We start from the raw sequence: 72,089 nt of genomic DNA, 5'->3' as shown, positions 1-72,089 counted from the left end.
GGGAGAGAGACCCCCTTGATCTGTCCTTCCCTAACCTTTTGCTTGATCATGTGAATTAGACCTAATGGCAAAAAGAAGGGGCGCCAGGGGGCACCCTTGGCGGATAGACCTTTTGAGGTTAAACGCACCCACTACCCCCTTATTAATGCAAAGTACTACGGAGGCCTCGCCAAAGAGTGTTCTTACCATCCTCACAAAGCCTTCACCAAATCCCACCTTCTCTAGGGTTGCCTCGATGAAGTCCTATCGTAAGCCTTACTGTGTAATCAAGGGCAGATGGCACATTCAAGATGTCAAAAATGTCCGGCCCCTTGACAAACCCACGTTGATCGCTATCCACAACTCGCCGGGACATTGCTTTGGCTATTAGCTTATATGAGGTGTTTAAAACATGGAGATAGGTCCTCCAATCGCCCACCTCGATGCGCTCAGGCTTCTTCGGAAACAGCTTAAGCAACCCTGCGTTCACATCAGCCGGCAGGGACCCGCAGGTCGTCACCAATTACATCCCAGAATTCTCTGTAGAATTCTGCTGTTAGCTCGTCTTAGCCTAGCTCTTTGTCATTCTCGAGGGAGATCAAAGCTTCTTCCAACTCAGCTTTCAAGAAAGGTCGGGCCAACGACTTACATTGGTACTCCGAGAGTCTGGCCTCGATTCCATCTCCATTTCGGGTCCTGTTGGCCTTCCTTTCCCACCACCGCGCTTAACTCTTTGAGGAAGACCTCTGCCAAAATTCTGTGACCATTTCCCCCTTGTCGTTTAGGACACGATCGATTTGGTCTCTTTCATGTTTCCTCTTCAACGGCTGGAAGAATAGGCGTGAAGGGCAATCGTCGGATTTCACTCGAGCCAAGTCGGCTTTTTCCAGCTCCAGAGTCTGCAACGCCTTGTCGGTTTCAGCCAAAATAGTTGCCAGGTAATGATCCCTTGAGGCTTGGAGACTCCTCCGGTGCCAATGTCAGCGTCGCTTTGATCTGGCCTAACTGCGAGGTGTACCTTCTGCTGTAGATTCTCCTCTCACGATCTGTTGTCTTCAATCTGCAAAGAACACTTTGAATCGCCGAATCCCACTTCTGGCACGGGTCCATCTGATCCTCCTTCGTCGTCTTTTCCAGAGAGACCTTACGCCCACACACAGCGATCTTTGATGAAGAAGGCTTTATTGAGCTTAAAGGCACGTCCGCCTTCGTACGCCTGCTCGCTGGCACGCCAAATTCCCAGAGGATCGGACTATGGTCTGATATCCCTACGGTGGCCATGCATTCACCCTTGAAAGGCCCACGCATCCACCAGCCACTGCCCGAGGCATAGATCTGATCGAGCCAAAATCTACGCCCAATCTACGATTGGTCCAGGTGAATCTAGCCCAGCCCTACGAGTCCATCTCTGTGTAGTCGATTAGATCATTGTTAATCACGAGCTCATCCCATGCCCCTCGTTCAGCCGGTGGCGGAGGCTCGGCTGGGCTTTACCCCACTGATACTGCGGTGATCGAACCGGCATCGTCCTTGAAGCACTCCTTGCCATTCGGCGAACCATGAACCAGCACCGTGAAGCCCCCCCTCCCTCTATTCAGGGCATTGGCAAAAACCTCGAAACCCATCTTACGGCATGAAAACGAGAAGGGTTCCCCGTCCCCACATTTGATTAACAACCCCTCACATTCCAAGACAAGATTGGAACACTAGCAACCCTTTCGCCTCTCTCACCACTCTCACGGTTCTCTTTGTGCGAGGGCTCCAGAAGCATCTTTAAGAAAACGAGTAACCTGACCCGTCTACGATGGGCTAGCGACCCGCTCCACTGGGTCTCAAGATGCTAAAATGTCTGAAACCAGCAACATATTCTAACCAAAAAAAAAGTCTATGACATAGTACTTCAAAATATTACATCCGAAAGTAAAACCAGAGAACTCATTGATATGTCCAAATACACATATGCATACAACGTCATAATTGAACATACAAAATCTTCAATAGACACACAAACATCCCTAAAGGAAAAAGTCTGCGGCCATGTACTATAGGGAAAAGCCTGCATCAGCCATGTACTCCACATCCGCCATGTCCAAAAAAAAATTATATATGACAGAGTACTTCAAAATATCACATCCAAAAGTGCAGTCACATGTCTGAACATGCAATAGCTACATCAAAGAACTGATTGATATATCCAAATACACAGCTGCAAATAAAGTCATAACTGAACATACAAAATCTACAATACACACACAAACATTCCTAAGGGAAAAGTCTGCGGCCATGTACTGCAGGGAAAAGTCTGCGGCCATGTACTGCAGGGAAAAGCCTGCGACGGCCATTCAATGTACGTCCACCACGTCCGCCGTGTCCACCACGGCTACGAACATACAACGGAGTACTAACAATCGTACCTGGACCAACATCACATAGAAAGATAATTTAGGAACTATAATTATTGAGCCATAAAACTTTTATACATGTATGTTGGTAAAACTCAACTCATTCTTTAGAGTACTTACTAAGACGCAAAGGGCTGTCAACAACACTGACAAAGGTATACGTGTAGTCCCCATTTTGCCCTCGCTAGAAAATTCGTGTCCGCACACATTCATAGTATCCCAGCCAGCGAACAGTGATGGTCTATGGTCCATCATCCCTATGAAGCCGGCAAGCCAGGACAGCGTAATATCCCAAATGGACTCGTCCATCCAAAGGATTGTGGACGTGGAGATTCATTAGAAACCTTTAATCAGGAATAGTCCTAAAAGACAAACAATAGCATGTTTTCCCACTCAAATAGAATCCAAAAAAACTTTTGTTTTAACAAAAATAAAGCACTAAACAATGTACACAGTTCTTACCCAAGGTAGCTCTCCAGCTCAAGCAAATCCAACAATAGTTGCGCGCTCTCCAGAGATCCCCAGCCCGCAGGATCTACAATTTTCTAAAAAGTGAGTGACTATGCTATTAAACATGTCAACATAAAACGTGGTTGTCAAGCAACTATGTACCTTGCACCTGTGCTCTTGTTTCGGTGATAAACGTGAACTGCCTAGACATCCTATCACATTGCAAAAAAAGAATGCACGTGTCAATCTACATATACTGGAAAAAAACAATAGGCTTCGAAGAGAAAATAGCCTGTAGTGTATTGCAAATCCATAACTTAAATGAAAAATGAAATCCAAACATTATCAAGGACAAAGTCATGAAATATTACGCCTCACTTCATCTTTGTATAAATAGCCAACATTCCCAAAGACCTATGATAGTTGGAATATTGAAAGAACTTAAAAAAAGCTATACAAAGATTACCGAAATGAAGATTTTCCACTCAAGAAAGTCTGAGGAGGGCTTGAAAGAGCAATGTCATACTCCTAGGCTCTTGCTGTTGCCAATTGCAAAACTTCCTTGTACACAATATTTGTGGTAGAAGTATTATCCATCTCCTCACCCCTGGCATCAGACGCACTCTGTGAAATGAAAACCTTAACAGCATTTGATGCTCGGATACGTGAAAATGCCACATATAATTGGCCATGACTGAATACCGGTGTTGCCAAGTACAGCCCCAAAAATGCCAATGTTTGGCCCTTTGACTTATTGATTGTCATGCCAAATGCCAATCGGATAGGAAATTGCCATCTCCTCATGTCGAATGGAAGTTTAAGGTTGGTCGGAATGAATGTTATCCTTGGAATAAACGTTCTATCACCAGCATTGTTACCAGTAATGATTTCAGCTTCTAACACTTTTGTGTGAAACTCTTTGCATATCAACCGTGTCCCATTGCACAAACCCTGGCGAGGATTCAAATTACGCAACAAAATTATAGGAGCATTCCTTTTCAAAACCAACCGATGCGGGGGATATCCACCACCAAGATCAAGACTGTTCAAATACTCGACTGCAAACAAAAAGGAATCTCTCCCTAAGTTGTCCACTGAGTCTGCACTTAGGTACTCCCTTTCCTCACCGGGCATTGCCTTCAATGCCATAGCATTAATTGCATCAACCTCGATGTTTCGAGGTGCAAGAATAGCGCGCTCTCAAAAGTATGGTGCACAGTCCAAAACAGTTGCAAGCCCTCGATACACCCATCCAATGAGGCCTTCCATGGACTTTGTCTCTAAAAGCATATGCGATGGAATCACAATAGTATCTTCTTTTGTACATCTATTTATCCCATTGCCAATGTCTAGAACCCATTGCATGAACTCTTGCTCAGCACAATTATCACCATTCCAAAGGACCCGCATATTCTGCGTCAACTTCAATACTGTAGTGCGACCCCAAATCCTTGAGTGGCATAAGGTAGCATTGACAATGTCCTCTTGTCCTGCCTTTGGAAGAACTGGCAAGACTTGCCTAAAATCCCCCCCCAACAATACCACCTTCCCACCAAAAAGTTGCTCATTGGACATGATATCTCGCAAAGTTCTGTCTAGCGCCTCGAAAGCAAACCGGTGAGTCATGGGTGCCTCATCCCATATTATCAGCCTAGCCATCTTCAAAACATCTGCGAGTTGACTATTAACCTTAATATTGCAACTGCTAGTACCATCCAGCTCCAACGGTATCGTGAGTGTGTCGTGCGTCCATTGGCTAGTAGCAATGCAGCAATCCCAGAAGATGCACATGCCAAAGCGATGAGCCCCTCCCCACGCAATCGAGAGAGCAAGCAATTGTAGAGAAAGGTCTTTCCAGACCCTCCTATACCATCGAGAAAAAAGACCTCACCACCATCTCCATAGACCCTTGCCAAAACCCGATCGAATGCAGCACGTTGACACTGATTCAAGGACATTTCCATTTGCTGGGCAGTCTGTGCTTCTTTCACACAATCAAACATTCTTTCTTCTTGCAATAAGCCATTTCCAGCTTCTGACAAGGATGTTCTATCTACAACAGGCATTCCATCAAACTCAGCCAACCTTCGCCCATGTTGTTGAAGAATGTGCTCCGAGTGCAATACAGCCTTCTTTATTGCTAGTTCACAACGACCAATTATATTCCCCATACTTGATTCCAATATATTAAAAAAATCATCCGAAAGCTCAAGGGATAATTTTTCCCACAAAAGTCGAGGAGATGTTGGCTCACAAAAAACCAATATTGTGACAAATAGGTGTCTCAGTTGTGCACTATTTTGATAAAACACAGCCTCTTGCATACACACAAACCATTCATCATCACTCTCCAACAATCCCCGTGCTATGCATGCTGCCTTGAAAGTAGGGTACACTTGGCTGTCAAAAGTACGTAGGTCATCAAAGGACTTGCATCCTGTGCACACATTAAGAAGCATACGCATGAAGTAGAGCTCACCATCTAAGGGGGAAATATTGTACATCCGACCTATGGTATTCCCCTTTTGTCTTCTAGTCCACCGCTTACTGGTTTTGTTCCAAACCAACTTGTCTGGCAAGTCACCATACAGCAAGTTGCTTGCATCATATTGCAACTGATTATAAGTGAACCATTCTGTGAGGGTGGTCTTTTGATTTTGTTCCCCGCCTACAACATTTTGCAAATCATCATCATCTCGAAAGATGACGTTATTGCGCATCGGAAGATGAACCTGCAATCTTTGCACATCGGGTTTTTCATCGTGCATGGCATACTCATAAATCCGCCAACATGCTTCTGATGCTGACACGTAACGTGCATCTAAGTAACTACTAATCTCATCAATGCCACCGTCAACTATGTTGTGCAAATGCCCTTGCTCTCCTGCATTATTTTGCTGCATCTTGATAATGGCTCTGTCATGACCTTTGTACACATATTTATACAAATACTTAACTGCAGTGATTGTGGAGCATATTTCAACATTTATGTGTGCCTTGTACTTCACGGAGAGGAAAGGATTAAATGGCACAATCCAACGATTATCAATCACACCCCCTTTCACTTGTATCTTTCTACCATCATCATGACGCATGTAAACTGGATAGCCATCGTTGCCAACAGTAGTCGTCTGTGAGAATCCATGTGGATAATGATGAATGCATTTTCCATCAACCATGCAAGCTGCAGATGGATTTAGTGCACCACACGGACCATGGACATTACATTGCCCAATAATATCATGCAACTCCGGGAACATAGCCTTATCTGGCAACTCCGCACACACTAATCGGTCATAGTGACTGATCTCCACGGGTTTGAAACCACTTTCTAATATCAACAATATGTGTGAGTGTGGCAGACCTCTCTTTTGAAACTCTATGACACTCACATATCCAGCCACCTTCCCAAACAAATTATGTTTTGTAATTGACTGCATCATGTCCTTATGCTTTTGGAAAAACACACGGACTGTCAAATCTGGACGGTCTTGTGCAGTTTGCCCCAGCAACAATGCTGTAGATATTTCAGGCCATTTGGGATTACAGGTGAATGTTATAAATAAATCAGGTTTGCCCCTTTTTCTGACAATTGCCATAGCATCTTGGTATAGCTGGCACATATACCGAGGCCCTCCCGTAAAAGAAGAAGGCAACACCACCCTACGCCCTGCAGCATTGCCAAGCACAGTACGTGTCCCATCAGCTGTATTCACCATGTCCATCAACCCTTGATAGACTTCAACGCGTAGGGAAGCTTGGTTGTTTCGTATCCACACCAACCTGGACTCTTCCATGCTACTATAGGCATCAACCATGTATTGCTGCAGCAATCTACCCCCACGCAAAAGACATGCATTTGTATCATATCTCACTTGCAAAAGATATGCGTAGTATTGTCTCTGGGTGACACAACTCTGTCCACGTATCTCGTGCAATGGTGTGTGATTAGGAACATCACTATATGGGATATATGGATGCCAACCATCTTCCCCCCGAGGGAACAAAAGAACATACATGAGAGGCATGTATTATCGGTGCAAATTAGATATTCTACGCACAAACCCATTGCGGCTAAAAATCTGAATGTCCCGATTTCCAATATCGAAGTCATCCCCTTGTCCTGGCATGATTGCAACAACCTCGCTAGCCATAGGAGCCAAGTACTGCCTTGAGGTGGAGCGGCTCTCACAAATAACCATCCTCAGGTTTGTATGTGGATTTGTTCTTAGCACTTGCCCAATAGCCATCAATGCACTGGCATATGGATTGCACTCGTGCATCATCCTCTGCAACAACTCCAAAATGCCTGGATCCAAACCAGGCATCCCATGTAAACGGTGTTCTAGTTCATGATCAGTGTCATACACGTACAATTGTGCAAAACGTGGCATCTCTTGCCTAGCCTCATCGGGCAACAAATTTCCAACCCGATGATACACACTACCATGGACCCGAAAGTTTTGTATACCCCCATTCCCACGGAACATTTGATCAACATGGGCTCCCAATGAAGCACTATTATAAGCCCTAATGTTTTTCTTAAACAGTCTGCTTCTAGCATCATGTCTGTGCAGTAGAACTCTCAAAATCTCTAGTGGTTCTTCTAACGGCAACAATGACACACGACCAACTTTGCAACAGTGCTTGCCCACAACTTGATGCATATGCCTTCGCGTCTCTTGTTTCCACAGTTGAGCCTGGCAAAAGCTGCATGTATGATCCATGGATTCGAGTGCATGAACAGATGGAGCATTGAAGACCAGTGTATACAAAGATGGATGCTCTACATTTTCCCTTAACGGAAAAGTATGCAAGATAGAGAGGCTCCCCCCTGCACCCAAAATCACAGCCCTGTTGTGAACAACACGCCTTCGGGCTCTTAAATGAGTAGCATCCCTGGTTGCATCCATTTGAGTAGTTGTACATACTACTGGAGCAGGTTCATGCTCATTACGTACTATTGGTGCAGTATGGAGGTCCATTGTATTTTCAGCAATGCATGCTACGTTACTGTGCCCATGCATTTGATTCTGTTCTCTACATAGGCCAACTTCTACATCCATAGATTCCATTGCCACCCTCACGCTTCTAGCAACTTGTGTTCTCGACCTTGTTCTTTGTGTAGCATAAACGCGACGGGCCGCCCACGTTGAATCCATTTGAGTAGTTGTACCTATTACTGGAGCATGTTCATGCTCATTATCTACAGTTGGTAAAGTATTGACGTCCATTGTATTTTCAGCAATGCACGCTACATTACTGTGCCCATACATTTGGTCTTGTTGTCTGTGAAGGCCGTCTTCTACATCCATAGATTCCACAACCACCCTCACACTTCTAACTCCTTGTGTTTTCGACCTTGTTCTTTGTATAGCATAGCTACGACGGGCTGCCCGCGTTGAATCCATTTAGCGTCTATTTCAAAAATCAAATCCCCCTAACCTCCCCTTGCCATGCATTAGCCTCCTCTACCCAACCCTAAATCTGAGACCTTAGTCCTATGATCATCACCAAGCAATCTTACTGCAATCTTACTGTCTGCTCATGAAGGTGCTCCTGGGAAAGATACAATTAACTTTGGACCTTTCGAATCCAACCACATCATGGACTTATTTCACTTCTGTCCATCATTATATTTTGCTCTGTGTGTGTGTGTGTGTGTGTGTAGCCCCATCTATCATCCAATCGCCTCACCTCTCGAGCTTAGTTCTCATGGCTATAAAGCACATGACGTGAAACACACTTAATCCTTTACTCTCCTTGAGAAGCAAGGCTAACTTCTAAAAGAGGTTAGATTAGATCACTTAGGGAAGAGGATGCTGGCTTATCTCTAGACATACTGCCAGCTCGATGCTCCTAAGAAAAATACAAATACCTTTAATGATTACTGGTCCAAACACATCATGGCCTTGTCTTATTTCACTTCTGGCCTACCATTATATTTTTTCGTCCCCTCTCTCTCTCTCTCTCTCTCTCTCTCTCTCAGTGTAGCCCCACCTATCATCCAATCGCCTCACGTCTCAAGCTTAGTTTTCATGGCTGTACTCCACATGACATGAAACATATTTGATGCTTTACTCTCATTGAGAAGCAAGGCTAGCTTCTCAAACGAAGGTTAGATTAGATCACTTAGGGTGGAGGGTGCAAGCTTATCTCTAGACATATTGCCAGGTCATCAAGATGCTCCTACGAAAAATACAATCACATTTAATGATTACTGGTCCAACCACATCATGGCCTTGTCTTATTTCACTTCTGCCCTACCATTATATTCTTTCGTCCCCCCCCCCTCTCTCTCTCTCTCTCTCTCTCTCTCTGTAGCCCCACCTATCATCCAATTGCCTCACGTCTCAAGCTTAGTTCTCATGCCTATAGTCCACATGACATGAAACATATTTGATGCTTTACTCTCATTGAGAAGCAAGGCTAGCTTCTCAAAACAAAGGTTAGATTAGATCACTTAGGGTAGAGGGTGCAAGCTTATCTCTAGACATATTGCCAGGTCATCAAGATGCTCCTAGGAAAGATACAATTACATTTAATGATTACTGATATCCAATCGCCTCACCTCTGGAGGTTACTTCTCATGGCTGTAATGCACATGACATGAAACATACATAATCCTTTACTCTCCTTGAGAGGTTGATTAGATCACTTAGGGTCCAACCACATCATCGCCTTGTCTCTAACTAATACACTAACTTAATTCACTTCTGTCCATCAATATATTTTCCCTCTCTCTCTCTCTCTCTCTCGCCTCTATTATCTTTTAGTTCTTCCGTCTCAATAATATAATCATCTAGAAACTATAAGATCATAATGGTTTGGATGATTTTAAAAATGTAGCTTACATTTAATGATTACTGGTCCAACCACATCATCGCCTCCATTATCTTTTAGTTCTTCCGTCTCAATAATATAATCATCTACAAACTTAATTCATTTCTGTCCACCATTATATTTTCCCTCTCTCTCTCTCTCTCCCTCTCTCTCTCTCTCTCGCCTCTCGTAAGAGATATACACAGACAAAGCAGGCATTGAGGTATGAGACTCTACACACAGAGTGACAAAGTGAGGATCCTACTCTCCTAGTCACTAAGACAACATCCTAATACAACACTAATCTACGGAGGATGCAACCTAAGTGCAAGCATGATGAAGAGAGTGCTCATGACATGTATCTCAAGTCAATTAGGTTCCAAGATAGATTAACTTGGACTCATAAAGAGAATCTTGAGATAGTGCAAAGTGCTTGATTGATATTACTTCAAATGAACCTCCCTTTTATAGGTGAGGGTACTTACATCCATTTGCTTGCTCACATGTGGGATATCTCCTCCATGCCATGTGGCAGCTTACCCTTTGCTCATACCTTTGCTCTACATGTGCTCATGGCACCACAACTCTCAACACCTCCCCTTGGTGCCATGATCCTTTGGCTACTGCAAGGTGGTCAGATGTGAGTTACATTCCATCACCTCCCCTTAGTGCATACATTGCTACTTAAGGTGGTCAAGTGTGGCTTTTTACATGTCAATACCTCCCCTGGGTGCTTTCATAGCTACTCTCAGGTGGTCAGGTTTGATTACAAAACATAGGCAAGGTTGGCAAGGTTTTTGCTTTTCAATACATTCCATTGATGTCACCTTTTGGCTCATGGCTTGATGATGACTCCACATAGTTGACTTGTTGATTCTTCAATCTGCAATCTTCTTCCTTGTGTCCGAGCTTCTTGCAATGGTGACACTTTGGTTTGTTCTTCAATCTACAGTCACTTTGATAGTGACCCATCCTTCCGCAATGGTAGCATTTCACTGATGTTTTACTGAATAGTGCTTGTTCTTCATTATAGCTGTTGTGTGTTGATGTCAATGTTGATGTCGATGCCTTCAACTCTCTTTCTTTTTCGAGAAGAGAGGATACACATTCTTCAAACTTTGGATCTGGCAAATTCTTCAAAGTGGTTGTCAATGCACTATACTCTACAGGCATGCTTTTAAGGAGAATTGCAAGTGCATCTTTCTCTCCTACTTTTGCATTTATACCCTCTAGTTGAGTCATAATGCTTTTGATTTTGTTGACAAATTGTGCCATGGATTCATTGAAGCCCATGTGCATACCATAAAATTCAATCTTAAGATGGATTTCTTGGTTTTTGGCTTTTGCACCAAACACTGTGTTCAACTCATCCCATGCATCCTTGGCATGATCTTTAGAGTCTATATGATGAATTATGTTTGGACCCAAGTGCAATCCAATGAGTGATAGTGCTGCTTCATCTTTTTCCTTCCAAGCATCATTTTGTGCAGTGGGTATATCTTCTTTTACAATCTTCCAAAGCTTTTGGTGCATCAGAAGATATCTCATTTGTGTAGACCATGTGTGAAATCCATCCCCGGTGAACTTCTCAACAGTTGGAGTGCGGATTGCCATTGCAAAGGTCTTACCAGTTTGATGATACTTTCAAATTTGGCAGTGTCTAATTGCATACAGAAAATCTGAGTTGACAGGTGCGTAGAGCTCGAAAAGACGATCACTTTTCCTTTTTGGAGCGTGTGCAAATTCTTCCTGGATTGCAAGTTATGGCTTGTTGATGATGTGGCACATAGATTCACATGCTGCTTACAAACTGTGCTTAGCAGGGGCTGTGTGCTTAGGTGGCAGTTAGCTAACCCTGAAATCAAACCTAACCATGGTTTAGTGTGAGTTGCTTGACCAATGACCAAACCAATTAACCCATGGTTGCTTGGAGCTAACCCAGGTTAAAACTTATCTGCCACGTGTCAAAATGTGGTGAACCTTAGAGAAGAAAGAGAAAATAGATATGCAGCTTCTCTGAAGCGAGGATGCGATGGAGAGCCGGGAAGATCTGAAGCGACGACGCAGTGGAGAGGTCACTTGCTGGTCGTCAGAGGTGCTAGGAGCCAGAGCTGGTCGCTAAAGCATGTTGGCTACTTGAAGAAGCTCATCCATAGAGCTTTGTAGAGGCTGCTCTGTGAGTCACGTATAGCGCTGGCTGGTGGAGTGCTGTGGCAGAGAGCCATGAGGGGCTGATGCTGAGAGCTCTTGCAAGGCTCGATGGAGATCGCGGCTGGTGGAGCGGCTGTTGACGCTAGTCGTGGAGAACTCGGTGGTCGAGTAGTTGGAGGTGTCGTTGGAGCTTGATGGAGCACTCAGAATTTTTCCGTTAGCTAGAGCAAGCCGAGCTAAAGTCCACGCTGCATAGCTAGCCTCCTTGCATGCGTGCTCTACGTGAGAGCTTCTTTGCTTGATTCATTGGCTTCGCCTTAATTACATAGAAAACCGCGATGTGTCCTCACTCTCACTTGCTCCATCAATTCCGTCTTCAACACAGAGTCGTCATGTTTGCTTCTTCTCTTGACGTAGGTTGCTATACACAGCTCATGTGTGCCATGCACGCTCTCTCTCTCGCTCTTGGCTTCTGGAGCTGCTGAGGCATTGGAGCAGCTGAGATCTGGCTGTCGCTTCTTTGCTCAGGGTCTGAAGCTTTGACTATTGCATGCCACTTGTGGGAGTTTGCAAGAGCCGTGGAGCTCGTTCGTTGTAGAGGCTTGTTTATTGCAGCCACACTCAGAGAAGGGAGAGCCAAGCTCTCTGATAACTCATAATACTCACAACAGAATGCTCATGAACCACTCACATTCTCTCATACTCCACCAAAATTAAACAAGGATAATCTCTCTCTCTCTCTCAAAGAGCTCAACGGAAATATGGACGAAAATTTGTTTTTCAATCTAAAACTAAAACTAAAACTAACCTAAGAGAAAACATGTGCTTCTAAGGCAACCTACAACTAATCTAGAAGACTAGACCTAAGCTCTGATACCATGACAAAGTGAGGATCCTACTCTCCTAGTCACTAAGACAACATCCTAATACAACACTAATCTACGGAGGATGCAACCTAAGTGCAAGCATGATGAAGAGAGTGCTCATGACATGTATCTCAAGTCAATTAGGTTCCAAGATAGATTAACTTGGACTCATAAAGAGAATCTTGAGATAGTGCAAAGTGCTTGATTGATATTACTTCAAATGAACCTCCCTTTTATAGGTGAGGGTACTTACATCCATTTGCTTGCTCACATGTGGGATATCTCCTCCATGCCATGTGGCAGCTTACCCTTTGCTCATACCTTTGCTCTACATGTGCTCATGGCACCACAACTCTCAACACAGAGCAGCACAGCAAGGTCCACAATAGAAGAGATCATGCTAAGCCAATAGAAAAGGATTGTAGAAAAGGCTGGTAGTTTAGCGTGCAACTGCGTTGTAGGTTGGGTGAGAGAGAGAGAGAGAGAGAGAGATGTACCATGTTTTTGAAAAAACATGGTTCTTAGTTCAGTTTTCCCCTCCCAAGAATCTAAGCATCCACGAATTATAAGATCAGAATGGTTTCAATGAATGATTGTTGATGGCCCTTTCTTGACCATTTACACACACACACACACTAATGCTTGTTGATGGCCCTTTCTTAACCATTCACACGAGCACACACACACACACACACACACACACTAATGCTTATTGATGGCCCTTTCTTAACCATCACACGAGCACACACACACACACACACACACACACACACACACAACTTAACTTTACTTCTAATTACATAATCCTCCACTTTATTTCATTTAGTTTTCTTTAAATTTTGCACACTTCCATGGTAACAACTTTTTTAATGTTTAAGTTAATTTTTGCTTTTTTTATTATTTCTTTCCTTCTTTAGTTAACTCATAATGACCTTCTTTAATTGGTATCGGCATTCCTTAACTTATTCCTTCACTTGTAGTTGTTTTTACTTAGTGAGTCCTTTATTTAAATTTATTCATTGCTTGAATTCGTAAGTATTCTCTAGTAACCGTTTATTTTTTTATTCATATTGTTTAGATGGAATTTCAATTAAAGGAGTGGGACACCTCTTTCTCTTTAGGGCTTAGCCTAGTTGAAAAGACTCTATGCAAATTGTGACTTAACTTGGGCTTTCATTGTCTTTATACTATGTTTGATTTCATTATAGCCTCTTTCATTGTTTAAAGATTTATGATTAATAGTCTCACTTGGGTGTGGACTACCCCCCACAATTGCATTTTATTTTATTAAGAAGGTGATTCATACCTTGGTGTGTGTAGTATTGATTTTTTATCAATTGTTATAGATAGCTTGGTCATTTTCTTTTCTTATTATTCCTCTTTGAAAAACAAAAAGTTGAGATTAACTAACCTAAGGTAGTGGATTATCCCCCACATCAATTTTTCTTTCGAGTGTGTGACTATCCCCCTTATTGTCTCACACACTTTGGTGGCAGAATAATGATGAATTTGTGACATTGATTGTACATATAACATTGTATGTGCAAAATCTAAAATTTGTGAATCTAGACGGATGTCTTTGTTCCTAGGTAAAGCAATAACATGCCAGGGAATACAGGCATTACCTGTCTACCCAGTTGAAACTTTGATGTTCAAACACCTAGTTTTTCTTGGATGGTGGTAGGTAAGTGGACCCTGACCTTGGAACTTGGACTACTTGATGGATTCAACACCCTTTTCCAATCTTATGTTCCTATTTCAAACTCAATATGATTATAAATTCTCAATTTTGGTAGAATTTTGGGAAACTTGCAATTTTTTGCAAATCCCAACTTAGATGTCGTAAATATTTTTGTATTCGTCTCATATATAACTTTTTATCCAAACGGTGGAATTAATTGTATGGCTTAATTATTGATGGGACTATTAAATCTAAACACACACACACACACACACATAGATTCCTCACGTTCTTCCATCAGAGTAAGTCAATACGGTGGTTTATAAACAGGGGTAGATCGTGGAATTATATCTCACTACCCTTTGCTAGAGAGACCACATACTTATGGGCACTTGGACTCTTTGGCAACTTCAATTTTGAGTATTTTAAGAAATTCTGTGTTGTGCTATCATTGACCATAATTCTTACCCTTTGGCCCTTTATTTTTCCATGCATCCTCATTAAATCATGAGGACCAAAGGTAGGCTGCCACATTGCTAATGATACACAACACATGTGGATGCTATCCTGATGATAAACCTCTACCTCACTGTACTTTTTAGTACCATTAAAGTGGCAACACCTGTACCGCATATACTTGTTTTTATGGAGGTTTATTTGGGGCTTCAGCTCTCGCTTGTTTGTTTTTAGGGTAGTTCCAAATAACGTGGTCTTTGCCCACATATTTTCCTTCTTGGCCCTTTCATAATCCTCTTTCTGTAGGAGAGGATTTTTTTGTGTTTGAGGTTTCTTAGGTGGTGCCTGGGAAACCTCCTTCTTAAAGTGCCCCTTCCTTTTCAAATTGGGAAATTTATTGAACTTAGGAACAAACCCTGCTTGTTCTAAAGTTCTAGCTTTGGATTTTCCCAACATATCATTGTATATTTGGGCATACTTAATTGCTTCTTCAAAGATCTTGGGAGAATTTCTTTTCATCTTGACCTTATATGTGTCTTTCAGACCTCTCACAAAACCCTTATTTTTTGGAATTCATCAATTCCTTTCAGCTTAAGGACAACCTCGCTATAGTTCGCTATGTACTGGACTAGCGTGTTCTTACCCATAGTACAATTGCCCCAAGCTTACTAACTTGGTGATGTCCAAAGATCATTCGTGCCTTTTGGGAGTTGAATTCCAACAAATACATGAATAAGACGATGCTCACAAGAGCTCATAATTCATCTTCATTTGCAATCTATATAATATTGCGACATGGACTATAACCATATGAATAAAGGTGTTGACCTCCTTTGATCTTGCATCCACCCTCGCCATCTTTGCTCCCTTGCATCAAGAACATGCATCAAAATAAAGGAACATTGTAAGAATTTAGATGGAGAACAAGCAAATACATAAGCCCTTAAAAAAATATATTTATGGTAACATATAATATAATTATTATAACCACACATAGTGTGGGTGGGGAGGCGACACGTTTCTTTTCCCAAAGAGTTATAATCTAAGGGAATGGGACTTTTTCTGGGCATCAAGTTTTTGAGCATCGAGAATATTAGTACCGAGAATATTAGCATCGAGTATAAGTCTCGTGAATGGATAAGATATTGGCATATTACCTGAATATCAATAGTCGTCTTCGTATTGCAACTTAACAAATCAATATCTTGCTCGCACCAATCGTGTAGATCTCTCTCAACTTTTGCAACCATGGAGCAAGATATTAAACAAATATACCTTTGTAAGACTAGAATATGTGCAATCATACAAATTTAGATTTTTTGTTGTTCTAAAGACCAAAAATCTACACAAAAAATAAAAGAGAAAACGAAAGAGAATAAAAAATAGAGGTAAACAAAAACTTTAATGAAAACAAAAGGAAGACATACTTATCAAGCAAAGCAACACTTATGTCATCATCAGTGCCCAAGCATAAGCAGCCATACTAGGTTTCCAAAGACCCACAGAGTCTCTTGGGCAAACCCCAGTGCTTACTAAAATACGTCACCCAAAAAAAAAAAAGAGAGAAAGAAAACAAGAAATAAAGAAGAAAGGAAGAAGGTGACTCAGCAAAAATAAAGAAGCAAGTCAAGAAACAAAATCTTCCAAAAAATAGGAATAATATCTCTCTCTCTCTCTCTCTCTCTCTTAATTAAAACATAAAAAGCTTTAAACAAACATGACAATACGGAAAACAAATGAAGAAACCAAGAAAGAATCACTATATTGCTTTATAGCATAGAGAAAAAGCAAAGCAAAAAGTCCTTCATCCTACACGTAGAGTAAAAGTCATTTCCATCCAATTATGCTTGGACGGCATGGTATTAAGCATGAAATATATGTGAAATTGAACTCCCAACTTATACTCAAATATTATGTTGCCTACCGTGAATATCTTTCTTAGCCTTTTTCTAGTATTTCCCTTTGAACAAGCTCTTCGTTCTCACATGACTCTTGCTTTCTTAGAGCTCAAAGCTCTTTCTTCCTCTGTGATTCTAAGGCTTCCAACTACTACTGGCAAGGTGAGCATCGAAGAAATTCTATGCTAAAGACCTGGCGGGAAAAAATGAGCTAACACACTTTCAAGTCAGGGCATCCTCTTCATGGGAAACCCATTGCTAGTTGATCACTTGATAGCCTGAAGTGCTTCTGCAATACCTTCTTAAAGTTTCAAAATATGTAGCTGGACAAACATACTCTTGCTTAACTCCACTTGCTGGACACTCGAAAGCATGCACCATCCTTACCGAAATCAGTTGCACGTTTAGTAGCCCTAGTCTTCATTTCAGACACCCCCTTCTTCTTGACCCAAAAGGCAGTAGCTCAAAATGCTGGCGTTGCATGTCTACATTGCTTCCCAAGAACCAGCCCAGCCATAATGGCCTCTCCCAGCAAGTCGAATCCCTCCCTATTGCCCATACATTTGCAAAAGCACGTGTCTTGGCCAATATGCTAGATCCGACTATCTCACAAGCCTTTGTGGATTCATGCCATGAGAGCAACAACATAGCCAGGTGCAATCTCATGGGCTCCTTCACCACCGCTCATAAGTAAGATAGCTAAGCAGTGTTTGCACATTGGATTACTCAGGATCTCCAACATTGCCCATTCAATTGTAACATAACTTGTGTATGAGCCTCCTGTAAACATATCCTAAAATCAAAGGAAGTAGGATTAGACGAGGAGCTCTGAGCACAAGAAAATTTTCTAATTTAAGAGACAATCATGAAAAATTTTCAGTCTATTACCATTAAAACTGCCTTGATATTATCATCTATACTCGGCTATGTTTCTTCAATAACAACAGATAACAACTTGTGTAGCAAGTCTTTGGGAGAGCTTGGCTCCACTCTCCTCAGCTAGTGCCAATCATCAATAATTTCTTGGAGAGTGGTTTTGAACATTTGCCCAACAACCTTCATGCATTTCATGTAGCTTTGTAGATCCATCCGTTGCATGTATGGGATAAAGTCTCCTACGTTGAATACATCAAGGAGGTATAACCATTCATTCAAGAGATTTACAATATGATTGGGGACATCTTTGCAGTCAAATTTTTTGCCCCAATGTCAACCTTTAGATGATATTATTCGAGGTGCACCTCAATCGTGAAAAGATAGGTACTTCCATCTTGCTATCTTTGAGAATGGATAGCATTAGAAGCATTATTTCCTTTTCCCTCAAAACCCTATAACACTCAAGCCTTTTATTATTATTACTGACGAGCTCCGTAACACATAGCTACCACATCCATTTCCAATAAGGCCCATAAGGAGCAAAACTAGTATCTACACCTTCAAAGATAGTATATATAGTTGCTATTACTCGAGGTCGAGTGGCGAAGGCATGATCTTGTGTTTGAAGGATTTCTCTGGCCATGGAGGATGTAGAAGCAATGATAACAAGGATGGAACCTAAGTGTGGGGACAAGTAAGGGGCCATAAATTTAGGAGAGATGATGAAAGAGTGGTGAGTAAGAGCGCACAAAAAGTGGAGGTGACCGATGATGGGTAACGATTTTGGCTAGGAGGCAAAGTAGCTATTGCAAGGCGATGTGATTTTTTATATATAGGAAAGAACCTGCAATGTAGAAGAGGAAGGTGGGGAGGAGAAGGGACCAAACAGGTGGATGATGAAAGCTAAGGGAGCTACACATCCAAGAGGAAGGCTGCATGATGGCACTTGTGTTCAAAGTGTTTGGTGTCAAAAGAAGAGGTGATGCTAGTCTCGCTAAATTTGAAAGGACGGCTTTTGAAAAGCAATCCATCGTAAAAAATAAAGCACAATTTAAACCGTTAGATCTTTGAAGATCAACACTTAAGATTGTAATAAGTGGCTTTATGAGGGTTCACAAAAGTAAAACTTCCCTCTAGGCTGCCTTCCGTAAAATATGATGTGGACTTACCTATAAAAGAGATATTGAGGTAGTATGTTACTTTGCAACCCATTGTTTGTGCCCACTACAAAGAGATTATGAAGTGGCTTTATGTGAGCTTAAGATTGTAATAAGTTGTTTTATGAGGGTTCACAAAAGTAAAACTTCCCTCTAGGCTGCCTTCTGTAAAATATGATGTGGACTTACCCATAAAATAGCCATCGAGGTAGTATGTTACTTTGCTACCCATTGTTTATGTCCACTACAAAGAGATAATGAAAGTGGTGCCATTCCCATGAACCTCCTATGAGGTTCTCGAGAATGGCAGTAGTGCCATTCCCCACATCCTTATAGGAGGCTATGGAAAATGATACTACTATCATTATTCCATTACATTGGGAGAATGGTACCAATGCCATTCTACCCATAGTTGATGCCCGCTGCAAGGGGGTTATTGGCATAATGGGTGCTGATTATTTTAAAATTCATACCTGGCAATCTACAACTCCTATCAACATTCTACCAATGCCAATATTTTTTATTTTTGGCAAACGAAAATCAGATGCCAAGAAACCAATTTAATCAAAAACCTAAAAGGTCACACTACTCACACTTTGATTAAACTAAGTCTGATCAATCACTAATTGAATTAAAGGAACTAAAGGAACTAATGCGACTAAAAAGGAGCCAGCAGGTGAAACAAAGGAACTAGTGAGAGGGAGGAAGGGAGGAATTAGTAGGAGGGAGGAACCAGCAGGAGAGGGAGGAAGGAAAGGAGGTGGAGTAGAGGTTGCCAAAGGGGAGGAAGGGAGGAACCAGCTGCAGGGAGGAAGGAAGGGAAATGGAGCATAGGTTCCCAGAGGGGAGGTAGAGCAGACGTTGTTGGAGGGGAGGAGCCAACAGAGTAGGGGGGAGGTAGAGTAGAGGTTACTGGAGGGAGCCACCGCCCCACCAAAGCAGGAGGGGAGGTGGAGCAAGTCGCTGGGCTGAGGAGGGGAGGGGACAATGAAGATAGAGAGGGATCCAGGGGGAGGGAAGCAAAGAGGGAGAAATGGAGGCATCCGTGATGGGGAGGTAGAGGGAGATGCCTCAAGAGAAATCGCAATAGCAGGAGCAAACCTCAAGATTACACAATTGCATTAATTAGCCTAAAAATTTACGCACTTGCATTAATTCGACACCTTAGCCTCAAAATCCTTAGCTTAGGATAATTTTTGGATGCAGGAGGCATGACCAACTATTGCTAAGAGGAGCTCCTTGCACTCATGCTAGAGCTAGAACTCTAGCAGGGAGATGCTAAGCCAACATTGCGAAAAGCATGTCCCTATGAAACCTTTGTGATTCCAACTTGTGAGTAATGAGGACCTGACAAGGTTGTTTGTAGGTTGTTTCAGCCAATCAGAAAGAAGTTCGAAGTCTTTGCACCAATCGCAAGGCTTGGGCATTGGAATGCTGGGCTAGAATTGGCAAAATCCACAAAATCAAGCCCACAGTCCAATGCCATAAAAATTGTTAGGTGTAGCATTTTGGAGCCACAGGACCAACCCCATTGGCATGCGCAGAGAGACCCTCTAGTTGATTTTCTATTTTTACTATAGGCAGCCTAGAGGGAAGTTTTCCCTTTGTGAGCCCTCATTAAGCCACGTGTTAGAGTCTTAAACTTTGATATTCAAATATCTAATGGTCTGAATCATGTTTTTCAAGTTGAAAAGCCACTCATTTTGGCAAAAATAAGCATGCTTTTTTACCCAAATTAGCTTGCTTGCTTTCTCAAACCAAGTCAATCTAGTAGGATTAAGCAATCATGCATGCTGCCATGTTCTTGCTACTCTCAATTTTTGTGTAGTAGAGCTGAGGGAACCATGCCTTGATCGCAAGCAAGGTTCCTAACCATCCCCACAAGTTGCTACTCTTGCTTGCCATAGCCATATGTTTGAGATGTCTTCCACCTTACTTCCATGTACTGGACCAGTGCCTCTACGTTGTCACCTTTGATTACCTTTAGATTTTTTACTTTGATTGCATTCAGATTTTGCAAGGCTCCCACTGAGTTCCCACCCCATACGTGTTCACGGAGCAAAGACATGGTGGTTTCTTCATTGCACATGGAGAGGTCGATTTGGGTTAACTAAATGTTCAAGAAAACTGACGAGGTCATGAAAGGCTGAGGAAGGTCAAAGATGGTGCTGATCAGAGAATGCGACTCCCTCAAACCGTTGGCCTCTACATGCCCTACTCTTGCCATGCCGGCACTTGCTCCACCTGTGCTACAAAGATCGTCAGAGTAAGATGAGTGAAGGAGAAATCAGAATCCTGATCCTTTCAGTTACCTTTGCTTCTCCGTCTATGCGCTTTCTAGCATTTGATTCCTTTTGGCTTCACTTTCCCGTCAATCCGTCTCTCTGTCGCAATTCTGTGGGCTCTCAAACTAAGCATATCGCTTGTGATCAAATTTGCAGTGATAATGACCAAATTGACAAACACCGCTCCGACTTCAAATGCATTTAACTTGCATCATTTGATTAACTTCATTCATTCCAAGGTGGCAGACAATACTAAAGTTGTGAACTTGTTCAAGAGTCCGCAGTGGCACTTCTGGAACACCTTAAAACCTCAAACCATCTCACTAGAACATTGAAAAACAAAAAAAAAAAACTTTGCAAAATGAGCCACTTGCGAAAGAGGGGTTCGACGATAAGAAAAGTAGAGAGATAATTGTCATACTACAGACAAGTTTCCTTGGCGAGATGATAAATTTTTGACTCCTTTTTTTAAGGGTAACCCACGTTTATATAGCTTCGAAGATGATATTACCTGCAGCGCCAGAAGGAGGGATTCACAAAGTTTAGCTAAGGAGGATCTTCTTGATGTATGTGTTACTTTCATTCTGCCATGATTCTTGCCCTAGTTCAAAAGAAAGTATATGAGACGCTCTTTTACTTCCTCTGATCTAAAGGGCTACTAGTATTGTTGTCCTCATGGGATCAATTTTGTCCAATGGGGCATAATTTGTTCTCAGCTATTGGCAGGGGGATTGCGAAATATATATGTAGCATAATCATTCAGCATCTGGGAAAGGTGGTTGAACCAAGTGCATCCATGAATTTAGTTGAGCATTTCAAGTGGGACAAACTCATGAGAGATTTGGGCTGGCAACACTGCAAAAGCTTCTACTGCATGCACTTTGACCAGCCCTCTAGGCCAACTCCACCATTTGATCAAAGTGAATATTTCCAGATAGCTTGTGTTGAGCTTGAACGAGATGAGCCCCTTTTTCGCGAGACGACTGAGGCAATTGTGTCTAAGAATAGATGTGAACAGAAGTTGAAGGAATTCACCATGCACGTGAGATTGGAGCCACCATGCTAAGGGTTAATAAACCACATGACAAGGAAGTTTCCTTGGGAGTGAAACTCTCAGAGCCGCGACGATATTGAAAAAAAAAACTAGTACATGTAGAAGACAAAATGAGATTTTTACAAGATAATCAATTGGAAGGCTCTCTACCAATCGAGCATGATTCATAAAAGCATGCGTTTATGCAGCATGATATTGCCCTGAGACTTCAACAACTGAAGGTGCAATTCCTGTGGGGGTTAAAGGTCATTATGCCTTTACCCCAGTTATGTACAATACTCAAACACATATATAAATGAATGAAAAAGAAGATTAGGGTGGTTCTGCACCCACCAAAACTTGTGTGGCTCTCTGTTTCTCTCTCTCCCTCTTCCATTCTTGCTTCTGTTGAGAGCACTCTCAACTGGTATCAGAGCCCGGGTGATCTAGCTGAGCATGCGTGAATGCTTGAAGCTCAGCAGCTCTGTGGAAGGAAGGAGAAGCTCTGTGGGAAGCCTTGTGAGTGACTTTACTTGCATCTGAGTGTGTAGAGACCTTGGAGGAACCTTTGGAAAAGTCACTTTGGCTTTGCGAAGTGGTTTTGAGAGCCTGTTAAGTGGTTTCAAAGAAAAAGTCATTTTTTTGAGCTTTTCCCTGTTCCGTTCGATGACAGAGACTCCGTATTGACTTGTAGAGGCAACTATTGCTTGCTTTTGGTGTCCACATTACTTCAGGAGCCTGGAAACACCTTCATTCTTGAATCTGGGATCATTTCATTGGATTTCTGACTCACTGTGTCAGTTTCTGCGTTTTTTGCCTAGGTGTTGGAACTCAAGTTTGGAGCAACCATTTGCAGATCTGTCAGTTCCGGTGGACTCAGGAGGTCCTAAAACTTCTATGTTGCTCATCATTCGCACTCCGATGGAGTTTACAAATAGCTCTGTTTCCAAAAACGTTTTTCAGTCCATGTGTTGGACCCAGTGATTGAGACCACGGTTTCCAAAACCGTCTGTCCCATTGCGTTCCGGACGCCCAAAAACCCTTACCTATCAGTTCTTGCGCGATTCGGTGGAGGATTTTCAGAGTTATAGATCTCTATGTATTCGATTTCGTCTCTCTGTTATGCATTTTTCATTCTAAGGTTTTGAAACCTTAGATTTATGCCACATGGCAGTGGATAAGTGTTGACTCCCATTTCTCACTCATCGGTTGGGATTTTGGAGTTCTGGCAGAAGAGAGATATTTGCAGATTTTCTCGCTGAGTCCGATTATGCAATGGCACCCATGTTTTGAGGCTTTTCAGGTTCTATTTTTAGTAGCGGTCATTACCGTGGGACTATGATTTCTTGAGCATATCTTATGCAGATCACTCTGGTTGCAGTTTGAGCAGTGTGCGCTCATTCGTGGTATGCATTGGGTTACAGTGGATGATTTATAGGCCATTTGGATGCATTACGGTCCTTATTGGATGCACTGATAGGCCCAAATTGCCTTGTGGGATGCTATTTTTATGGACGCTTTACACATGGATGCTATTTTATGTTGAGGGACAGGTTTGACACATTGCAGGTGATGCACTGATAGTGCTATGCTTTCTTGGATGATATATTATTAATGCATATGCCAGTGGACGGTGTTTATGCTTGAGTCATTTGGCACTTATTGGCATTTTCTTTTGGGCCAAATTTGCTCATATGGATGCATAGTATATGCACATGAGTCAGATGCTTTGAGACATGAGTTTCGGTGATATTTCACTCTATTGTGGCATACACATTTGGGTGCACTTGGTATTTGGTGTGATTCTCTCTTGCGGGGACTAGCATTTGGGATTTTGTTTTATTTGCATTATGGCATCCTCTTCCATGTCTGAAAAGGAGTTTTTCAACATTAAAAAGTTTGATGGGACAAACTTTTCTTTGTGGAAAGAACAAATAAGGGATGTGCTTATTCAAAAGAAGCAGATTAAACCCTTGGCAGGGATTGAAGCTAAGCCTGCAAATATGTATGAGGATGATTGGAATGAGTTGGATGCATTAGCAAAGTCTACTATTAGACTTCATCTTGCAGAGTCAGTTTATTTCACAGTAGTAAATGAGCAGACTACGGAAGATTTGTGGAAGAAACTGTGTGCCACTTATGAGAAGGAAACTGCCTCTAATAAAGTTTACCTCATGAAGAGGTTGTTTGAGCGCTGCAGATGAAGGAAGGGGTCTCCATTGCTTCTCACTTGAATGAATTCAATATTATTTTCAGCCAGCTTCAGGCTCAGAAAATGAATTTTGCTGCGGAGACTAAGGCAATATTTCTCTTATGTTCATTGCCATCCTCATGGGATACCTTCCGTATAGTTGTTAGTAACTCTGCACCTGGTGGAGTACTGAAATTTGATGATGTTGTGGGTAGCTTGTTGGCCAAGGAGATTAGACGGAAGTCTATGGATGGCAACAAGCAGGATGCAGCCTTAAATGTGCAAAGGGGTAGATCACAGTTCAGGGGGAAGTCCCAAGAAAGAGGGAAGTCTCGTAGCAAATCCAGGGCACGAAACATTGAGTGTTACCACTGTGGTAAGAAGGGCCATATGAAAAAGGATTGCTACAAGCTGAAGAGAGAGCAAAAGGATAAGAAAAAGAATGCAAGTTGGGGTGCAAATCGAAAGGAAGAGAGTCCAAGGGAGGACAAAGGAAAAGTGAAGATCGAGGAGATCAATGCAGTCACACATGATAGTGACAATGATGTTCTCTTCATGTCTACTTTATCTGCAGAGTTGCTTAGCACTTCAGATGATGCATATTCCCAGGATTGGATTTTGGATTCTGGTGCTTCATTCCATGTTACTCCCCATAGGGAATGGTTCTCCACTTATGATAGTGGAAAGACAGGTTGTGTGCATCTTGAAAATGACTATGCATGTGATAGTGGGAGCAGGTGACATAAAGTTTTCTTTTGCAAATGGGTCTGCATTTGTTTTGAAACATGTGAGACATGTGCCTAAGCTGACCAAGAGTCTTATTTCAGTGGGTCAGCTAGATGATGCTGGTTTTCACACCACTTTTGGCTTTCAAAGTTGGAAAATTCAGAAGGGCTCTATGCTTTTGGCCAGGGGTGCCAAGTGTGGGACTTTGTATCCCTTACATGTATCAGGGGTATTTGATCATGTTGTTGCAATAACCGAGCAGCCAAGCACTTCTTTGTGGCATTGCAGGTTGGGGCACATGAGCCAGAATGGAATGAAACTCTTATGCCGTTTGGGTTATGTACCGCATTTGAGTTTCTCTGATTTTGAATTTTGTGAGCACTGTCTCTATGGGAAGCAGACTAAATCAGCCCATAAAAGAAGGGGAAAGAAAGAGTTTGAAATGCTTGATTTGATGCATTCAGATGTATGTGGTCCCATGCCTACACGGTCATTAGGCGGGGCTGAATACTATGTGACATTCATTGATGATGCAACTACGAAAGTGTGGGCTTATGCTATAGCTCGGAAGAGTGATGTGTTTCAGGTATTTCAGAAATGGCTGGCCTTGGTTGAGAATTAGTCAGGTAGAACGCTTAAATGCCTACGGACTGACAATGGTGGAGAGTATCTCTCTCATGACTTTTAGTATTTTTGTGATACACGTGGGAGTAAGAGGGAGCTCACATTCCCTCGTACTCCAGAGCAAAATCCAGTTGCAGAAAAGATGGATCGTACCATTCAAGAAAGGTTGCAATGCATGCTTTCCAATGCAAGTCTTTCTGGTGGGTTTTGGGCTGAGGCAATGAAGACTGCAGTGCATGTGATCAATAGATCACCTAGTAAGAGTTTGGATGGTGGTATTCCTGAAGAGGCATGGAGTGGCAAGAAGCCCTCTTACTCTCATTTGCGTATATTTGGGTGTGAGGCATATGCACATGTGCCAAAAGAGCTTCGAAAGAAGCTAGATCCTAAGTCTAGGAAATGCATCTTTCTGGGTTATGGTGAAAGTGGAGAGATGGGCTATCGTCTCTGGGATCCAGAAGCCAAGAAGATCATACGCAGCCATGATGTGGTCTTCAATGAGAAGAAGATGCATAAGGCACCCATGAGGGATGTGGAAATGAGGAGAATCACTTTCCAGGATGTGAATCCACCTGTATATGTTGATAGACAGCAAGCTGTCCATGCACCAAATGTGCAAGAAATGGTACCACCAAGTACTCCCACAGGTATACAATCAAGGGTAGATGATGGATCATCTATTAGTGGAAATGATGAGCCAAATGTGGCTGATATGCAGGTGGGATAGCAAGCTGAAATGCCCTTGAGAAGATCATCTAGAGTGTCTAGACCGCCTGATAGGTTTGTTCCAGGGGTAGACTATGTGATGCTTACTGATTGCGGGGAGCCTCCTTGCTACAGAGAGGCTATGATGCGTGAGGATCAACGCAAGTGGAAGTATGCTATGCAATCAGATATGAGTTCACTTATGAAGAATAAGACTTGGGACTTGGTTTCTTTGCCACATGGAAAGAAAGCATTGCCATGTAAATGGGTCTACAAAATGAAGGTCACAGGTGATGATGTGCCTAGGTACAAGGCCCGTTTGGTTGCTAAAGGGTTCAAGCAAGAGAAGGGTGTGGAATTTGATGAGATATTCTCTCCGATTGTGAAGATGACCACACTAAGATGCATGCTTGGACTAGTGATAGTAGAGGATATGGAGCTTATGCAGATGGATGTCAAGACAGCTTTCTTGCATGGGGATTTGCATGAGGAAATTTACATGGTGCAGCCGGAAGGCTTTGAAGAAAAGGGAAAAGAGCATTTAGTTTGCAAGCTGAAGAAGAGTCTCTATGGTCTTAAGCAAGCACCTAGAGAATGGTATCAGAAGTTTGATGCTTTCATTCGGTCCCAGGGTTTTAGAAGGAGTGAAATTGATCACTGCCTCTACACTAAAAGGGCTAAGGATAATAGCCTCATAATCCTGGCACTATATGTGGATGGGATTTGCAGGTCATATTCTTGGTATGTGCATCACGCATGATCGGAGTAGGAAACTCCTTTGGCTTTCACAAAAAGAGTATGTTACAAAAGTTTTGCAGCGTTTCAATATGGAGGGGAGGAAGGCAGTGAGTACTCCATTGCCTCCATATGTGAAACTGAGTCATACAGATAGTCCCAAATCAGATGAGGAGAGGGCCATGATGGCCAAGGTTCCTTATGCATCAGCAGTTGGGAGTCTTATGTATGCTATGATAGCTACTAGACCAGACATTGCATTTGCAGTGGGAGTTGTTAGCCGGTATATGGCTAATCCAGGAAAGAGGCATTGGGAGGCAGTTAAGTGCATCATGAGGTACATGAAGGGTACCAAGGAGATGTGCATCTGCTTTGGTAAAGGAGACATGCGTGTACTTGGGTACACAGATTCAGACTATGCAGGGGGCATGTGGATAGTAGGAGATCCACCTCTGGTTATGTGTTCACCTTTGCAGGTGGTGCAGTGTCGTGGATGTCTCGCGCACAGAAGTGCATTGCTTTGTCTACCACAGAGGCTGAGTATGTTGCAGCCACAGAGGGTTGCAAGGAGGTTATATGGCTTGATCAGCTAGTGGGAGATTTGGGGATTCATACAGGTGTACCGACATTGCATAGTGATTCCATGAGTGCTATTCAGCTAGCACGGAATCCGGTCTTTCATGCAAAGAGCAAACACATTGAGGTCAGGTACCATTTCATCAGGGAGGTACTTGAGGACAAGCGCATAGAGCTTGTCAAGGTCCATACAGATGATAACCCTGCAGATATGCTGACGAAGAGTCTACCTAGTCAGCGGTTTGAGTATTGTCGTGTATTGATGGGCATTGGATAGTATGCTCACTGGTTGTTCTCCCTTAAAGGCACATTGTCCTTTAAGTGGGAGGTTGTGGGGGTTAAAGGTCATTGTGCCTTTACCCCAATTATGTACAATACTCAAACACATATATAAATGAATGAAAAAGAAGATTAGGGTGGTTCTGCACCCACCAAAACTTGTGTGGCTCTCTGTTTCTCTCTCTCCCTCTTCCATTCTTGCTTCCGTTGAGAGCACTCTCAATTCCATGGAGGGAGTATTCTGATCTATTGATGACAATGCATGCTTAACTTCACAGACACAGGACGTTGCAAGTGAGAGTTTGCACCTTCTAGCAAAGAAGAAGCAAAAGAACAAGCTAAAAGTCTCTTTTGCGAGGTGGCCAAGAAAGAAAGGTCTAGCATTAATCAGAGTTAATTTGGTTCTTGTGGTACCTTTGACATTCATAGGTAAATGCTGAGTGACAAGGTGCATCCTTATGGAATCAAAATCTGAAAGTTTTAAGGAACCATATTTTGAGGAACGTGAGGCGGTTGTTTAAGGGATAGGTGATATACCATTGAAAGTGATGTACCTTTAAAAATTGTGTGGCATTGCTATAGGAATTGTTGATAAAGTTGGAAGCCCAAAAGCTGAGCACGACCTTTGTAGGATTATTGAATGAACAAAAATAGCTGATACCGCAACACACCACTTGATAATAGAAAGCATTTAATAGTTTATAAGGCTGCAACTTTGCTGATACTTAGCAACATAGTTACCACATCACGCATAGATAATAGTAGCTACTATAACATGCCTACCAATAGTGTAAGTTCCTTATGTTGGGTGTAGACCATTGTATTTAACACATGCTCTTGCATGAATGCATATCCACAAACCCACATGTACATTGATATAAATTTATACCAAAGTAATCGTATTGGATTTTTAAAACAGCAAATACAAAAGGGTTGAGGCAGCTATCGTAAGATCCTTATGTTGGGTGTAGACCATGTTGTATTCGACTCCAAGTGAGAACAAAGATCAACTATGATAAAATAACCTGCAGCAGTGCTAAAGCAACTCCAAGGAGGACATGCTACAGCCAACTATATCAATGGGTGGAATATTTTCCTCTTGATCGTGCCAAAAAATAAAAAAGGAGTTGAACAACGTGCCCGAGGTAGTGGACGACGGCGATTGAGTTAAGGAAGGCTACCCAAATCCTGGCGGTTTGCTTCTTGCAATGAGGGTGATGGGGCCAGCAGTAGTGAAGCAATTTCTTTCAAGCTAACAGGACTCACTTTCAGGTCAAGGAAAAGGATAAATAACATATGCTTACTTTAGCCCATGACCAGGAGAGATATGCCCCATAAATACAACAACTGTTGTGTAAAGGCAAAACTTGCTAGCTAGTTGTGCACACATTTGTTCTAGGAAATAAATCAACGTAGCCATGCTTGAAGAGAGATTCAATCAAGCGGTGATGCTTCATCTCCTAATTAGACGTGAGACAAGAAAGGAACAATCGATCCAGTTTTCACCCCAAGTTGGTTCTTTTCTTGACTGATTGTTGTTGCAAACCCAGCTCCGACAGCGAATGAAGGTATAGTCTTTTATTTATTGTGTGTCTCTTGATCTTAATTTAATTTCAAAGTGATAAGGAATTCAACCTTTGCATTTCAAGATTCTTCCTTGAAACTCTCAAAGAAATGCAATCTTGTTATTTGATTATTTTATTTTTATTCGGCACAACCTCCTCCTCTTCGTCTTGGAGTCCATAGTTTCCATTCATCCGTACATCTAATAAGAATCATTGCAACGCATATTGGAGTTAATAGTTTTCATTCATCTAATAACAATCATTGCATCATAGATTCGATAAAAATCACTGCAATGAATAATGGATGAATAAGTCCTTCAATTCATCGAAATATGTGGTAAAAAATAGTTTCTTTTGGCAAGGTGTCTTTCTCAGTTTAATGGCTAACGTATCCTCCAAATTTTGCCTTTGAATCCCAACGATCCACCTTGAAGTATTGATAAAATCTAGGTTTTAATCGTGTTTCAAAATGCCTTCTATTTTGAATGTATTTTTACATGTTTGCAGAAAGTGAAAGATATCTGTGACTGGTGTGTAAGATATTGATTTCTCAACTTGCAATACGAATACAAAGAATTGATATTCAGGTAATATCTCAAGTATCTTATCCATTCATGAGACTTATTCACAATATTACTCTCAATGTCCTCAATCTCAATGCAAAAGAAAGAGCCCGTTCCCTCAGGTTATAATTCTTTGGGGAAGGAAGTGCGCCACCTCCCTGCTCACACTATGTGGGTTGTAAAAATGATATTATATATTATTATAAAAATATTTTAGTTTATTTCCTTTCCCTATGTATACTTGCTTTAATCTAAATTCTTACAACATTCCTCTCTTTTGATGCATGTTCTTGATACAAGGGAAGATTCGAATCAACAACAAACACAACCAACTTGGACACAAGATCTAAGGATGACAGTTCATATGATTATAGTCCATGTCATTACAAATATGTAGGTTGCAACCAATGATGAATTATGATCTCTTATGAGCATAGTCATATTTATGTATATGTTGGGCTTCAATTCCCAAAAGGCACAAATTTTTGCACATTACCAAATCAATAATAAAACATAACCCTGACATTTACAGGGACCATCGGGTTCTAATGGACCCTATGTCATGTCTCATATCTATAAATTTACTCTCTTTTTTTCCTTTAAACAACATTCATTAAATGATAGGATTCAAGTGCAATTTCAAGTCAATAATTATGTGCTCCATGGCAAAAATGGCACTTTAAAGTATAGGGAGCGAGCAAAGAATGAATGAATGCCAAGGTATGTGAAATATAGGCAGCGATCAATGAATGAATGCTTGGTAAGGGCAAAAAGATATGTGATGATAAGTGGATTTAATTTATAAGAGCCTCTCATGCATTATGCTACTCAAAAATCCATTTAAAGCACCATAATCTCACAACAGTCTATTTTTAGCATTATTGTGATATGTTGTTGTCTTTTTTTCCCCTCTTGTTTGTGCTTTGTTGATGGCAGAATTACTCTTCAACTCTATTTTAAAGGCGACCAACTACACCCTAGTTCCCTATTTTCCTTTAAAAATTTGATAAAATGCTAGGATTCAAGTTCAATTTCGAATTTATTAGTTGGGCGAATTCCTTTTCCTTTAACCTATAAATAACACTTCGACGCTCAATACGGTTTTGATTTTCCAGTGTAGCTCCATCTTCGCAATGAGCAAGAGCCTTGGCATTCCTGTTAAGCTCCTGCACGAAGCTGAGGGACATATCGTGACTATCGAGCTTAAGAGCGGCGAGCTCTATCGTGGCTCCCTTATCGAGTGCGAGGACAATTGGAATTGCCAACTCGAGAATATTACCTACACGGCCAAGGTAAAGCTTCTTTCTGAATGTCTTGCTGTGAACGGTTGTCTTTATGTCGACCTCTGAGTATGTTTTGTAACTCGTCCAGGATGGGAGGGTGTCTCAATTGGAGCACGTGTTTATTCGTGGGAGCAAAGTCAGGTATGTCGGGAGTAGAAGCTTACCAATTTCGGTAGTCACATGTTTCCAAGCGGGTACTTTAATCACTCTTTGAGGTCGAACCGATGGTTCTGGGGATTTCTCCAGATAGGCTTTATTCCGCGCGTCAGTTGGCAGCTGATTCATGCACGGTTGCTTTTCCGATGGAACTTTACTTGTGCCCATGCATATTCTTTACACTTATTGTCGCGTGGTAGTTTGTCATCCTTCGAGGAGAAGTGAGAGCTAAGTCCAGCGTAGTTATAAAATCCAGAGAAATTGAGGGTTTGATGTGTAGTTATGTAGCACTTCGGTTACGAGTCTTTTAATCTGCCATACAATCGTCGGAGTTGATAAGTCATTGCGATGCACTTCATGCATTATTTTTGTTTTCCTATGTAAGCATAGTCTAGAAGCGGTGAAAATGCCTTGGATCTGCGTCTGCCTCGCTATCTCGTGCTGTGTTGGCGCAGGGTGGTGTGGTCTTTTGGATCTCTGAATCCGTTGAGCTATGTTTAGAGTGACGCACGGTCTCCTCTGAAGAAAGCTGTGATAGGTTGGACCTGAATCAAGTGTGCTCTGGTCGCTCTTTGTGCCATGAGTGGCCTTTGCAATCTCTCTCTCGGCAATCCATACTGTCCGCATATCAGCTAGCTTCTCCTCCTCCACACCACTGTGTTCTGGAGCTGACTCAAATGCATAGAAATCTGTGACATGCCGTTGTGTCTGGTCAGTCTCTGTGTCATGTAGTCTGGTTACCTCCTGCTGCTCTCTTTGATCTGTCATAGCATGATATCCTTGTGTCGACGCATCTCAAGCAGATAGAGTCCAATGCAGACTGGGCCATGGAAGTGGATCAATTGTGACAATGGGCTGAACCCACTCCCATCTTGATAGAGATAGTCGGATCTCGTAGTAGGGTGGACAAGTGTAGAGAAAGTGCTCCTCTGCCTCAATCACTCCTAGTGTGCATAACATGTAGATCCGTTGCTCTAGAGGTATACGTGCTGCTCTCCTTGTCCTTAGCTGATGGGATGAAACCCGCATCTGTCCAATGGCGATCCTCAATGTGTGTGAGACTCCTCTGTCCTCGAGATATTGGGGTCTGATGATGAAACCCTCCTCCGAGACTCTTAGGAAGTGGTCGCGGTAGAACTGGGTCTTGGTGGGGAGCTCCTAATCTCCCCTCTAAGTCCGAGTTGTGTGGAGCTGGAGGAGGTCTAACCGTATGATATAGTTAATCTCACCTTGTGGGATGGGTGCGTCCATACTATACTGAAAGGGAGGGAGCCTGTCCATTTGAATCTCGTGTTTGGCGAACCATGTGGATGTACGGGCATACCATGTGTCCACTCTGCTCTTAGCCAGGTTGAGAACAATGTAAAACGTTGGTCTAGATTGAGAATACTCCAAGAAAAAACGTGAGTTCAGTTTGGGTACATGCTGATCCTTTTGTGACTACATCCAATTCATTGTTTGCATCGCGTCGGCTTCAAACCTTGGGATTCTCTTGTAATTCTCTCATTTCAGCATTGTATTTCAGCCCCATTAGCATTTAGAAAACAGCTTCAAAAGTCTGGGACAGCCGGACTCAATCCAGACTATGGGATCCAAGATAATTTGGAGCAAGCCCTCAGTCCCGCATGAGATAGTACGGGTAGAGTTCGCCGTGACATATAGATTGATGCCTTCTTCTAGACAGTTACATTCATTCATAGAGTCTGGGACTTAGCCCAGTGGAGACTACCTAGGCTGGCTCTAGAGTCATCTAGACGACTATTCTCAATACTGTTCTAAACTTTACGACTATTGCAAAATTCAAACAATGGATGGTTCGAGACTAATGGCCAACTCAAGAGTGAAAGAGGATGGATATTCCGTTTTAGGAACATCATCGAAGAATAAGTCTGATGCAGACTTCTACAAGGTGATCAACAAGGCAAGGGAACACCTAAGCATCCGGGAATATTGCTGGTTGTGACAACAATGAGCATTTTGATATTCAATTTGGTTTTTGTATGTCTATGGTAATCACTAAAGTTGATGGCTGTAATGAAGGGGAAAAAGGGGCCAAGTTAGAGGTCCTTTAGGTGGAAAATGTGGAGGGGCTATATAAGTCTCATCCACCCCCTACTATGTACCTTTTGATGTAACATCTAATCCTATCTACTCTCTTCTCCTTCCTCCTACGTGCTGTCTAGCATGTAATGAAGGGGAAAAAGGGGCCAAGTTAGAGGTCCTTTAGGTGGAAAATGTGGAGGGGCTATATAAGTCTCCATCCACCCCCTACTATGTACCTTTTGATGTAACATCTAATCCTATCTACTCTCTTCTCCTTCCTCCTACGTGCTGTCTATTCTCTCTCTCTCTCTCTCTCTCTCTCTCTTTTCCTCTCCCTCTACCCCTTTCCTCTCCCTCTTTCCCTCTCTCTCTCTCTCTCTCTCTCCCTTCTGCTCCTCTATTCCCCTTTCTCCAAATCTGTCCCCATCGTGGAAGAAGCTCCAGATGTTGGAGCCACGAAGGGGGCTGATTTCCCCTTTCGTGGAAGAAGCTCCAGATGTTGGAGCCACGAAGGGGGCTGATTTCCCCTTTGATCCCGGTGGTGCTAATGAACATTATATGCATGGTATACAATCCGATGACACTCAGCCCACATGTAACCCGCGAGGCCGTAGGCCTAAAGTCTTTCATGTGGAGCTTCAGGTTGCTATGCCCTTTCGTGCGCGAAAGGATGCAAATGGTAATGCTCCTGTGGACGAGGAGATCTATTGGGATGCGCAACAAACAATTTATGCTATCTCTTCTTTGCATTGATGGGTGCCAAAAGTGCTGAAACTATCAGATTGAAAGGTCAAATTAATGGCAGGATGTCACATGCACCCCTGCACTTGGGTGCAAGGTGACAAACTGGCTACATCGACAAGTGTATTATAATTCCCAGATAGGAGATTTTGTCGTATGTTGTGACCCCTTGTCCAGGGACAGTCAGGCACAAGCTACGTAGGTCAGTCTCTCAGCCTTAGGTCAAGTCAGTAGTCAGTTCTTGTTCACTAGTACCCACTAGAGAATAGTAGGTTAAGTGTTTCCATCTTATAGTTAAGGTCTTAGCCTAGGTTAGGAGTCCCTTTAGGGTCCCCAAAGGCTGGACAGGTAAGCAGGGAAGGCAGCCTGCAAAGGCTGCCCAAAAACTCCCCTGGCAAATGAGCCAGGGAGGGCTTTTTATAGGCTGGTTGTAGGCCAGCCAGTCTGTAAAACAGACTGAGTCTGTAATACAGACTGAGTCTGTAAAACAGACTGAGTCAGTCTGTTTACAGACTGGGTTGGCTCAGTCCAGCGCTATAAAAGGGCCCCTTGGCTGCCCTGTTTTCTCATTCAGTTTGCTCCTGCCTTCAGTCCTCCTACAGCTCCACTTCAGCCTCCTGTGCAGCCCCTCAGATCCTCAGATCTGGCCCTGCTCTACCCTCAGTCCCTTGGCCATCAGTTCAGCCTGATCTGAAGGTGACCACGCAGCACAACAGTCGGAGGTTTGGACCAGCAAACGGAGAGAGGTTTGGACACTGTTTCCTCAGCTTTCTCAGCTCTCTTTTACAGTTTACACAGCTCACTCTCAGCTCTATATTTTCGCCATCTCTCAATTCTCTCATAGGTCCATCCCATGGAGACTAGGAGAATCCTGGATCTATCACTTCTAGCTTTTCACTCTCTCACTCACGCAGTAACCCTGCATTCCGCTAGACAGCACAAGCCTCTTCCTTGCCTTGCAGAAGCGTCCTACATCGTCAGTGTGGACAGCATCAAGGTCTTGGTATTGGTCGGCATTGCCTCTCAGGTCTTTGGGTTTGCTATACGTGTGCACAGTGAGCTCTTCAGAAGCGTGTTCCGTGCTCTCTTGAAGAGTGTTCTTTGTATTTCTCAGTTCTCCAAGTATAAAGCAAATTCTCCCCTGATTGGGGGAGGGGGCCCTCAGTGGGTACAGGGACCCAATCGGTTGTCGACTCTACTCTCTCTCTACCCTCATCTCCTTTCTCTCTCTATGGTAAACAACGCTCATCTCTCACTAAAGGTTTAAAGAAGGTATTGTTGTGAATTACACGATCAGATAACCGTTGCATGTTACATTGGTATCAGAGCTTCGGTCTGTATCCAGCTTGACTACCGCGAGTGTATGGTTGTGCTGAGATCCGAAAAGGACACACAATCAAGCGCCATGGAAGGGTCAGGAAAAGATTTCAACCGTGAAGACTTTGAAGAGGAGAAAGACTACCAACAAGATACACTTCCGCCAAATGCTCAAGAAGTGATGGCAAACCTTCTAGAGCAGAATCGGATCCTGCTGCAGCAACTCAAAGAACATTCATCCCAGCTGGAAGAAAGCAGAAGACAGCTGGACTAGACAAAACAACGTCTAGAGGAAAAAGAAGCAGAAAAGCCGCTGGAAGAAAGAAGAACCACAGATTTTGAAAAATTGCTCTTGTTGATGCGTGAGGAACGCAAAAGTGAGGAGGCATTGTGACGCGCAGAGCTCGCCCAGGCAGAGAGGCAACAAAAGCTAGACCGAGAGGCGATGCTTCTCCAACACCAACAGATGTTAGCCGCTATGCAGGCAAGTTTGAGCGCAGCGGCCGTCTCCGCCACAGCTTCGCCATCGATAAAGGTAACACCACTCACTCGGTCCACTCCAAATTTTGTTAAGTATGATGGTAAGTGTGATCATTCAGCAATTTTGCAATTTATTCACAGTTTGTAGCTCATTTTCCGTTAGCGCGGATTCAAGATGAGCAATATAAAGTCCACCTTGCAGCCCCTCATCTTACAGGTGAGGCGGTGACTTGGTGGCAGCATTGGGCTAGTAAGCATATTGACCCAAAAACGTTTAAGACGAATTTCGTTTGGGCAACGTTTGTGGCCCACCTCAAAGCCAGTTTTCTCCCACCCCAATATATGCTTAACCTGGAGGATGAGTTCGCTCGTCTTATCCAGAATGGTTTGCTTGTGTTGACATACAGTAATAAGGTCATCACACTGGCGCAACAGTTGGGCGTGACGGAGAGCGCCAAGATGAAGCAATTCATTCGAGGTTTGGACACGAACATACGTTTTACCATTCGGAACTTCGACCCGCCGGATTACGAGCGGGCGTTGACTCTCGCACAGAATCAGGAGATGATGCTGAACGGGGGAAAGCCCAAGCAGGTCCAGAAAGATTCCAAAGCCCCACAACAGTCAAACAATACAGCGGGTAAGGATCAAAAGAAGGACAACCAGTTCCAAAAGAAAGACGGCCAGGCATCTGGTCAAAAGAGGGAATCCAAGCCAAAGATGACTCCGGATGAGAAGGCTAAAGCGGGTATTACAGGAGGCTATCTACAGCCCGACATAAAAGGGCCCCTTGGCTGCCCTGTTTTCTCATTCAGTTTGCTCCTGCCTTCAGTCCTCCTACAGCTCCACTTCAGCCTCCTGTGCAGCCCCTCAGATCCTCAGATCTGGCCCTGCTCTAGCCTCAGTCCCTTGACCATCAGTTCAGCCTGATTTGAAGGTGACCACGCAGCACAACAGTCGGAGGTTTGGACCAGCAAACGGAGAGAGGTTTGGACACTGTTTCCTCAGCTTTCTCAGCTCTCTTTTACAGTTTACACAGCTCACTCTCAGCTCTATATTTCCGTCATCTGGGATCTATCACTTCTAGCTTTTCACTCTTTCACTCAGGCAGTAACCCTGCATCCCGCTAGACAGCACAAGCCTCTTCCTTGCCTTGCAGAAGCGTCCTACATCGTTAGTGTGGACAGCATCAAGGTCTCGGTATTGGTCGGCATTGCCTCTTAGGTCTTTGGGTCTGCTATACGTGTGCACAGTGAGCTCTTCAGAAGCGTGTTCCGTGCTCTCTTGAAGAGTGTTCTTTGTATTTCTCAGTTCTCCAAGTATAAAGCAAATTCTCCCCTGATTGGGGGAGGGGCCCTCAGTGGGTACAGGGACCCAATCGGTTGTCGACTCTACTCTCTCTCTACCCTCATCTCCTTTCTCTCTCTATGTTGTCTTGGAAATGGTGGAGTGAGAGGTCTATGATTTGATTCTTGAATGATGCTCTTTTTTTCTGTAGAGAGAAGAACCTTTATTAATGCTTGAAAATCCAATCATACAAATCAGGAGTCTGAAAGGTGTTGATCATGGAGAAAAAACGTAGTTGTTGGAAAAAAACAAACCAGCATGTTCTAGAGAATACAACTCACTGCATAGGGAATCTTTGGAACAAGGGCTAACGACTAGGGTGGAGGTCTATACATCTGGTGAATAGCGCGCTTGATAAAAGCATAAACGACACCTGTCTGCAGGTCAAGCCTTGCAGCTTTTGGTAGTCGTCGAAGTCCCGTGCTCCCAGATGGTGCATGGTGTAGATGAGATCTTGCCAGAGGGCAACTAGAGGATGTTGCACATTGCGAAAGCATACGACATACATACATACATACATACATACATGCATGCATAGATAGGTAGTGTCTCTGTTGACCTGGATTGTGTAGGTTGGAGAGATTGGATCACTGGAGAAGACATGACCTACCTTCGTCAGCCATGCAACCATTTTCCACGTGAAGTCTCATTGCAACCTCTAACAATCTAGAGCGCACCCATTCAATCCTCTTGGTTGTGGGGCAACCCCAAAGCAATACAGGATGTCTCCACAGGTGGCATCTATTGTCTACCCACATCTGTTTTACCCGCAAACCTCCATCCGAAAGAAGGACGAGCTCTTCTGTGGTCTGCGATTGGTCCAAAGACGTGACTAAAAATAGGATATAGCCTCTTGGGAAACCTATTGCTCCACCCAATGACGCTCTGGCGACGAGGGAGTGTGTCATGCATGAGAAGAGGGGCACCTCCTCCACCCTAAACCCTAAACCTTAAACCACTCACTCGAATCCCATTTAAAGCATACGACATACATACATACATACATGCATGCATAGGTAGGTAGTGTCTCTGTTGACCTAGATTGTGTAGGTTGGAGAGATTGGATCACTGGAGAAGACATGACCTACCTTCGTCAGCCATGCAATCATTTTCCACGTGAAGTCTCATTGCAACCTCTAACAATCTAGAGCGCACCCATTCAATCCTCTTGGTTGTGGGGCAACCCCAAAGCAATACAAGATGTCTCCACAGGTGGCATCTATCGTCTACCCGCATCTGTTTTACCCGCAAACCTCCATCCGAAAGAAGGACGAGCTCTTCTGTGGTCTGCGATTGGTCCAAAGACGTGACTAAAAATAGGATATAGCCTCTTGGGAAACCTATTGCTCCACCCAATGACGCTCTGGCGACGAGGGAGTGTGTCATGCATGAGAAGAGGGGCACCTCCTCCACCCTAAACCCTAAACCTTAAACCACTCACTCGAATCCCATTCTATCTCCCTAGAGACTGGCCTCCCATAACCTAAGGTGCCATCGTGCCCTCTCACCCTACCAAGAATGAAACTGCCTTGATCCTCTGCCACTGGACAAGTCCATTGCCTCGCCAACCTCGGGGTCTCTTGTAGTCTCCAGCTGAGAGCCTCGAGGCATCTTTTACAATGATAGGAGCTGAGGGATTGTTGCAAAAACTGAGTCTTGAGAGGCACCCTGGTCCTAGAAACCTGCCCGTACTAGTGAGGGGTCGTGTAGCTTCCCCCACCTGTCTCTGGGATTGCAGCATCGATCTCGACCATCTAGGTGCTTGCCCCCCTCAAGTGAGAGAGTGCCCAAATTCGTGCCTTTGCTTTTGTGGGAAGGCGGCTCCATGTTCCAAAAGATCTGGCTTGGCCACTATCCCAGTGTGCCCATCTGATGTGTGTCCTTTGCCCCAAAACAAGTCCCCCCTGGTCCCGAACCTCTGTATGCCAAGCCCTTAAACTCCTCATGGCACCTCAGACTGGCCCAGATGAGCCCTTCAAATAATCGCTGCCAAACGTTGTGGAGGCTCCTCTTCAAGGGGGAGCAATTCCTTGTGAGGTGAGTCTGTAAAAATCCACTTGTGGGACTGCTACCATTAACCTCATGTACGGGGTGTGTTCTTGAGAAGCCCTCGTAGAAGAAAGAGCTTATAGGGCTTGGAGTTTGGAGGAAGACAACGTACCACTAGCTTGCCCAAGAGGGCTTTGCTCTGCATCTTGGGATCAATGTTACCAAGTCCTACCTGTGCTTGGGGTAGGATCACCATTTGCCAAGTGAGCCTGGCTCTAGTGTTCCTCGTGCCGTTCGAACCCACCCTCAAGAAATTGCGCACTAGGTGCCCGAGCTTACCCATACAACCTCTATGGAAGCACCATCAATAGGCTATGTACCAAGCCGTAGCCAAGAGGGTTTGCCTGCCTGCTAGAGAGAGTTTGGTCGAGCTCTAGTATAGAAGCTTGCGCCTCACACTCTCAATTACTGGGGCAATGTGCTGCTTTGCTGAAATATGAATGCCCACCTAACTGTTGGAAATAAGGGTTCATTGTCACAATTGTAAGCCCCCAAATGAGGAGAGCATATGCCACATGGGCAGACCAAGGTGGAAAGAGAGATCCACATGGCTGCCATTGTAAACTACTCGGTGCTTTCTATCAATTCAGACAACGGATTTTGCAGAGGCGTTTGAATGAGATGATTGCGAGTTGCGAAACACATATACTTGAACTTAAGAGTTTGCAATTAAGCTGGAATTAAGACTTATACAGCTTAAACACAAAGTGACATCATTGGAAAATGCAATATGATTGAGGGGCCAAGACGGTCCCCCCCCCCCTTATCCAGGCTCACTTTATTCTTGAAAATGGAGATACAAGACCAAGGTGCAATGCACCTTCCAAACTGATGAACTCAGTGAAAACCTAGGACCTAGATACAAGACTCAAGAGCATATGTGCAAGGTAGACAACAAAAAGGAGGACTTCAAGCTCAGGTTTCAACTCTTGGCTTGCTCAATCCACTAGGAAGAAGCCTGCAACAATCACCACTTACATCCAACATTAGAGACAAGCACTAGTTTCTAGAAAGATAGTAGAAACAACATGATATAGTGCTGTAAATGAGATAAACTTGACAATACAGGCTCCCTTCGTGACTTGACCCTTTTGTAGATGAAGTCCTTGATGCCTCTGAAGCTACCTTGGGTGAGGAGAGTGTGGAAATGGGGCTGGAATGAGAACAGCTTAGAAAAACAGCCTGTAGGCTAGAGAGAGAAAGCCTTTATGGAGTGATAGCTGTAGAGAGAGAGTGCGAATGCTGATCCCAAGGGAAGGAATGTAAGAGAGGAGTTGCTGCTGTTCCAGAGGTGTAGAGAAAGGCAGATTTCTGCAAGGGAAATGGGCTGGAACAGTAGAGAGAGAAATTCTGCAGTAGAGAGAGAAAGACTGCAGCAGGAGAGAGAAAGGGGCTGTGGCTGCTCCAGGCTAGGAGAAGGAGAGAGGATGCTGCTGCTGTTCCAGAAGAGCTGAGAGGGGGCAGATTTCTAGAGAGGAGGGACTGGAACTGCTGTTCTAGAAGAGCTGAGAGGGGGCAGATTTCTAGAGAGGAGGGGCTGGAACTGTAGAGAGAGAATGTGCTGTTGTAGAGAGAGAATGTGCTGCTGAGGTGAGAGAATGGCCTGGGGAGAAGCTGGCTGCACCCAAGGAGCTGGAGAGGTTCTGTTGCATCATCCAAAAGGAGGGAGAAGAAAAGTGATGAATTTTTCATGTAGGGAATGAAGGGGAGAGGCCTTCTTTTATAGGCTCAGCCCCCCCCCCCCAGGCCTAGAGTGGAAGGTGGACACTTGTCCCAGATTTTTGGTGGGCTACAGTCCCAAAGAGGACAGCCCACAACCTGCCCCAAATCTACCAGATTTGGGGCCAAACACTTGGCCTGCATGCCCTGCCACTCGCCATGCATGCTACCACATGTGTGGGACAGGTGGACTGACCTGCCAGCTCAGATTCCATGTGGCAGTCTGCCACGTGTCAGCTGCCACGTGTCACTCCCAAAAACCCTAAAATTTCAAAGTTGTCAGAATTCAATTCTGATCGCACCCACGGGTTCCTAACAGCTTAGACTATCTATTGACGTACTCTAAGGTCATAATTTAGCCATACTGAGCTCATTTGTTTGTCGTCTTATCTTGTATCTCCATTACTCTTGGCATGCTGCCAGGCCCACACCCAAAGCTCAGGGAACATTCTCTTGAATGGTTCCTAGGTCGGTATGCAATCTGTGCATTTGATTGGTCCCATGTTTGGGTACTCAGGTGGGGTGTGGTTTCCAGATGTCCCTGTCAAAGAGAGGCCATCACTCTTGTGGGTCACTAATGCCCATAACCCCAAGCAAGGGGGTCCACCCTCAAATGCTAGACCTAGTCCCCATTGTCCGTAACTGAACAGTAGGAAAACATTTCATTTCTTAATAAGCATACTATTGAAAAACAAAAAGAAATAGTACCAAGCAAGTGGATATATGTTGAAGCAGAATGACAGCCATATGGCTCACGGTTTGAGCTGGGCAGAAGCTCAGGTAGAAGGCTAACTTGTGTGCAGCAAGCAACAAGAACATTGCGGCTGGTACAGCAGCAGGTACAGGTTGTACGGCACGAGGCTCAGGTCTTCTTGAATCACTCAGAGAGGTCGTGGATCTGCTGCAACCAGGTGTGGCTGCTGTGCAGAAATAGGTGCTGCCAAAAGCTTTGGAAATTGGAAGAGTGGTGGATTGTTGCAGTGCAGACTGGTCGGCAGATTAGCAAGGCCAGAAGAGCTGCAGCGGGGCTGGAACAGGAGCGAGTATCCTGCACACAGGGAAAGCATACAAGGCCTTATTTAGGCTAGGGGCAGACGGTCAGTTACAGACTGGGTCGGCCAGTTTGGAGGGGCTAAAACCCCCTATAAATAGCCCTCAGCCCTGGGGGTTATTCTATCCATTCAGTCCAGGAGTTGGGTCTCACAACTGGCTGTCCAGAAGAGCAGCAAGGAGGTCAACATCCAGTGGAGGTTGTCCAGAGAATGTGCAGCAGATACCGGAGGATCACAGTAAAGATTGGAAGCAACCCTCACCTTTGGGAGTAGTCCAGGGTGCATACCTACAGCCAGTAGGGTAGGACAAATCTGCAGGCGGGCGCTGCCCAGGGAATCAGCACTACACGAGGTCATTGAAGAGCACACAACCAAAGAGAGTGCAAGGATGGAAGTAGGAGCAAAGTTTGTGCTCACCACAGAAGTGGATTGCTGCAGGTTTTGGGATCTCTTGTGAAGCTTGACTTGCAATATATTCTGAGGCATTTTGTGGATTATCTCCCATTGTCTCTCTGTCGAGTTCAGTGTCTTGTGAGTTCTATCTTCTGGACACATATTCAAAAGTTTTGAGTTACATCTTCTTTTCTCTTATTATCCATCTATTATATACCATTACATGAGAAAACTAGCTGCAAAGACTTGGGTTTCTAACACCAACATCGTAAGTACCTCGCTGTCTGCCCGCACAGAATCCACCTGAAGCCGAGTGCAGCACCCCAATCCAGAATCTCTTGAACCTCTTGAGCTGCTGTGAGGATGATGACTGATTTGATCCAATTGATCTTGGCCCCAGAGGCCAATCAGTATCTGGACCCCCTCAAGGCTCTCTCCCGTGCCCTCCACATACGTGCCGTGTTATCTGCAAACTCTCCGTCCAGTACCTCCTTGAGACGGAAGAGGAGGTGCAACCCAGTGAGGCCTGCTGCTTGAGAGCGTAGAAGATAGCGCAAAGCCTTTGCCACAGAGAGAAAGAGGAAGAGAGTGAGGGGGCAACCCTGTCGTACTGAGCAGGAAAGAGCAAAGAGCTCTGCTGATAATCATCTGACTGGTGCTCCCTGCATACATGGCTGAGATTGTGGATTTCCATTTTACTTGTTGCCTGCTTTTTCCTTTGAAGAAGCACTCTTTTCCAGTGATTTATCCAGTTTTGTTATTTTGGCCTTAAAGATCCTGAATTTTAAGCTCAAACATCATATTATGAACTGTGAATGTGTGCGTCAGAATCTGTCTTTACTTACTGATATGCTTATGCACACTGCAGATTCATGGTTATCCCTGATATACTTACTGTACCTGTTGTTATGCTTATGCACACTGCAGATTCATGGTTATCCCTGATATGCTGAAAAATGCACCTATGTTCAAGCGGCTAGATGCCAAAATCAGGGTGGGTCCCTCTTCTTCATTTTTAACATTTTGCAGGTTGTTAACTCTCAGGAAGTGTTCTTGAAGCTTGCATTGCCTGGTATATGTAGGGAAAAGGCTCAGCTGGTATTGGGGTTGGGCGTGGGCGGGTGGCGGCTCTTCGTGCCAAGGTTCGTGCCCTTCCCCACAGTTGTGATTTTGTGTGACATTTTCATTTATCAATGTGCCTATGTTTTGCATCTTTATGTTGGCGTGCACTATTGGTGGCATAAGGCATACTTTTCGATTCATACAAACACTTTCAACTTGCTGGATTATTCTCATTTGCTGCTCTGGTACTCCTAAGCAAGTACCAAACACAATTTAAGACACTGCCATAAAAGCCTTCTCCTTTAGTGCTAGCCTTCGCCTTGGCTGAGTCTGCCCTTCACCTCTGGAGTGCTGACAGAAACTCAGTATGAAGACTTTGTATAAATGCTGGTATTGCGATAATTCTTTCTATCTTAAATGGTGCTTTGCCCTATCGGCTAGATTTAGATGCTCGTTTTGGAGAGACTAAAATGAAATCGTTTAGACTTCACAAGCAGTTGTAGCTTGAATGAAGACATTTTGGACTACTTTTTGATTAGCCTTCTCCTTTAGTGCTAGCCTTCGTCATGGATGAGTCTTCCCTTCACCTCCGGAGTTGCCGACTGAAACTCAATACGAAGACTTTGTATAAATGGATGCTCAAGTATGTGTGGGTGTGTGGATTTGTATGTGTGAGAGCATATTTTTATACTATGGTCTACACCCACTGTTGGGCGCTGATGACGTCAGTGGGGATGCTATAGTAGCTAGTCCTTGCTATGTGTGATGGAGTTTATGGTTTTCAATCTTATGAGTGACTATCGTGAGATTGAAACTGCACTATGTTGTGTTTTGAGAGGATGAGTTTGGGAATGTTTTTGGATTCATCTAGGTATATGCTTCTGCTGTATCAGCGGACATGCAAATTTCACCTTGTGAAGTTTTCGTCCAAGTTGTGGCGTGTTGGTATTGCAATAATTCTTTCTATCTTAAATGGTGCATTGCCCTATCAACTAGATTTAGATGCTCATTTTGGAGAGACTAAAATGAAATCGTTTAGACTTCACAAGGAGTTGTAGCTTGAATGAAGAGATTTTGGACTACTTTTTGATTAGCCTTCTCCTTTAGTGCTAGCCTTCGTCATGACTGACTCTGCCCTTCACCTCCGGAGTGCCGACTGAAACTCAGTATGAAGACTTTGTATAAATGATGGTCAGGTATGTGTGGGTGTGTGGATTTGTATGTGTGAGAGCATATTTTTATACTATGGTCTACACCCATTGTTGGGCGCAGATGACGTCAGTGGGGATATCATAGTAGCTAGTCCTTGCTATGTGTGATGGAGTTTATGGTTTTCAATCTTATGAGTGACTATCGTGAGATTGAAACTACACTATGTTGTGTTTTGAGAGGATGAGTTTGGGAATGTTCCTCGATTCATCTAGGTATATGCTTCTGCTGTATTAGCGGACATGCAAATTTCACCTTGTGAAGTTTTTGTCCAAGTTGCGGCCGGCTGGTATTGCGATAATTGTTTCTATATTAAATGGTGCGTTGCCCTATTAGCTAGACTTAGATGCTCGTATTGGAGAGACTAAAATGAAATCGTTTAGACTTCACAAGGAGTTGTAGCTTGAATGAAGAGATTTTGGACTACTTTTTGATTAGCCTTCTCCTTTAGTGCTAGCCTTCGTTATGGCTGAGTCTGCCCTTCAGTGCCGACAGAAACTCAGTACGAAGACTTTGTATAAATGGATGGTCAAGTATGGGTGGGTGTGTGGATTTGTATGTGTGAGCATATTTTTATACTATGGTCTACACCCACTGTTGGGCACTGATGACGTCAATGGGGATGTCATAGTAGCTCGTCCCTGAGTTAATGGTTTTCAATCTTATGAGTGATTATCTTGAGATTGAAACTGCACTATGTTGTGTTTTTAGAGGATGAGTTTGGGAATGTTCCTGGATTCATCTAGGTAGATGAGTTTGGGCATGTTTCTGGATTCATCTTGATATATTGCCATAAAAGCACCATAGATGTGCTCTTGAATGTCAAGGGAATCATTTCTGGATATCCATGATTTTTATGCGTTAGAAATGTTGGGATTATTGTGGTCACCTCCCCATCTGATAGCTTTCAAATGAGACATGTGGGAGGTATACCAGCAGCATAGATTGGGTCTTAGAGAAGCCATGTAGGCAGATCTAAAGACTGCCACGTGGAGAGATCAGAGAGTGAAGGCAGCCTGCCATATAGGCAGCAAGCGATCTGCTACCGCAGGCTGAGAGCTGATACGGAACTTGTATGGCTGAAAGACGGGTGGCGGGGCCATTCAGAGGCCATACATGTGTTGGAATAGGGTTGGTCACCTCCCCACCTGTGAGCCCCCATATGAGGAATGCATCGGGGGGTGGACCATTGACTGAGAGGAGTAGGCATGGGGCTACCACATGGGCAACACATGGGCTGCCATTGGGCAGTAGAGAGCGAGAGGAGATACCTGGCAAGATCAGGGCCACCATGGTGGGCAGAAGTGGTGCAGGAGTGCCACAGGGGTGTCCATGGATGGAAAGGATAGGCATGTGCAGGGAAACCTCAGTACGGACTGGTTGGAAGCTTTCTAGGGCCTAAAACAGGGCTGAACAGAGACGGAACAGATGCATCAAGTTTTGGAGGGCCTATGGGCCTAGAAATAAGGCTGGCCTATGGGCCTAGAAATAAGGTTGGATATGGGCAGGCCTGCCTGGGCCAGTGGCAGCCTGCCACGTGGCCAGGCAGGGCCACCAAAAGACCTGCAAGCATTGCCACCAGGGGGGTCTTTATAGGCTGCAAGGAAGAAGTCGGCTGGAGGGCCTGTCTGAGTCAGCTGGGCCAGCAAAAGACCTGCAAGTGTTGCCCCTAGGGAGGGCCTTATAGGCTGCGGCCTGTCTGAGTCGGATGGAGGGTCTGTAACAGTCGGCTATTTTTGAGGGGGCAACCAGCCGCCATAAAAGGGGGCATTTGGGCCTCCATTCCCCATCACTTGGAGCAGCCAGTTTAGGAGCAGGAAGGAGCAGCAGTAGGGCTTCCTTGGGCCTATCAAGGATGTGAAGGAGACCTATAAGCCCACCTAGGCTGGTATCTAGATAGCAAGGTGGAAGGGATCTTTGCACAGAGAGTCGACATAAGCTCAGTGGAGCACATGGGCTCAAAGATCTAGAGGTGCTAGGCATATAGTAGAACATTTTGATATTGTACTGTGTCCAGTTTGTGGAAGGACGGGAAATATGTAAGTGTTGCTTCTGTATTTGTCTTGATGCACAGTCTATTTGCTAGCTTGCACACACATGAATGGTTGTGAAGTGCACACATGTTGATGAAGCTTGATTCCATAGTGAAATCTGCGTGTAATTCGTGGGCTTATCTGTCAGTCTTCCGCTGCGGGATACCCTCTGGTGGGATTTCAATTTCTAACAACATGGTTGGCAACATTAGGTACACTTGTCTAGAGAAGACGCAGGGCTACAATATCATGTGGTGGAATAGTTTGGGACTATACTGGTTGGTAGTACTGCAGCAAAGTCAAGGTCCACATGGGCTGTTTCAGATCCAGAAGACTGTAGGTGATGGGGTGCAGGTCCAGAAGGTTGCAGATAGGTCCAGCAACAGGTGCCTGGACTAGTGCTATAAATAGGTCTATGTGCAGGTCGGTTGACTAAAGGTGTGTGCTCCAAAGGGTGTGTGTGTGAAGAGGTGTGTATTGGGAGATTTTGTAGGTGTGGAGCTAAGGCCCGAGGACATCAAGAATGCTTCCAGGGTAGTGGTGACACCAACAAATCTTGACGCTGGGGTATGCATGATGTAGATGCCCTAGACATAATCATTGGCACTATGGCGGACTTGGTTGTCCTGCACATTTAGTTTGGGTATACAATGTTTCAAGGATGGACCATTCTAAAGGACATGTATGAGATCAATAATGCACCTAGAATTCTCGACCTCTCTACAACATGCATATGGATGAGGGGGACTCGGTTCAAGTCACATCACTAAGATGAAGGTAGTAAGGGATCATCTCTCAACAGTTGGGTTCACCTTAAGTAGCCAAGCTTTTGCTCCCCAGGAGCTACAAAGGTTTTGTAACAGCACTAGTTACATTCAAAGAGCTAGTGCCGCTACTCTCGCAGGGAGAGGCTTGGGAAGGGAAGAAACTCCAGTGATAGAGACTTTCATACGAATGAGAAAACCAAGGATAAGCCTCAATCCGATGGAGACTTCAAAGAAGACTCAAAGAAAAAGAAGTGCTTCTATTGTGAGAAGCTAGGACACTTTGCAAAAGACAATAGTAAGAAGGCAGCAGAACCAAAAAAGAAAGGATCTAACAAGTCGAAGGGAACGCCATATAGAGGAACTCTTTCTAGTCAAGATGATTGATGGAAGAGATGATTAGTATGTCGACAATAGAGCCTGTTAAAGACAAAGCAATGGTTCAAGAACCTGGCCGGATTAGTGCTAGATCATCTGTTATTGTGGAGACAATCGAAGATGCCCAATCAAAGGCAATGGAAGCATTCCATTCACAAAAGTATGGGTGACGATAAGGCATTAACAAATGTTTGAAATGTATTGGATGTATATAAAAATCTGCTTTCTATTAGTGAATTGCCTAAATAGGATGAGGTCATCTTCGACGAGGACAAAGTGGTTATCAAATCCAAAGTGACGAATAAGATGATTGCTCGAGGCATTGAAGAAGAGGGACTCTACAATATTAGTGCTATTTCGTTGGAGAGGAAGAGGCCGAGTTGAGGGAAGATTGGCGCATGGTTCTGGATGGAATCTGAAAGGCGATTTTTAGGTTTGGAGGTGAAAGAGTATGCGATTTCCAATCGAATTGGGCATCATGGGTTTTAAGCCATTTTATGCCCAATAACAAGTCTACATGAGCTAACTGCAGGCATCCACAGCCCGTGGCCATGCTGGACTGCCATGCAAGCAGCCAGCTCAGCAGCAGCCCACGCAAGTAGCCACGCCACGTGGGAGTATCATGTAGTCAGCCAACAAGGACAGGGCGCAGCAACAATTGCTGGATGTCAAAATCCCAGGCCATGGGTGTAAGGGTGTTCCACCTCGCCCTTTGATATCAGTCATTCAAGGGGTTCAAGACCGGCGCCAGCAAGACACAGTTGTACAACAGGATACAATATTACAGCAGGCAACAGGGTTACAACAAGACCAGTATGCCTCTCTCAAACCCAATCTTCCTCTATCCCTATCACCTATATGCACAAGGAAAATCACATGGAGCATCATCCGATAGCATTAACCCACAGCTCATATCCTTTTTTTTTTTTTCAAAGAAAGGAACCTTCTATTAATGCTTGAAAGATTTCATACAAGACAGCAGCCCTGAAGGTGCTGAGTATGGAAAAAAACCGGAAAAGGCTGAAAGAAAAAACCGGCCAGTTCCAGAGAAACCCAGCTCACTGCCTAGGGGATTTGATATTGGGGCTAACAGCCAAGGGGGGGGACTATACAACCAGTGAATCCCTCGTGGGGTGAAGATGTAGAAAACGTATGCAAGCCAAGCCTTGCAGAAACGAGCACGCCTCTCGATGGTCGCCCTGGAGCTTGGAGTCCCACGCTCCCACTAGATGACGACTAGGTTAGCTGAGGGTGGAACCGGGTGCTCACCCATCACGAGACTGCAACGAGCCACCTAAATGTTCCACGCCGTGATGCTGGCTACCACCTCCCAAACGCTGTCCTCCCTAGGAGGAGGAGGAGCTAGGGTGTCAGGAGGGACTGCCTCATGGAGTGGTATCTCTGGATGCTCTGACTCTGTATCCGGTAGGTTGGGGAGATCTCATCAATCTGAAACACGTGTCCTTCCTCTGTCAACCAGGCCACCATCCCCTAGGTGTAGTCTCTTTGAAGACTCTGCATATGTGTCATGATCCTTAGGGCTCCCCATCCAAATCCTCGGTGCGCTACGACAGCTTCACAGGGAGTGTGGGAAAGTCTCCAGGTGACCATCAGAGCAACAAAGGCACTGCCCCTCCAGTCGCATCTGCTCCAACCATGGTCCGATGGGTAATCCTCTGTGGGCGGCTAGCCAGAAGAAGTAGGATATCTTCCTCAATCGCAAACTAGACCATAACCGCGTCCAAAATGTGGAACAAACATCATGGGGCACTCTCTGGGTCACCCAATGCCTCTCCCTCAAGGGGGTCCACGTCGACGAGTCCATTTGAAGCCTCGTGCCAATCCGTGTGGTGTAGGAGAAGAAGGGCTAGACCATAACCGCGTCCAAAATGTGGAACGAACATCATGGGGCACTCTCTAGGTCACCCAATGCCTCTCCCTCGAGGGGGTCCACGTCGACGAGTCCATTTGAAGCCTGATGTAGGAGAAGAAGGGCACCTCATCCACCTGCTCGGCTAGGCCGCCCCTGGAAGGCCAGAACCACACTCTCGGATCCCAGTGGACCTCCCTCAAGTGTCTACCCTCCCATAGCCAAAGGTGCCATCTAGGGGTATCCTGCTCCGAGATACTCTCTGGGCCACCCAATGGGGCACTCTCTGGGTCACCCAATGCCTCTCCCTCAAGGGGGTCCACCTCGACGAGTCCATCTGAAGCCTCCTGCCAATCCGTGTGGTGTAGGAGAAGAAGGGCACCTCATCCATCTGCTTGGCTAGGCCGCCCTTGGAAGGCCAGAACCACACTCTTGGATCCCAGTGGACCTTCCTCAAGGGTCTATCCTCTTATAGCCAAAGGCGCCATCTAGGGGTATCCTGCTTTTAGATACTGGGAGGGTCAATGTGCCACTCCTTCCCCAAATGTTCCACCACTCTATGGATTTTGTCTAGTTGATCCGTGCACCCGAGGCCTCGCAGTAGATAGCCAGGGCGCCCCTGACTCTCTCTAGGCTCACTGTGGTGCCCTCAACATTCAAGGCTGTATCATCTGCAAACTCCGAGTCAAGCAGCTCCTCCTCCTGTTTGATTGGGAGCCTCAACCTTGTGAGGCCCGCCACCTGTGATCTCAAGTAATAGCCCAAAGCCTCCGCCACAAACAAGAAGAGGAAGGGAGCGAGTGGGCAGCCTTGGCGGATAGAGCGAGAGAGAGGAAAGGCCTCGCCCGTGTGTCCTCCGATAAGCATCTGACTAGAGCTCCCCGCATAAAGCGTAGGAACTCCTTTGACTCATCTGTCTGAGAAACCCAATCTCTGCATAGTACCCTCCAGGAAGGACCACTCCACCCTATCGTAGGCCGCCTTAAAATCCAAGAGAAGGATGGCCAACGGTTGTGACTCCTCCTTGGACCAATCCACTGCCTCCCAGAACGTGAAGATGATGTCCAGGATGCTGCGCTCCTAGACGAACCCGGTCTGTGTGTCGTGTATGATGTCGGTAAGATGGGGCCGTAACCGCACGCTCAAGACCTTGGCGAGGATCTTGTATGCGGTATCAAGCAGAGTGATCGGTCTCCATTGTCGAATGTGTGACCTATCATCCCCTTTCGGGATCAAACAAATCCACCCCCTACTCATGAACTGAGGGAGGGAGCCTGTGTCAAATATCTTCTGGCAAGCTAAGCGGAAAGGGGTGGAGATAATCTCCCAGAAGTTCCAGAAGAAGGCCGGAGTCAAGCCATCCTCACTCGGACACTTCTGGGTCGGAAGAGCCTTGAGGGCTTCGCAGAGCTCGTCAATTGTGAAAGGCTCCTCCAGTCTGCTGCATAAATCCTGCGAGACTACTATCAGAACATGATCCCAAACTACCTCTCGGGTCACAAGACCAGCTGGGGTCATCCTCTCCATCTGAAAGAGTTGGCTATAAAAACCTGTGGTCAGGTCTAAAATCTCCTGCGGGTCAATGTGTGTGATGCCCTGCGAATCACGGAGATGCTGCAGCTGTGGCCTGCCGATCGGAGCCCAGTGGCTTGGAAAAACTGTTTCATCATCCTATCCCCCTGCTGCACCCACCGGGCCAGGAGGAGTGATAGGAGAACTCAGCCCTCCAAATCTCCGTGTCCTGAAGCTCAATGCGAGCGCTCTTGAACCTGTCGCTAAGCCACTGAGAACCTGGGTCCAGCTCCCTGAGCCGCTCTATGGAGGCGAGGTCTCTCCTCAAAGCCCGCTCACGCTCCTGAAGAGTCCTCCTCTGCCTAAGGGCGTGAGCCTGCAACTCCTCATTGCTCCTCTGGATCGCATCGGTCACCCACGCAGCCCAGCCCTCGCACGGTGTCGTCTCTGACTGCTCCCAAATCCCTGTTGGATCTCATCGTCTTGCAAGAGGTCCTCTGGAATGCGGACCCCCTTTTGGGGGAGACCTCGGCGGGGCTGATCTAAGTGAAGTACTACTGGAGAGTGGCCTGACATCGTGGTACCTGCCAGAATCCCGGTAGAGCCGCCTCTGTGCAGTGCCCAGTCCCCAACATAGAAACGGTCTAGTCTCTCGAGTAGTCCATCATGTTTCCTCTGTTTGAAAAGAGAAGGCTGCCAGGTGTCCTGTTGAAATCTGGCTCTCTCCACCGGTCTCTGCCATTGATCATGAAAATGAATTCTAGGTGCTATGCTCTGCTGCTGGCATCTCAGAGAAGGAGGCGCCGCTCTGCTTGTCTTCCCCAAACTCTAGGTTGTTGAAGTCCCCTCCAACAATCCAGGAGTCTACATCCGGAAGACACTCTGACAGCCTCCTCCAAAAGGCTGGGCGGTGCTGTCTGCACGTTGGGGCATACACGTTCAGGATCTTGTTAGAATTGAAACCCTTATCTCTTTCTTGTACTCACACTTCATTCACTTCAGTTCAGTTGACATTCGGGAGTGAACTACGTTCAGCTCACTCTTTATCTTGCTCACTCTTGCTCTCTTGCTTTTTCTCACATTTGGTATCAGAGCACTTCCTCCCTAGACCTGCTCCTTGCTCATAGCCTCTTGCTTCTAGCTCCGGCATTTTTGCTCCATCGCCAAGCTTCAGCTCCCGGATGTCCGTACAGCTCCATCTCGTCCGTACAAATGTACGGATCCCGTACACCTGCACATCTCGTCTGCACACGTGCGCATTTTGTCCGTACAGTCCGTACGATTGTACGGATTTCTGTACTGCGCGTCAGATTCGTTCGTACAGTTCTGTATGGCCGAACGTACATTTTCGTATTGCGCGTCAATTTCGTGTGTACAGGTTCGTACTTTTGCGTCAGTTTTGTCCGTACGACTTCGTACAGATCTGTACTTGCAGATTTTTTGCAGATTGAAGGTGTTCGGTGTCCGTCATTTGCAAGCTTAGTTGTGCATCAACCATTGTTTGGCTTCGCTTTTGGGAGCACATTTGAAGCTATAGCAGACATTGCAGTAGATTTGCAAGTTTTGGAGAATTTTGGGGCTTTTGCAATTGCATTGCAATCTAGTAGTGAAATTTGGGGCTTTTGCAGGCAGAGTGCAATTTGTGCAACATTTGGGGCTTTCAGATCATTTGCCCTCTTTTGTATGCAATTTTTCGCAAGAAATTGGGGCTTTTGCATTTGGGTTGCAATTTTGCAGGTAAAAGAGCATTTTGGAAGTTTGCAAGCAGTTCTGGACTCAGTACGAGTCAATTTGCAGACTTCTGCCATTTTTTGCAGATTCTATTTGCAGATTTTTGGGCATTCAACAGAGCTCAATGAGACACTGAATACTTGGTATTTTGATAGCGGTGCTTCAAAGCACATCACTTCCCAAGAAGAGTGTGTTTGTATCTCTGCATCCTCCACCCACCAAAAAGAAGGTGACTTGTGCAAATAATTCGTCTTATTCAGTGTCTGGAGTGGGAGACATTATTCTCACATCCACTCATGGATTAGATTTCAGAATTTCAAATGTTCTCTATGTGCCAGGCATAAAGAAGAATTTGCTTTCAGTGTCCTCACTCAATAGAGGAGGATTTCAAGTTGTTTTTGATGATGACAAGTGCGCAGTCAGAGACAAAGAGAATGACTATGCTTTGATGTTGTCTGGCACTTTGTATCGGGGTCTTTTTCAGCTTGATCTATATGAAAAAAGATCCGATCTTGCATTATCAGTGAGCACTACATTCTCTCCCTCTGATTCTCTCACTCACATCCACAGCATCACTTTGTGTATTGAGGCCTCATCTTGCAGTTGCAGTTACTATTGAGTAGGAGAGAGAGTGAGGATAGTCTATCTCCCGCTACATGCATAACATAGCACTCCAAAATATCCTTCTAGGCTTGAATCTTGATTAGAAGTTGATTCATTGTGCGATCCTAGAACTGCTTTCTAGCTGGAAGCTGCACCTCGTAGGTGTGATCACTAGGTGTCGTAGTCAACTATAGTTTCTACACAAGTTTGTGGTTAACAAAATTGTAAGAACTACCCTGGTTAAAGAGAATATGAATCCGTGTCTCTTTGATCTCTCCATAAGTTCGGTAGAGATCATGAGTTCCTAACAGTGAATTATTAAAAGAACAATCACAAGAATAAGGTCGAGTGAGAACATTTACAAAAATACCTATCAAAGTAGTATGCTAAAAAGCAATAGAGGAGAGAGATTTGGTTGCTAAAAAGCAGTAGGAGAGAAAATACTATCCACATTTCCAATGCTCACTAAAAAATTGTCATTATACAATATTTAATCTTGACTTCCAACCAATGTAAGCTCCTCATATGTTAACGTCAACTTTTCCTTAGCTACTCTCTAAACGTCTTCTCAGTAGTTTGCTTTCCATAATGTGCATTCATACTAAAATAAAGAACGGAAAAATATATTTTCAATCATTACAATAGCGAACATCTTGTCTCTACGCATGCAACTCTCACAAAGATACTATTTTGGCGCACATCCATAGTGGAAGTTCTAGGACTAATGTGAGCTACTGCTGCTCCCCGACTCCCCTGCTGCTCCCTCTCAGCCTCTTCCTGCCTCCCTCCCTGCCCCTCTCTCCTCCCTCCCTTTGAGGTTCCTTACTTCTTTGGGAAGTCGGCCCAAGGGTGTCCACACTCTTCACAAATAAAACAACGCCCTTCCTTCCGTACTTGAAGCTCTTCTGCACGGAGATACCTGTCTTACTTTACAACGTGCTGATATACATCCCTCAGGGGGACCACTTGTAAATGCGATTCAAGTTCGGAATATATTAAAAAAAACTTCTTATGTGTTTCAATGTGTTCTGATTCCATTTTCTTCATTTGTCATATCTGTGTCTGATACAAATGATTTAACTGTGGTTAAACATCTTGAATTCAAGAAATTGTTAAACAACTTTAATAATATATTTTCCGAACAGCTGCCGGCAGGGTTATCTCCAGAAAGGGCAGTGGATCATCGCATAGATTTAGTCCTAAGTGCTCAGCCTATAAGTATACCACCTTATAGGATGAGCCAGTTAGTGGAGAAAGGGTTAGCTCAACAACTTCAAGACTATTTGAAGTTGGGGTATATACGCCCGAGCAAATCACCATGGGGTGCTCCTGTAATTCTGAGAAAAAAGAAAGATGGCTCATGGAGAATGTATGTGGATTATAAAAGATTACATAGAGTAACAATTCAGAATAAGTATCCTCTTCCTCGTGTGATGATTTAATTGACAAATTGGCCGGAGCGAAGTACTTCTATAAGATTGATTGGGTACTACTAGATCAATATTTATGTGAAACATATCGAAAGGACAGCCTTTCGGACTAGGTACGGTCATTACGAGTCTCTCGTTTTACCTTTGGATCGACCAATGCTCCAGCAACCTTCCAGCAAATGAGATATGACTTGTTCGGAGAGTAGAGTACTTGGGCAAGTTTGTTGGTGTGTTAGATGATATCTTAGTTTACAACAAGACTTTAGAGGATCATATTGGTCACCTTAGGATCGTCTTAATTCTATTAAGACAGAATAAGTTGTATGCTAAGCTTAGTAAATGTAGGACACAAGATTTCTCACGAAGGTGTTAGCATTGATGAAGATCGTATTCAAAAGGTTTAGACGTGGCCTATACCTCAGACTATGAAGCAACTTCGCTTTTTCCTAGGATTTATTGTCTTTTTATGAAAATCAGTACGTGATTATTTTAAAACCATGGTCTCCTTGACCACGTATTGAAGGGTTGTGGACGTAGGTCCACTCAACCTATTACTTGAAATGAAGAATTGAACAAGGCTTTTGATACTCCAAAAATTTGTATCAAGAGTGCGTGTGTTCTAGCGTTGCCCGATCTTGCCCGACCTTGTGTGTTAGAGGCCGATGCGAGTGATTATGCCATTGGGGCAGCATTATTCCAAGAAAATAGACATGTAGCTTTTGAGAGTATGATACTCAATATCATTGACCTACCATGGAAAAGGAACTCTATGCAGCGATTCTCAGGCTGGGTTGCAAGGGCAACGGATGAGTTAGCGTTCCTTCTATTTTTAGTAGAACTGGGCTCGAGCCTATATAAGGAGCCCATTGTTCAGTTTTCAGTCATGCTAGTCAGAGCAAGCTTGGCTCTTCCTTGCGTGTTGCAGACTTGCACCTGCTGTCTAGTTTAGATCCGATTCTAGGCACAGTCCCGAGGCCCTATGGTGCCTCCTGGTGGTATGGGACACCAGGGTGGTTGTGGACTAGTTGGATGTAGATGTTTGTGCCAACAGCCCAGCGTGTGGCTCGGGGGAATGTTCGGATCCTATAGGTTCTTGACCCGTGAGCATCACGGTTGGGTGGTGAGCTTGCTTGCGCTTTCCCTTGTGGTTCTATGTATCAGTTATTTGTGCTTGTGTACAGGTCCAGATCTCAAGGGGTGATCGTGGTTGTGTCACCTCCCAAAGAGGCAACACTTGTGAACAGGACACGTCTATTTGTGACGTTGTAATGTACCTTGCCATTAAGGGTTACACCCTTCACAAGAGGTCATCCTCCTTACCGCAAGGTGGCTCCCAATCTTCACTTTCCAAAGAACGTAATTTGTATCATTGAGCTTTCCCAAGTCCCCAAAGCTTGGGATGGGTAGTCTATTGGCCATGACGAGGATGTGAAAGGCTTAGGAAGGGGGAGTGAGAACTTTTAAGAACCTCAAAACCGATGTAGGATCCTGAAAACGGGGTCTCTTTCTTGTGAGGGGGAGGGGTATCACAACAGTTGCTGATGAGGCAGTGATCCCGTGTCAGAATTTCAAGTGCTGAAGCGGATAACGAAGACAACTCTCTCCAATACACAAAATGAACCCTGCAGATAAAAGCGGGTATGCAGGGCAGTGCTGCAGGACTGCAACAGCAAGGCATACACCTATTATAGGCATGTGTTAGAGGTCTCTGACCCAGGTGTGAGCCCCATATGAGGACATAGGGTACAATGAACCTGGAATAGGGTAGGCAGTTACCTGTGTAATATCCTTGGTGTACAGGCTGTACAGACTGCAGTACAGAGTTCTGGCTGCGCACAGGAGGCTATAGCAGTGGCTGCAGATGATGAGGAGAAATGCTTCAGGGTGAAGCCACAAACATCCAGCAGATTGCTGGGCAAAATACAGTTTGAAAGGACTGAACAAAACTTAAGTATGTATGCATAGGTCTGCTCCTGCGTCCCTTCAAGAAAGGGCTTTAGTGGGATGCAAAATAAGGGCTGTAATTTCCTCAGAGTAGTTACGGGAAGCTCCTGCGAACTCCCTCCCCTCCCTCGCTCCCGTCTACCCCCCCCTCGCGCTGCGCAGCCCTCCCCTCCCCCTCCTCCCTCACCGTCGCCTCCCGCGCGGCCCTCTGCCCCCCTCTCCTCCCCTCCGCCCGTCGCTCCCTCCCCCCACCGGCTCCGCTCCTCCCCTCTCCACTCTCCGCTCCCTTCCGCTTCCCCACCCCCCCCCCCCCCCGGCCCGCTCCTCCCCTCTCCGCTCTCAGCTCCCCCACCCGCCTCCCCCCCCTCGCGTTGCGCTACCACCCCCCCGCCCCCTCCTGCCCCCCCCCCCCGCTGCGGCGCAACGCTGCCCCCCCCCTTCTCCCCCTCCTTCCTCGCCTCTCCTCCCCACCCCCTCTCGTGCGGCGCTGCCACACCTCCCCCTTTCCCCCTTCCTCTCACCCCCCCTGCGCTGCGCTGCGCTGCCCCCCCCCCCCCTTTTTCTCCTACTCCTTCCCTCTGCCACCCGCCCCTTCGTCACCACCTCTCCCCCCCCCGCTTCCCCGTACCTCTCCATCCCTCCCTCTTCCCTCCCCCGCCTCCGTACCAATCCCCCCATCCTCGTCTCTTCCGTATCCTTCTCTTTCCCCCGACTTTGGAGTGTTCGCAGTTTGTCAGTGCGGTATGGCAGCCACGAGCCCGGAACCGGTGGCCCAGACGGACCCCCCCCCCTCCATCAGCCTATCGCGTAACACTAACAGAGCACCAGATCTCCTTGGTGAAGCAGGCCGCCACGGACTTCTCCCAGACATCCGTTTATGGGAGAGTCATTGGCTACTCCCCTTCACGAGCAGATATCAGGGACTGGTTGCAGTCCACCCTCTACCTTGAGGACAGCTACATTGAGGAGGTTGCACTCATGGGATGCGGTATCTTCTGGCTCAAGCTCTCCTCAGCACAGGCTGCGAGCGATATAGTCAGGCGATCCCCTACTTCTGTGGGTGGAAAGATCATCCTTATGGTCACATGGTATAGGGGTTTCAGTGTAGCGGACTTCGATGCCCGCTTTTGCATTCCTCGTCATCCAGTTACCCTCATCTTCCTAGGTCTCGCAATCGAGCTTCGCCCGATCATCAAGGACCTGGGGGCGCACTTTGGCTGGCCTATGCAAGACACCTACGTTGATGCGACGGCTGCCCAAGGGGTGCCACGTGTCAAAGTAGCAGTCCTAGATCCGCAGAGCATCCCCTCGGAGTTCGAGATCGAGACGGACACAGGTGTGGTGACGCAGCGCATTCTGGTCACTGGTCGCCCAAATCAGTGTCTGAGATGCCATGGCTTCGGGCACTAGGCGCGCTCCTGCCCTCGCTTCACAAGTACAGATCCTCAGAAGGCCCCCATCCAGGCAACTCAGGATCCCCCCCACCAGTCAACGACATCCCCTCCCGAAGGGGAAGGCTGGACGGAGGTCAAAAGAAAACGGAAGGGAAACAAAGCAGGACCAAAAAAGCCTTCCCATCCACAGCAAGAGCCCCCCCCTGTGGTCACTACTCATCAGCAGCCCGGTAAGGGGAAGGAGAAAGGGAAGGAGAAGATTAGCCAGCCTCCCCCTCATCCTTCACCCCGCCCTCCTTCCCCTCCCCCCTCCTCCTCAGTCCCCCGACCCCCACCCCCTTTAAGATCCCCCCCAGCACCGGTGGTGTCCGCTCCCCTCTCTTCCTCGAGCATGATCGAGAGGGAACCCCCCTCTCCGCTTGAGCCACCTGCAGCCCCGAAGCCAGCACAGACCTCCCCCGTGCCTATCCCTCCTGGCGCGGCGGAGGGGAGAGGCCCTTCCCCGCAGAAGGCCAGCACCCCTCTCTCTGGTTCAGACTCCTCATCCTCGTCCCCACGCCCAAGGGCTGCTCCTAGAGCTCTATCTTTGGAGTTTTATTGAGCAGGACCTTGGGATTATCTGGATGCAGCGGGTATTGGCTCCTTCCCTGCATGCCTAGACATCAGCATCTTCTTCCTCCGCAAGGGAGCGGAGGGTAAGGTGTCCGTCCTTGCCCCTCACGATGGTCCTAGCTATTCCTTCACTATCTCCAGTGAAGGGAATGAGCAATGGACGAATGAAAATGTTTGGGAGACGATACGAGATCAGTCCCAGGAGCAGGTGCAAGACTGGATCGGTAGCAGAGCAGCGGAGCTTCTTCAGCAGCAGTGGAAGGAGGGTGACGTTCGTCTGAGATGGCGCCACAGCGCCAAACGTTTCCGCCTCTTGGTCATTATTCAGCCACCTCTGGAGTGGGTCTACGCGGAAGGGCTCCGCTCGTGGAGGACCTCAGAGGTAGCGGGCTTCTACAGTATTTCCCTGGCAAAGGCATCGAGCTGGTTAGAGAGAGCCTACCACCATGGGACGAAGGGCCTCTCCCCTCTGTTGAAGGTTTTAGAGGATGGGTCCGATGATCCGGCCTCTCCTTCGAAACCCTCACAGAAGCGCCTTCGTTTGCACACTGGACATCCTCCGACCACCTCGACTTCGACCGCAAGCAGACAGCTGTTTGTGGCCCACCTTCCCTCCTCATGAGTATACGCATTATCTCTTGGAACGTCAATGGGTTCCACTCATCAGGAACCCGCGGCTTCAGGAAGATGGTGCTCAGACAGGAGCTCCAGCCAGCCTTGGTGGGAAGGGTAGATGTGCTCCTATTGCAGGAACACAAGCTTTCGGCTTCTCAGACCAGTATTTGTGGGAAGGTCCTCACAGGACGCTCCCACACCTACTGGGAACCTTCGATTGGCGAGCAGGGGAGGAGCGGGGGTGTCTGTACCTCCATCGATGCTTCTCTAGTTCAGCATGTGTATGGTTTTGGCACTCTGATCCCAGGACGTGCGCTTTGGGTGGGCTTGAATATTGAGGGATCCCGTATCGGCATCCTCAATATCTATGCCTCGACCGATCTCAGACGGAGAGCCGTTTTTTGGAGATCCTTGACAGACTTGTTGCCAGAGATGGATTCTTGGATTGTAGGAGGGGACTTCAACAACCTTGAGACCCTAGAGGATCAGCAGGGACAGGGCCCAGAGTTTCTCGGTATAGCTCAGGCAGAGCAGGCAGATTGGGACTCCTTCCTATTCGTAGTGGGAGGACGGGACAACTGAAGGGAGCCTTCCTTTCGCAGATGGACAGGGAGTCTGGACTTCTCTTGGGGTTACAGGAGGGAGGGAGGCAGACTTCTAGAGCGGCTGGACCGTTTCTATGTCAGCGATTGGGCGCTTGGCAGAGGTGGAGAGTCAGGAGTGGTTCCAGGGACGACACTCTCAGACCATGCCCCAGTCATCCTAGTCCTGGACTCAGCCTCTCACTCCTCACCTCCACGCTCATGCCGGATCCCAGACTCCATCTACTCCAGAGCAGCGGTTCGCAGCAGGATTGTGGACCTGTGGGAGTAGGATTGGGACCCCACCGGGGATATGGCAGCACAGGTAGCTCAGGCGCTTGCTGAGTCTAGCCTCATCTGTTAGCAGGAGGCGATTCAGGTCAGGCAACAGTGTTGGGCGAAGGAGAGGGGTCTCAGACGAGATCTCGCCTCGATTCAGCGGATGCAGCAGTCACCAGGCTCTGAGGAGCTCAGACAGCAGGAGGTTCGGGCCCGAGCCATGCTAGAGGAGATCACCCAGCGACGCTCAGAGTTCTCGTTTCATGCTTCCAAGTCCTTCTCAGCTAGGAAAGGCGACAGGATGTGCAGAGAGTTCTTCAGGACTCATGGACAGAGGTCAGCAGGGGAACAACTCCGGTCTCTTAGAGCGCAGGATGGTAGTGTCAGGACAGATCCAGACGAGGTCCGGGACTTGGCAACAGATTTCTATAGATCATTGTTCCAGCAGGAGCCCCCAGGCCCTCGTGGCCGCCTATGCAGGGAGGAGGTGTGGAGGTCTACACCGCGGCTCGTGCAGCCTAGCATGAGTGACTCCCTTCTCGCCCCCTTCACCGTGGCGGAGATGCAGGATGCGGTGAGCGCTATTGATGGGCAGAAATGCCCAGGTGAGGATGGCCTCTCCAGAGCTTTCTTCACCACCTTTTGGGAGCAGATCCACCGGCCCTTGCTCGCAGCCTTCCAGCATATCTTCTCCAGCGGACAGATGCGAGAGAGCCTTGCGACAGGCTTGATATGCCTCATCCCCAAGGGGGGGGACCGTCAGGAGATCAGACAGTGGCGCCCTATCACCCTCCTCCCGACCGCCTACAAAATCATCGCCAAGATGATCAGTAGCCGCATCCGCCCCCTGCTACACGACTTGATCCATGACACCCAGACCGGTTTTGTCCAAGATCGCAGCATTTTGGACAACATCTTCACTTTCTCAGAGGCGACGGAGTGGGCCCAGCACAGTGGCCAGCACCTTGCCATACTCCTTCTTGACTTTGAGAAGGCGTACGACAGGGTAGACTGGTACTTCTTGGAAGGTACACTCTCTCAGTTCGGTTTCCCAGACGAGTGGATCAGAGGTATTGCTAGCCTCTACAGGTCGGCCTCCAGTCGGGTTATCATCAGCAGCAGGATGGGGGAGAGATTCACCCTCAAGCGCTCGGTGCGTCAGGGCTGTCCGCTAGCGCCCTACCTCTTCCTATTTTTTGCGGAGGCCATGACCCACTTCCTACGAGCCCGTACCACTGGTCTTTGCGAGATGCGTCTCCCTATTCGAGACGATGCAGAACTTCTAGACCCCGAGTATGCAGACGACACAGTCCTATATGTGCAGGATGATATCGAGTCACTGAAGCGAGTGAGACTGTCCCTAGAGGTTTTTTGCCTAGCCGCTGGGGCGAAAATCAACTGGCATAAGTCAGTTGGTTTTCTTACGGATCCGGGAGCCAGCTCACAGTGGGGTATTTTCCTGGGGTTTCGCTGGATCCCTAGAGGACAGACGACACGTTACCTGGGATTCTAGGTAGGCCTGGACATCACGCCGGCTCAGCAGTTCTTGCCGGTCCTAGCCTCCATACGACGGAAGCTAGCTTTCTGGAGCACGGCTCGGTTATCCTTGGCAGGCAGGGCCCTTGTGGTCAACCAGGTCCTTCTTGCCACTGCTTGGTATGTGGCCTCTTGCTGGTGTTTCTCGTGATCATGTGTAGCCCAGTTGAGGAGACTGGTGCGAAACTTCCTCTGGTCTGGTTCAGATGGTTCCGGCACCACCAGAGCCCGGGTCGCCTGGCAGACGGTCATTCTCTCCCAGATAGAGGACGGCCTTGGCATCATAGATCCAGAACTGCAGAGTCAGGCACTACTTGGCAAGTTAGTCATCCGCGGTTTGACCCTAGGAGGCAGACGTGGAAGCTCTTGCTTCAGCATGGTCTCAGTGCGTGTATTCCCCAGAGAGGGGGTGATTGGCAGCCATCTATCCGGTGGATCTTCACTTCTGCCCCATTGACTCAGCCCCGTTCCCCCTTCCTTCGTAGCCTCGTCTCGGCCTGGAGGAAGTTGCGACACAGCCTCTCCCAGGTTTCCCCTAGCTGTCGAGAGGAGATAGACAGACAGCCCCTGATCTGGAGCAGCCAGGTGACAGATGATACAGGTCGCCAGCTTGGAGAGAGATCCCATATCCCTTGGGCGCTCTAGGCGCATGGGCCCGCGCGCTCGCTTCGGGTTTGGAGGGACGTCTACAGCCAGCTGAGCCCAGGCGAGCTGGCAGCAACAATAGGTTCGGCACGTGGGATCTAGACTCGGCGAGCAGAGATCGATGCTGCCATTCCTGCAGGTTGGAGGATTCCCATGGTCACCGGACAACTCTTCCTGGGAGATGAGAGGTGGCTAGGATAGTTCACTCCACGGGGTATTCTTTTGGTGGTTAGAGGCCTTTTCTCGAACTCCTCGATCCACTTCTTCTTCGTCGCCGATGATAGCCGCCTACAGAGCAGAGAGGCCGTGATCGACCCCCAGCTTCCCTGGCAGCGCCTTCGCATCGTAGGGCTACAAGGGAAAACGTGGCATATAGATCCCCTGATCATGCAGGACCAGGACTGGAGACTCTGGATATGGGAGGGCCGTTCCTTGACAGAGGTGGAGTGGGACCCAGGGGAGTGGCGCTGGCCACCATTGGAGACCTCAGAGAACCCTACCCCCTTCTTCTCTTACAGTGCGTGTACTGGTAGGCGTGCTCTTGGGGCTCTCCAGCGCGGGCTACCCACATGGGCACATAGTTGGTATGCCCAGGGGATATCTCTGGTCTTTCTTTGCACTTTCTGGAAGACTCTTTGGGCTAGCTGGCGGCCGAGGAAGATCTCTTACTTTCTTTGGATGGTGGCACATAAGGGGCTACCAGTTGGCAGCTGGCTGAGGCAGATGGGGCAGGAGGGGCACTGCCAGATGTGTTTTCAGGAGGAGTCGTCCCTGAAGCACTACCTTTGGAGCTGCTCGCATGCGGAGACAGTTTGGAAGGGAGTCATGGGGATCTTAGCGAGGGCTGCACTCGAGCTAGGACCGATCACTTGGGGAGCCGTTTGCTGGTGCAGCACTGAGATGGGACATCACTTGGCTTATGAGTTCTCTAGGCAGGATCCCGTCTTCTTCATCACGCAGGCCACCTGGGCATACATGGACAGCTTCCCTTGGCATCTAACAGAGACAGATGCAGGAGCGATGACTCGGCACCCAGTTTGGGAGATCATAGGGAGCATTACAGGCTGGCATATCTGGACTTCCAGATGCGCACAGACCGTAGGAGATCAGGCTTCTTCTGATACCCAGACCCTAGCAGACATTTGGAGCACGATCATTCACACGCTCAAGGGTCAGTGGGATCAGATTCAAGGGGAGTCCCGGGCAGGGAAGGAAAAGAGACGGCGCTTCCTTCGCGACTGGGACCACCGGGAGTTGTTCTTCCAGCACTCAGCTCAGAGTCTTCAGTGGCATTACACCCCCCCACTGTGGCTGTTTGTCCACTCTCCGATGATTATGCCCTGAGAGGCTTGTAATTAGCATTTTGGCTCCTCGGGCTGTATCCATTTTGTGATTGCAGCCCGGTGGCCTTTAGGCCCTCTTGTACTCTCGCTTTCAAGTAATATAACTAGCACTACTTTTTGCGCCAAAAAAAAAAAAGGGCTGTATGCCCTCCTTCGTATAGGCAGTACCCTGCCTCAGTGCATTCCACTGACCAGACCAGTCCGCCGACCCTGGTCTGTAAACACCCCGACCCCATGCAAGCAGAGTGTGAATCTATTCAGAAAAATCATACTAGGGAACTAGTGGATTTGACCGTTGGTAAGAAGGCAATTGGCACGAAATGGGTGCAAAACTGAAAAGGAAGTCAGATGGTACAAGGCATGGCTGGTTGCCAAAGGCTATGATCAGAAAAAGGGCATCGATTATGAGGAGACTTGTGCATCCACACGAAAAATGGTGTGTTACACACTGCTATGGCTGCACATTTTGGTTGGCCTGTGTATCAATTGGACATACAGAAAGTAGCTAGTCCCTGCTATGTGTGATGGAGTTTATGATTTTCAACCTTATGATTGACTATCATGAGATTGAAACTGCACTGTGTTGTATTTTTAGAGGATGAATTTGGGAATGTTCTTGGGTTCATCTAGATATATATTAGGATCTGCTAGAAGAGGTATATGCTCGTTGGGGAGAGACTAAAATGAAAATGTTTAGACTTCACAAGCAGTTGTAGCTTGAATGAAGAGATTTTGGACTACCTTTTGATTAGCCTTCTCCTTTAGTGCTAGCCTTCATCATGGCTGAGTCTGCCCTTCACCTCCGGAGTGCCGATAGAAACTCAGTACGAAGACTTTGTATAAATGGATGCTCAAGTATGTGTGGGTGTGTGGATTTGTATGTGTGAGAGCATATTTTTATACTATGGTCTACACCCACTGTTGGGCGTTGATGACGTCAGTGGGGATGTCATAGTAGCTAGTCCCTGCTATGCATGATGGAGTTTATGGTTTTCAACCTTGTGAGTGACTATCATGAGATTGAAACTGCACTATGTTGTGTTTTTAGAGGATGAGTTTGGGAATGTTCTTGGATTCATCCAGGTATATGTCAATCAGCCCATTGGCTTTGTGATACCTGGTGTGGAGACTAAAGTATGTGAGTTGAGGAAGAACTTGTATGGCCTAAAACAGGCCCCTTGGGCTTGGTATGCAAAGATTGATGCGTACTTGACCAGTCAGGGTCACCCTCTACATCAGGATTTATTGATTGCCATCCTTTATATGGATGATATGTTGCTGACTTATACCAGCGAAGGAAAAATAAGCTGAATTACAGTCCACATGTGAGATTTCAGACTTGGGGTGCTGCTGGAGATTCAGACTGATACGGGCACCATGTTGACACAGTCCAAATATATTCACAAATTGTTAGAAAAGTTCAGATTTCAGGATTGTAAGCTCATCCCCACATTGATGGAACCAGGCTTTCATGTGACCATCAATTAGAAAGAATTCTGAATAATAAATATGTGAATTTCTTAATGTGTAGTTATAAGCTTTGTGATGTGACCATTTAGCTCCCCCAATATGATGTGAAAAGATTTGTTTAGAAAGGGACTAGTGCTTTTCTGGAGTGATGTTTTCACTATTGTGCAGGCTCGTGCCCCTGGAACTGCTGCACCTGGAAGAGCTGCTGTGCCGATGAGAAGATGAGTCCTGTTGAACAGTCCTGCAGTGTACAGTTTGCCCTTATTGAGATAAATGGTTTGATTTCCTTTGCTGAATTATTCTCACAGGACTTTCTGTCAAATTACCACAGTAACTTAGCAATGCTGATGGGCCTCTTTCTCACACTCTCTCCTCATCAGGACTCTCTGTGCGTTGTGAAGTTTGGGTTCCTTGATTTAAGAACATTCGACATTGCCTAAATTAGTGGAAATGGAAAGTAATGAATCGGTGACAAGAAGAGATGAGGGATAAGGTAGTAATGTAAGGCAGATATTTGCAGAAATCCTATTGCATGCAGTTCTCTTTTGTTTCCTGTTTGACGTTTTTGAAAGAACGTGACATGATTTTTTCTTTCTTCAGACGTATTATTATAGTTTTCTTGGTTGTATTGTATACAATGCTTTCGAAAGCTAAGTGCATGCTACTCACGCAGGTCGCAAATGAAAACTGCTTACATTCATCATTCAGCAAATTTAGACAGTTAAGTTAGGACTGAATTGCCGAAATGTATGACACTACAATGTGAATGTGCACTTCTTTGAGAAGTTGAATTTTCACTTTCTCAGCCCTGTTTGTCAGGGCCAGTTCACAATTCAAAAGCTGATCTGAAGTTATTGTTTCCGTTCTATTCACTGCTGCTTTGCATGCACACGGGTATTCAAAATTGGAATACTAAAGTCTTATGCTCTTTGGTATCCAAGGGGCATCTTGTTTTACCATTTTCCAGGCATATAATCAGAACCTCAAGACTGCAAGGTGTCTTTCCTTTTTGTAATTGTTGATGGAATAAAACCTAAATAATAGAATTTTCAAAGTGTATCAAAGTGAATACACAATTTTAAGGATCTTTGACATGAGAATTCTCTTTTGGAGTTGATTTTGCAGCAAAGGGATTATGAAACAGATCTTACGGTTGTACCGTTACCAAGGCTAGCTTTGCTAGGAACTTTAGTACGATGGTAGTTTGTCAGCTTGGCCATGTAAGAATTGCAATGCTGAGTACTCAATGTGAGCAAGAGCTTCACATGTGAGCTTTGTCATGGATTAAGGTGTGATTGGCAACACCTTAAACTTTAAGCAAGGACAACATTGACGTGATGATCCATGATGAGTGTAATCAAAAGAGTTCAGTATGGCTCTCTAATAAGCCTTTATTGCCTTCGTAGACAAGTAAGAACCTTACATGGATAACACACATAGAGGTTATGGAGGGTGTAGAGTTGGTGATAGAGCTTAATATGAATTTTGCAATCGAATTTGTGATAAGCATATTTTTTCTTATGTTGCCTTGGTTGTGACAATGTCATTTTAACAAGTAGGTGGTGCTACATTGGCTTTGTAATTGCCCCATTTAAGTCGTAGAAATTTTGTCAGGACCTATGCTCATGTAGGGAAAATTAATGCAATCATGAAAGAAATCATTCAATGGATTGTTAAATGGAGGACAATAGATGTTTTTCAAGTGGTAGCTCATGATATGCTCTTGCTTCCATACAAGCTTTTGCCTTACATTGCAGTATTGTTTGGCATATGGAAGGTGGCAACTTTGCATTGCTACCTCTCTTATACATTATGAGAAGTATGGCTCATTGTTACCTCACTCATATATAGTATGGCTCATTGTTACCTCACTCGTATATAGTATGGCTCATTGCTACCTCTTTTAATACATTATGAGAAGTAATATTACTGGTTTATAGCTTGAATTCAATTAATGTATCTAACTAGACTCTTTTTACAAAGCCAGTCCTCTCTAAGTGCGCTCCCTCGAAGTAAAATATTACTGGTTTATAGCTTGAATTCAATTAATGTATCTGACTATAAACTTTTTACAAAGCCAACCCTCTCTAAGTGCGCTCCTTCTTCATTCCCTCACCGTTCTGCATAGATTGATCTCCTTGAAATCTTTCTCCTTGATATGACCCCCCCCCCCCCCCCCTTATGAAATATCCAACCTTATGGGAGGAAGGTTGGTGGACATTAATGTCCCATTTAGATGGAGCAATATAGCTGTCTCTTTTTGCATGTTTGCTACCACAAACTAAATGGAGGCTTTCTAAGATTTCAAAGTGCATTTTTTCTAAAGCTTTAGAAAAAATGCACTTTGAAATCTTTGCCCCTTTAATAAAGAAACAATAATGCATTTTGCATTTTCTATGATGATTTAAAATTGTTAATTGTTAAATGCATCTCCCCCCCCCCCCATCACCAAGTTACAAAGCACCAATCTCTGCAATGCCAACCACCACAAAATTGATATAGGTATATACATTGCTGGTGAGGAAGGGAAGTGGTTCCATATCAAACATGACCAAATGTCCAAGTGGTGGATCGATATTTTTAGCCACATGAATTGTAGTTCATGAAATATCCAACCTTATAGGAGGAAGGTTGGTGGACATTAATGTCCCATTTAGATGGAGCGATACAATTGTCTCTTTTTGCATGTTTGCTACCACAAACTAAATGGAGGCTTTCTAATCTTTAAAAAAAATGCACTTTGAAATCTTTGCCTCTTTAATAAAGAAACAATAATGCATTTTGCGTTTTCTATGATGATTTAAAAATGTTAATTGTTAAATGCATCTCCTATGATGATTTGCAATGTTTAATGCATAAAAATAATATCAATGCTGTTTATTAAAGAAACCACGCTTGATATGATGGTATGAGAGACTTTCTTTTACCTATAGAAAATATTGTTACTAAAAAAATTTGTTTTATTCAAAATTGATCGTGTATAATTGAACATAAATTAAAACTATTATAAGCTATGTACAAGCAACGTTGACATGTAATCATTTGAACCTTTATAAGCTCTTGTGGTGTTAACTTGATCTTGAAGCCCTTGTGTAAGAGCTCTTGTTCCTATAAGTTTTGTGAGACAGCTTTAAATGCTCTAATGGGATTTAATGTCATTAATCTCTTGCTTTCTTAGTATCTCCATAGGCTTGGATAAGACTACAATTTTTGTTTTGATGGACTTCAATTTTCCCCTTGTATGAAGTGTGGGTGGTTGGCAAATTTATGATGATCCGTGGATACACCTGACATTCTTGCATTATGATTTTGTCTTCAAAGATTTGCTATTTCTTACATTTATAAAGGAAATTCCTAAAGTTATACTTGTAGAGATAATATATGTTTCAAATTTCGAACATGTATAGCATATTTGGTTTTAGTATATTGACATTTGTTACATAGGACGTTTAATGATACATATTTTGTAATATTGTTGTGACTTTGATTCTTAAGGCAAAAAATAAACTAACGTACGTGGAATCAAGATCCAAACTGGGGAGCTTCATAGCCCAGTTTCTTTTTATATCTTAGATTTGTTCTATTTCTGGAGTTCATGTACTAGTTTAGTTCAGTTTAGCTCTGGGGGTGTGTGCGTGTGTAAGTATAAATAATATTCTATTTTTGATATTTTTTTCTCCCACTCGCTTATTTATTATGTATTATTATTGTAAATTTAAAATAAACAAATAAAACCCAACTAATTACAAAATAATTTTAATAATTTCATCCTTGTGCTATGTTTGTGTCTAATTTGTTGTCTTATATGTTCATTGGTTTATCTTTGTTTCCTTGTATTAGCATAGTAGCTATTTCTTGTGTTAGCTCATTACTTGTTTGTTTCTGCTTCTTTTTTAGAACATAAGTGAAGATTTGGTTCCTAAGTTCTTCTTCTTCTTCCCCCCCTCCCCCTTTGTACTATTTCTTGTTCTATATAAAGTGTTGAATTTGTAAGATGGCTAAACCCTTATTTATATGTATTTTATTCCTTGTGCTTTGTTGGTGTCTAATTTGTCGTCTTATATGTTCATTGGTTCATCTTTGTTTCCTTGTATTAGCACAGTAGTTGTTTAGGTGTAAGCTCATTACTTGTTGTTTGTTTCTGCTACCTTTTGAGAGCATAAGTGTAGATTTGCTTACTAAGTTCTTCTTCTTCTTTCCCCCCTTCCCCTTTGTACTATTTCTTGCTCTATATAAAGTTGAATTGTAAGATGGCTAAACCCTTATTTATATGTATTTTATTCTCCAATAACTAAGGTTTAATATTTCTTTTCTTGATTCTCTTAGGAAAAGGCACACTCCTAAAAGGAATCCATTATAGATAGAGCTCACCAATAAAGTATGCAAGAGAAGGCATCCACCATATAGAAATAACTCAATCATCAAGTAGTGGCGATTGAGCAATCAACTCTACAAATCAGTAGCATTCTATGTTGCCACATAGTTCGGGTTGTGTCTACTCTCGTCATAGTATCTTGTAACACACTATTCAAAAATTTTGGACTTTCTTGCTTTGTTTGGACCCTTTTTTCAAAACTAGTCACCTCCACTCAATACTACTTAGTAAATTCCAAAATCAGTTAATTTTGGAAGGCTACATGGGTGACCTCCACACAAATATGGCCTAATAAAGCTAAAAGTTCGCCAAACTTATAATTGGTGACCTCCACTCAATACATCATGGCCCTCCACTCAATAATGATGTAGTAAACTCGATAGTGAAAATATGACATGTGGAAAGTGTTTGTTGAATTCAACATATAGGTGGTGTATAGATGCACCATTTGATTGAATAATATATTAGGTGGCATAAAAATATACGATTTGTTTAGAACAAGGCATAAACTATGTTATCCTATGCTCTTGAATCTCCTTCTATGTTCGCGTATAACTCCACATCACCTATTTTAGAAAAAATAGATTAGTAACTATGAAACAAAGCCTAGTAAATCTCTGACTTTTTATCTTTAACCTTAGAAATCATCAATTGTTATATCAAATAGAGCAAAAAACCCTTCTAGAACCCTAAATTATATCAAATTAGTTTTAATCAGTCGAACTAAACCCTAGATCTTTTACTAAAAATGTTAGAATCTAAATCCTAAATTGTAAGATGCAAGAAATAGTTTGTAAAATATCTTGATCTGAGCAATAGGAAAACCCCAACCTGTTGCTTGAATCAACATATTTTCTTGATTTAAGCAATAGGTTGTGTGCACCCCCAACCTACTACTCAAACAATAGGTTAGTTGGGAAACTCCCAACTTGTTGCTTGAGCAACAAATTAGGAGTGCACACAACCTTTTGTGCTCAAATCAACAAAATATGTTGATTTGAGAAATAGGTTGTATGCACCCCCAACATGAGCAACAGGCTGGGGGTTACACAACTTGTTGCTCAAATCAACATGATTTCTTGATTTGAGCAATAGGTTGTGTGCATCCCAACCTATTGCTTAAGCATAGGTTTGGGATGCAAGACAACCTATTGTCCAAATCAAGGTATTTAACAAATTATTGCTTGGGGTTTACGTTTTTATAGGGTCTAGCGTATAGGTTCCAAGGTCAAGGGTGTCAAGGGCATAGGGTCTTGGATTTAAGATTTAGGGTTTAGGGTTTAGGGCCTAAATTTTAGTGTCTAGGTTTATAATCTGCTAGACATAGAGATATCGTGAGATGAGTAAAGCAATGAAACTCATGGGCAAGGTCATGGTACCAAAACTTAGAACACCTATTTTATCCAAGCACCAAGTTTACACAAAGCTCACTCATACCAATTTCACACAAAGTTTCTCTCTCTCTCTCTCTCTGTCTCCCCCTCCCTGCCCCTCCCCCTCCCCCTCCCCCCCCCCCCCCTCTCTCTCTCTCTCTCTCTCTCTCTCTCCCCTTTTTCTCTTCTCTCTCTTCTCCACACCATATGGTAGCTACTAGCATCACCCCGTGTCCCCTCTGTGCTCTGCCATATGTCACATGACACATCGTCACCCACATGGCCCACTTTTTGTTGTTGCCACATGGCCTATTGCCAATGTGGCCCACCCTAGCACCCACGTGGCTGGCGTTGTGCCATAGTGCCGATGTCACAGGGCAAGGATAAAGGACGTTAATGTCCCCCCACTGGGACTTCATCTAGGTACAAGCACACAGTTCTTTCCATTGCTTGATCACCTACACGAGGTTGAGATCAACAATGCCCACTTGCATAAATCTGTACTTGTAGCACTTATGTTGTGCTTGGGGCTCAATCCCACTTGGTAATCAAACTCTAAAAGACTTTGAGCGAATCTAGGATCTAGGCGTCCAGGGTCCAAGGTCTAAGTTTAGGATCTAGGCATCCAAGGTATTGGGTCTAGGATCTAGGGTCTAGAGTTTACAGTTGAGGATAATTTCATAGAGTGGAAAAACAAGGAATATTCATTCTAAACCATGCAAATGACATC

The 72,089-nt window shown here is 45.0% G+C and overlaps 1 protein-coding gene across 5 annotated transcripts; it reads left to right on the top strand.

Moving 5' to 3' along the window:
• Nucleotides 1–31,062: 31,062 nt before the first annotated feature.
• On the top strand, nucleotides 31,063–67,078 carry LOC147900729 (small nuclear ribonucleoprotein SmD3b-like). 5 transcript variants are annotated; one of them, XR_015541126.1, is made up of 6 exons: nucleotides 31,063–31,312; nucleotides 31,392–31,444; nucleotides 43,528–43,594; nucleotides 43,683–43,742; nucleotides 65,780–65,887; nucleotides 66,737–67,078. XR_015541126.1 is itself a non-coding variant. In XM_087375614.1 (6 exons), the coding sequence occupies exons 1-5, from the start codon at nucleotides 31,154–31,156 to the stop codon at nucleotides 65,834–65,836; spliced, it is 396 nt and encodes a 131-aa protein (XP_087231740.1). In that variant the 5' UTR covers nucleotides 31,063–31,153; the 3' UTR covers nucleotides 65,837–65,859; nucleotides 65,992–66,249. The 5 variants fall into 5 exon arrangements, 2 of the variants coding, with proteins under 2 accessions (XP_087231740.1, XP_087231739.1); XR_015541124.1 differs by lacking the exon at nucleotides 66,737–67,078 and adding an exon at nucleotides 66,285–66,483 and having other exon boundaries at nucleotides 65,780–66,104; XR_015541125.1 differs by lacking the exon at nucleotides 66,737–67,078 and adding an exon at nucleotides 65,992–66,249.
• The last annotated feature ends 5,011 nt before the right edge of the window (nucleotides 67,079–72,089 follow it).

Source organism: Dipteris shenzhenensis, chromosome 6 (genome assembly GCF_047967505.1).
Source record: "Dipteris shenzhenensis isolate YYH24624 ecotype China chromosome 6, Dip_SZ_1.0, whole genome shotgun sequence".
Classification (NCBI taxonomy): Eukaryota; Viridiplantae; Streptophyta; class Polypodiopsida; order Gleicheniales; family Dipteridaceae; genus Dipteris; species Dipteris shenzhenensis.
The sequence above is the reverse complement of the archived record's forward strand: the minus strand, read 5'-3'. Positions and strand labels throughout refer to the sequence as shown.

What these genes read in the sequence shown, in the direction of transcription:
- LOC147900729 (XM_087375614.1), top strand. Translation starts at nt 31,154, where the DNA reads ATGAGCAAGAGCCTTGGCATTCCTGTTAAGCTCCTGCACGAAGCTGAG. An exon ending in ATATTACCTACACGGCCAAG is followed by an intron (nt 31,313 to 31,391) that starts GTAAAGCTTCTT and finishes TAACTCGTCCAG; the next exon opens with GATGGGAGGGTGTCTCAATT. An exon ending in GGCTAGATGCCAAAATCAGG is followed by an intron (nt 43,595 to 43,682) that starts GTGGGTCCCTCT and finishes TGGTATATGTAG; the next exon opens with GGAAAAGGCTCAGCTGGTAT.